This window comes from Dermochelys coriacea, chromosome 2, assembly GCF_009764565.3.
Source record: "Dermochelys coriacea isolate rDerCor1 chromosome 2, rDerCor1.pri.v4, whole genome shotgun sequence".
NCBI classification, from domain to species: domain Eukaryota; kingdom Metazoa; phylum Chordata; order Testudines; family Dermochelyidae; genus Dermochelys; species Dermochelys coriacea.
Window position 1 is genome coordinate 271276567 of NC_050069.1, and position 71196 is coordinate 271347762.

General features: G+C 50.0%; 2 protein-coding genes across 3 annotated transcripts in view; both read right to left on the bottom strand.

The window, feature by feature from the left end:
- Positions 1-2674: 2674 nt before the first annotated feature.
- LOC119851647 (stonustoxin subunit alpha-like) lies at positions 2675-39789 on the bottom strand. The gene is given in 5 exon segments (XM_038391821.2): positions 2675-3337; positions 17326-18098; positions 18100-19378; positions 36364-36495; positions 39564-39789. Coding segments are annotated over 4 exon segments (2679 nt in total). The 5' UTR covers positions 36461-36495; positions 39564-39789; the 3' UTR covers positions 2675-2807.
- Positions 39790-55774: 15985 nt separating this feature from the next.
- LOC119851649 (gastrula zinc finger protein XlCGF57.1-like) overlaps positions 55775-71196 on the bottom strand; it is a 19425-nt gene continuing 4003 nt past the window's right edge. Inside the window, exons 2-7 of one of the 2 annotated variants that reach the window (XM_038391832.2) lie at positions 69206-69318; positions 68724-68837; positions 67920-68033; positions 65831-65932; positions 65257-65364; positions 55775-58594 (exon numbers count right to left, since the gene is read on the bottom strand). In XM_038391832.2, coding sequence (XP_038247760.1) covers positions 57213-58594; positions 65257-65364; positions 65831-65932; positions 67920-68033; positions 68724-68837; positions 69206-69284 — 1899 coding nt within the window. In that variant the 5' untranslated portion in view covers positions 69285-69318 and the 3' untranslated portion in view covers positions 55775-57212. Of the gene's footprint in view, positions 58598-65256; positions 65365-65830; positions 65933-67919; positions 68034-68723; positions 68838-69205; positions 69319-71196 lie in introns of both variants that reach the window. The other variant, XM_038391830.2, reaches the window with a different exon arrangement.

Below are 71196 nucleotides of genomic sequence, written 5' to 3' on the forward strand. Positions count from 1 at the left end.
GCTTTGTTGCAAGGATAGGTTCCTGGGTTAGTGGTTCTGTTGTGTGGTGTGTGGTTGCTGGTGAGTATTTGCTTCAGATTGGGGGGCTGTCTGTAAGCAAGGACTGGTCTGTCTCCCAAGATCTGTGAGAGTGATGGCTCGTCCTTCAGGATAGGTTGTAGATCCTGGATGATGCGTTGGAGAGGTTTTAGTTGGGGGCTGAAGGTGATGGCTAGTGGCGTTCTGTTGTTTTCTTTGTTGGGCCTGTCCTGTAGTAGGTGACTTCTGGGTACTCTTCTGGCTCTGTCAATCTGTTTCTTCACTTCAGCAGGTGGGTATTGTAGTTGTAGGAATGCATGATAGAGATCTTGTAGGTGTTTGTCTCTGTCTGAGGGGTTGGAGCAAATGCGGTTATATCGTAGCGCTTGGCTGTAGACAATGGATCGAGTGGTATGATCTGGATGAAAGCTAGAGGCATGTAGGTAGGAATAGCGGTCAGTAGGTTTCCGATATAGGGTGGTGTTTATGTGACCATCGCTTATTAGCACCGTAGTGTCCAGGAAGTGGATCTCTTGTGTGGACTGGTCCAGGCTGAGGTTGATGGTGGGATGGAAATTGTTGAAATCATGGTGGAATTCCTCAAGAGCTTCTTTTCCATGGGTCCAGATGATGAAGATGTCATCAATGTAGCGCAAGTAGAGTAGGGGCATTAGGGGACGAGAGCTGAGGAAGCGTTGTTCTAAGTCAGCCATAAAAATGTTGGCATACTGTGGGGCCAGGTATCTCCTTACAGTGTGTATGGTAACACCCATTGTTTCATGTTCTCTGTGTATATAAATCTCCCCACTGTATTTCCCACTGCATGCATCCAATGAAGTGAGCTGTAGCTCACGAAAGCTTATGCTCAAATAAATTTGTTAGTCTCTAAGTGCCACAAGTCCTCCTTTTATTTTTGCGGATACAGACTAACACGGCTGCTACTCTGAAACCTTTCTAGCTATGCGTCACACCAAGCATATATAAATCCTATGAATGCTCAAGCCCAAGTTATAAATATAATCATACTCACATCCTTAAAGATATTCTTAGAGTCTGATGGATTCCTCACCAATTGAACATCAGTAGAGGGATGGCTCCTGCTGGGAATTTTCCCTTGACTACTCCCAATTTAACTCAGTTTGGGAACCCTCGTTTATATTGTAATATTGACTACATCTAACACACTTGCATATGGACGAAGGTGTCAACCCTCCTTTTTCCTTATCTGTATTTCCACACCCCATAAATATTGGGGGTGCCCTATTTTTCACAGGTTGTCTGTAGTTGCGCTTATTTTCATTAGCATCTATACACAACATGTACCCTGCAGTCAGGACATGTGTTGTAAATGATGTTACAGTACCGTATCTTGTGATCTTGAACCGTACATTGTAGTTGATTTTCCGCAACATCACCTGTTGGCACATCTTTCCAGTAGTCTTGTGATCTTACTGGCATAGGGTCAATCTTTGGTCACTTACTCATGTCAAGCATTCTTAAACCTTTGGCTGAGTATGGCTAAGCTGAAATCTGACAGGCCTCAGCTTGCAGGCTTTGCGTTTCAGCCATGCTGCACTTATATACCTAATGCTACTTATCACTCTTATACTTCTATAATCCTACAATTTAAATCTAGTTAGCATACCTTAATTAGAAGTAACTTAGTATCTGAATTAATCATTACGTCACAACCATAAATGGATAATAAAATGATCTAATTGACTAACTTGACCCCTCAGACTGTGCAAAGGGCCCATGCTGCAAGTGGAGCAATTGTATGTGAATCAGCTAGAAACCCCCTCATGAGGACGTGGAGACAGTGCAGTGAGCTGCCAGCTTTGTGCCCTGTACAGGAAGAAGGGGTGGAGATGCAGGGCGAGAGCTCTGGTTTTACTTCGCCCCTTCAGACAGTGAGCACCACGGGGGATTCTGGCCAGGACCTGCACAGTGCTCAAAGGGTGGAGCTCCTGGTGCCCATTCTGCAGCTGAGCTTCCAGTCGCAGTGGTTCTAGGACGGCATGGGGATTGCACTGCCAATGGCATTCTGGCACTGCCTGCAGATCCCTCAGCTTTCCACCATCCGCGCCCGAGCGAGCTCCAGCCAGAACCATCCCACAGACTCATTCTAAGGGATCCATTTCTGTCACATGTACTGGTGCATTGAGCGGGCTCCGGACAAGGATCCTGCCCTGGGACAGAGAATCTCAGGCCAGGTGGGCACTACAAACTCATGTCGGTATAACTACATTGCTCAGGGGTGTGAACCCCCCAAGCGACGCAGTTACACAGACCTAACCCCTGTGTAGACGGGAGAGCATCTCCTGCCGATGTAGCTACCACCTCTCGGGGCATGGAGTCACCACACTGACGGGAGAAGCTCTCCTATAGTAATGTCTTCACTAAAGCAGTACAGCTTTTGAAGTGTAGACAAACCCCCACTGACTCCACAAGGAGAAGTACTAAACCCTCACCGCTGCAAACTCATCTCAAGGTCTGTGTACTTTGCAAGGTAGCTGACTCTCCTGCGTCTAGCTGTTCACATTGTTATCCATCCTCCATCCCTCCCCCCCAGTTCCCCTCTCCCATTCCCTCCTTCCCACTCCCCGGAAGTACTTTTTCTTTCCTCTCCCCCACCCCCACCCCCCACTTTTCTCTGACCCTGTTCACTGATATAATCCTACAGAACCATACAGCATGAGAACAAGCAGACTGGGCAGTCACTGCAGGACCGTGAGATGGGTCTAGCCTGCTCTGTATGGTACTGACAGGGCCCCGGGCTACCCTGAGTCTCAGGGATGGAGGCTCAGCTGGAATCCTCTACCCCAGACCCAGAAGAAAGGGAAGATTTTCTCCCCATTGAAAGAGGCCCGTGGGAAAGTGAAGATTGGGGCCAGATTATCCGCATAATTAAATGCCACCAACCCCCCTTCATAGTCCAGAGAGACCTGGATCCTGCTGGGTTCTCTACTCAAGGACAGGCGGGTGACAGGGTAGGTGTGAGCCCGATAGTCTCTGGCATTGCCCCATTTCTGCACCACCCAGACCCCATTCTCGGGGGTAAAACCAACCTCTCCCTTCCTCAGCACAGACTGCCTAGCTATCCCCACAGCCCAGTCTCCGGCTGCCTCTCCCTCCACCTTCACCTGCCAGGAATGTTTCCCCGAGGTGAAGCCCTCAGAGCCCAACACACTCAGCAAATAATCAAATCTCTCCGGTTTGTAAGGCAACATCTGGATCTCGTGGCCCCGGCTAATGGTTCTTCGATCATCAGACAAGACGAGTTCAGGATGTGCCGTGTCTGGATCCAGAGTCACATTTGCTGGGAGAGACAGAATCAGAGTGTTATTGGCACACAAGGGTCAATAACAGAGCGAAAGGATCGGCTGGGCCAGACCTTAGACGCAGAATCTCCCCCCCCCTGCACTCACCTACTTAGGAACAATATTATGTAACATATACGTATGCCAGTCGGTGCTGCTCTTTATATAGATAACTATCTACTCAGAGAGAGAGAGATTACACGGCAAAAATACTTCACTAACCCAGCGTTAAAATGTCTGGTGATACCTTGCACCCTTCAAGAAAGTCAGTTCAGCGAAACTGAATCTTGTGAATGCTGGGAGATGGCAATTCAGGTAAACGCCCTTGCAACCTTAACTCTGTCCTCTGGAGCTGGCAACGGCCTCTGGGAATTATCTGCATGCATTGCAGCTGTAATCCCTGTGGTAGGTGTGGCTGTACTGAAGGGTGGAGGAATACGTTGGACCTGCTTGGAAGATCTGTGATTGTGATAGGAGGTGATCTGTCGGGCTGTTCCCCTCTGCAGGGTGTGTGTGTGTGTATGTGTGTGTGTCTCCCTGGCCCCTGTGTGGCTGATCAAAGGAAAGAGGTGCCTGTGTACCTTGGGAGAGCCAGTATGCCTCGTTTCAGTGCTGCGCTGGGCAGGCTGGTGTCACTAGTGAGGCACAGGGCTCCTCTTGCCATGGGGGGGCTGGGAGATGAGTGTGGAAGGTGAGTTTAATGCAGGGTCAGACAGCTGCAGCGGCACAGGAGCTAGCAAACAGAGCTCTAAACAGGGGAGTTTGAGTGGGAGTTCTGTTGGAGGAGAAGATAGTTGTACTTGGTTGCACACAATTTAACATCCCTGTGGCAGGCATAATACCACAGCGGCCCAACACTGTAGCATTTAATTTCAGAAAGGGGAACTACACAAAAATGAGGAGGTTAGTTAAACAGAAATCAAAGGGTACAGCGCCAAAAGTGAAATCTCTGCAAGCTGCGTGGAAACTTTTTAAAGACACCATAATAGAGGCTCAACTTAAATGTATACCCCAAATTAAAAATCATAGTAAGAGAACCAAAGAAGAGCCACTGTGGCTAAACAACAAAGTAAAAGAAGCAGTGAGAGGCAAAAAGGCATCCTTTAAAAAGTGGAAGTTAAATCCAAGTGAGGAAAATAGGAGCATAAACACTGGCAGACGAAATGTAAAAATACAATTAGTCAGGCCAAAAAAGAATTTGAGGAACAGTTAGCCAAAGACTCAAAGTAATAGCAATTTTTTTAAGTACATCAGAAGCAGGAAGACTGCTAAACAATCAGTGGGGCCACTGGACAATCGAAGTGCTAAAAGTGACAGAGCTGAGGAACTGTCCCAAACTGAGGTATCATTAGAGGAGGTTTTGGAATAAATTGATAAATTAAACAGCAATAAGTCATCAGGACCAGATGGTATTCACCCAACAGTTTTGAAGGAACTCAAATGTGAAATTGCAGAATCATTAACTGTCATCTGTAACCTCTCATTTAAATCTGCTTCTGTACCAGATGACTGGAGGATAGCTAATGCGATGCCAATTTTTAAAAAGGGCGACAGAGTTGATCCCAGCAATTACAGGTCTGACTTCAGTACTGAGCAAACTGGTTGAAACTATAATAAAGAACAATATTGTCAGACACATAGATGAACATAATTTGTTGAGGAAGAGCCAATATGGTTTTTGTAAAGGAAAATCATGCTTCACCAATCTACTCGTATTCTTTGAGGGGGTCAACAAGCATGTGGACCAAGGGGATCCAGTGGATATAGTATACTTAGCTTTTCAGAAAGCCTTTGACAAGGTCCCTCACCAAAGGCTCTTGCGCAAAGTAAGCTGCCATGGCATAAGAGGGAAGGTGCTCTCATGGATTGGTAACTGGTTAAAAGATAGGAAACAAAGGGTAGGTATAAATGGTCAGTTTCCAGAATGGAGAGAGGTAAATAGTGGTGTTCCCCAGTGGTCGGTTCTGGGAGCAGTCAGTTCTGGGAGCAGTGCTGTTCAAAATATTCATAAATGATCTGGGAAAAGGGGTAAACAGTGAGGTGGCAAAATTTTGCTGATGATACAAAATTACTAAAGGCAGTTAAAACCCAGGCAGACTGTGAAGAGCTACAGAAGGATCTCTCAAAACTGGGTGACGGGGCAATAAAATGGCAGATGAAATTTAATGTTGATAAATGCAAAATGATACACATTGGAAAACATAATCCCAACTCTACATATAAAATGATGGGGTCTAAATTAGCTGTTACCACTCAAGAAAGAGATCTTGGAGTCATTGTGGAGAGTTCTCTGAAAACATCCACTCAACTTGGCTTAATGGTGAAATCCTAGCGGATCTTAAACATAAAAAAGAAGCTTACAAGAAGTGGAAGGTTGGACATATGACCAGGGAAGAGTATAAAAATATTGCTCGGGTATGTAGGAAAGATATCAGGAGGGCCAAATCGCACCTGGAGCTGCAGCTAGCAAGAGATGTCAAGAGTAACAAGAAGGGTTTCTTCAGGTATGTTGGCAACAAGAAGAAAGCCAAGGAAAGTGTGGGCCCCTTACTGAATGAGGGAGGCAAGCTAGTGACAGAGGATGTGGAAAAAGCTAATGTACTCAATGCTTTTTTTGCTTCTGTTTTCACTAACAAGGTCAGCTCCCAGACTGCTGTGCTGGGCAACACAAAATGGGGAAGAGATGGCCAGCCCTCTGTAGAGATAGAGGTGGTTAGGGACTATTTAGAAAAGCTGGACGTGCACAAGTCCATGGGGCCGGACGAATTGCATCCGAGAGTGCTGAAGGAATTGGCGGCTGTGATTGCAGAGCCCTTGGCCATTATCTTTGAAAACTCGTGGCGAACGGGGGAAGTCCCGGATGACTGGAAAAAGGCTAATGTAGTGCCCATCTTTAAAAAAGGGAAGAAGGAGGATCCTGGGAACTACAGGCCGGTCAGCCTCACCTCAGTCCCTGGAAAAATCATGGAGCAGGTCCTCAAAGAATCAATCCTGAAGCACTTAGAGGAGAGGAAAGTGATCAGGAACAGTCAGCATGGATTCACCAAGGGAAGGTCATGCCTGACTAATCTAATCGCCTTTTATGATGAGATTACTGGTTCTGTGGATGAAGGGAAAGCAGTGGATGTATTGTTTCTTGACTTTAGCAAAGCTTTTGACACGGTCTCCCACAGCATTCTTGTCAGCAAGTTAAGGAAGTATGGGCTGGATGAATGCACTATAAGGTGGGTAGAAAGCTGGCTAGATTGTCGGGCTCAACGGGTAGTGATCAATGGCTCCATGTCTAGTTGGCAGCCGGTGTCAAGTGGAGTGCCCCAGGGGTCGGTCCTGGGGCCCGTTTTGTTCAATATCTTCATAAATGATCTGGAGGATGGTGTGGATTGCACTCTCAGCAAATTTGCGGATGATACTAAACTGGGAGGAGTGGTAGATACGCTGGAGGGGAGGGATAGGATACAGAAGGACCTAGACAAATTGGAGGATTGGGCCAAAAGAAATCTAATGAGGTTCAATAAGGATAAGTGCAGGGTCCTGCACTTAGGATGGAAGAATCCAATGCACCGCTACAGACTAGGGACCGAATGGCTCGGCAGCAGTTCTGCGGAAAAGGACCTAGGGGTGACAGTGGACGAGAAGCTGGATATGAGTCAGCAGTGTGCCCTTGTTGCCAAGAAGGCCAATGGCATTTTGGGATGTATAAGTAGGGGCATAGCGAGCAGATCGAGGGACGTGATCGTTCCCCTCTATTCGACACTGGTGAGGCCTCATCTGGAGTACTGTGTCCAGTTTTGGGCCCCACACTACAGGAAGGATGTGGATAAATTGGAAAGAGTACAACGAAGGGCAACGAAAATGATTAGGGGTCTAGAGCACATGACTTATGAGGAGAGGCTGAGGGAGCTGGGATTGTTTAGTCTGCAGAAGAGAAGAATGAGGGGGAATTTGATAGCTGCTTTCAACTACCTGAAAGGGGGTTTCAAAGAGGATGGCTCTAGACTGTTCTCAATGGTAGCAGATGACAGAACGAGGAGTAATGGTTTCAAGTTGCAATGGGGGAGGTTTAGATTGGATATTAGGAAAAACTTTTTCACTAAGAGGGTGGTGAAACACTGGAATGCGTTACCTAGGGAGGTGGTAGAATCTCCTTCCTTAGAGGTTTTTAAGGTCAGGCTTGACAAAGCCCTGGCTGGGATGATTTAACTGGGACTTGGTCCTGCTTTGAGCAGGGGGTTGGACTAGATGACCTTCTGGGGTCCCTTCCAACCCTGATATTCTATGATTCTATGATTCTATGAATGTGCAGCGGCAGTCAAAAAAGTGAACAATGTTGGGAATCATTAAGAAAGGGATAGATAAGAAAGAAAATATCATATTGCCTCTCTATAAATCCATGGTATGGCCACATCTTGAATACTGTGTGCAGATGTGGTCACCCCATCTCAAAAAAGATGTATTGGATTGGAAAAGGTTCAGAAAAGGGCAACAAAAATGATGAGGGGTATGGAACAGCTGCCGTATGAGAAGGGATGAATAAGACTGGGACTTTTCAGCTTGGAAAAGAGACGACTAAGGAGGGATATGATAGAGGTCTATAAAATCATGACTTGTGTAGAGAAAGTAAATAAGGAAGTGTTATTTACTTCTCATAACACAAGAACTAGGGGTCACCAAATGAAATTAATAGGCAGCAGGTTTAAAACAAATAAAAGGAAGTATTTCTTCATACAGCACACAGTCAACCTGTGGAACTCCTTGCTGGAGGATGTTGTGAAGGCAAAGACCATAACAGGGTTCAAAAAAGAACTAGATAAGTTCATGGAGGATGGGCCCATCAATGTTTAGTAGCCAGGATGGGCAGGGATGGTGTCCCTAGCCTCTGTTTGCCAGAAGCTGGGAATGAGTGACGGGGATGGATCATTTGATGATTCCCTGTTCTGTTCATTCCCTCTGGGGCACCTAGCATTGGCCACTGTCAGAAGACAGGATACTGGGCTAGATGGACCTTTGGTCTGACCCAGTAGGACCATTCTTATGAAAACATGACAAGCTCAAGGGGATAAGCAGCAAGCCTTTGATCCTGAGCCCACCTGTTAGAAGAAGAACAGGCTGACTCGGAGTGGATTGAGTAGATGGACTTCTTTATTGCAGTACTTGTTCCCCTCGATCCAATTGTCTAGTAAGCCGTGGATTAGTTAAAGCACACTCCTTCTATCTAAGTTAGTATGTAAATACCTACATTTACTACAACACCCCCAAAACCCTTATTGAGTAATATGAACAGCCATACCATGAATATAATTATTCCCACCCCTATTTACTGTTTATAACAAGAAGAAGGGAAAGGAAAGGAGTAGCACTTTATATATCAAGCAAAGAGACAGTGCCTGCCAGTGCCTTCCTCCCTAATACCATGGTAGCAGTTACCCAGGTCTTTGCTTAACCCTTATATACCCCAACACCACCCAGCCAGTGTCAAACCCATCTAGGGCAGGAATCTGGAAAAGGCTCAAAGGCATGTTGCTAAATATGCCCATTGGTTGTGTTTCTAAAATTATTTATTAATTATTATGATTATTTATTTTGGGGATTGTGTGATGCTTCCCGGAGGTCCCCAGGGTTGTGAGGCAACTCGCTGCCACCCACCCTTAGTGTGGGGTCGTCTTGTCTGTGCCTGCCATGGGTCAGCTCCCTGAGACCACCAGCTGCAGGCAACACAAGCACTCCTCTCTCAGCCTGTGCGGGCTCCGCTGTCCCTCACACGGGTTAGCGATAGCCACACTCCAACCCCCGAGGCCTCCAAGCGTCCCCCTGCGATGTCCAGCCCCTCAGGACACTCACAGAATTACCAGACCCACTGTTCCCAAAGGACCAGAACACACCAGCCTATTAGTTAGACCTTAGAACACAGTTCCACTTAACACACGGCGCTTAGATTTGTTTATAAGGAAATCATGTATACGTGTATTTAACATGGAGCACAGACTGAAATGAAGCCAGCAGAAATACCGGAGACTAAGGGTTACATAGCAACTAAAATCTTCACACGCATCCTAGAGCCTCAACTTAGCTAACAAGATGCCTCTTGTCTAATAAGGTCCTGCTCATCCAAAGACCTTCTCACGGCGCGTTTCAATCCTGAAGGTCGAGACCTTCCTTTCCTGAGGCCCAGACCTTTGTCAGCTTGTCTCCCCAGGTGAAGGATGCCTGGCCATCTGGCTGTATCCACAGATATATTAGACCAGTCCTTTGTTCTTCACCTGTAAACAGGGTTCCAGCCCCTGCTCCCACCCCAGCTGTTCACCTCTTCCTGTTAATGTCTTCTCCTGAAGCCCCCACAATCTCTTCATCAGCATTTGACTCCGTATGGAAATACACTGTCATTGTGAGACACAGTTCACCATAGTCAGCCAGGGTGACACGTGTCTCCTGCCTCCCGTCTGGTGGAACCTGCCTTCAGGCATCCACCTCTGGGTGACCTGCCTTTAACTTCCAGGACACGATTGCCAACATACACATCCCTCTCCTTACACATTATCCGCACACACATCCCGCAATGATTACAATGACCAGCATGACACAGGCTTGCAGTAGAGACCTTATGTGACACTCTTTGGTGAACTAGAATGTAAATACCCGACCCAGGGGATCCCTGTAAACTTCATGTATCCCTGGGCCCTCTGCCAGGTGGCACCAAGAGTTCCCTGGGTCACAGAATATCCTCAAAGTATTTTGGGGGAAAAAATCGGACACATAAATGTTTGCTTGGAGGGGCAGGATTGGTGCAGGGGATGGGGGAGAGCATTTGGGGTTCAGCAAGGGTAGAGGATGTTATGGGGAGGTGGATAAATGGGGTAGGGGGGAGGGCATGCACATGATCATTACAAGGCCAGAATGGCTGCTCTCTCCTACCAGCAACATTTCTCCTTCTGTTAAAAAAACTTAGAAATTAAATGTCAGAAAGTCATTAGCCCAGAGCTGAGGCTGCCTGGTAATAACTCGCGCCTTCCAGAATGTCAACTGCAGCAAAACTCAAACTTGTGAAAACCAGGAAATACAGAGCTAAGGGACATGTCCACACAACCTTAACTCTGCCCATTTTGAGCCATGCCCCAGTACACCCATGACATACTCAGGCTCTGCCTTTGCGCTGTACTGAGCAGGAGCTCCCTACGCCTGCCCTACACTCGATCTCAGCCCACGCCACAGAAAGAACACCATAGCTGCTAAATCTTACAACTCCTTTTACAGTCAGCTCACCCTAATGCACATGATGCCAACTGACAGCCTGCTTTATTCATAGATACTAAGGTCAGAAGGGACCATTCTGATCATCTAGTCCGACGTCCTGCACAGCGCAGGCCACAGAATCTCACCCACCCACTCCTATGAAAAACCTCACCCATGTCTGAGCTATTGAAGTCCTTAAATCATGGTTTAAAGACTTCAAGGAGCAGAGAAGCCTCCCTCAAGTCAACCATGCCCCATGCTACAGAGGAAGGCGAAAAACCTCCAGGGCCTCTCCAATCTGCCCTGGAGGAGAATTCCTTCCCGACCCCAAATATGGCAATCAGCTAAACCCTGAGCATATGGGCAAGATTCACCAGCCAGATACCCAGGAAAGAATTTTCTATAGTAACTCAGATCCCATCCATCTAATATCCCATCTCAGGGGATTTGGCCTATTTACCCTGAATATTTAAAGATCAATTACTTACCAAAATCCCATTATCCCATCATACCATCTCCTCCATAAACTTATCGAGTAGAATCTTAAAGCCAGATAGATCTTTTGCCCCCACTGCTTCCCTTGGAAGGCTATTCCAAAACTTCACTCCTCTGATGGTTAGAAACCTTCGTCTGATTTCAAGTCTAAACTTCCTGGTGGCCAGTTTATACCCATTTGTTCTTGTGTCCACATTGGTGCTGAGCTGAAATAATTCCTCTCCCTCTCCTGTATTTATCCCTCTGATATATTTATAGAGAGCAATCATATCTCCCCTCAACCTTCTTTTAGTTAGGCTAAACAAGCCAAGCTCCTTAAATCTCCTTTCATAAGACAAGTTTTCCATTCCTCGGATCATCCTAGTAGCCCTTCTCTTTACCTGCTCCAGTTTGAATTCATCCTTTTTAAACATGGGAGACCAGAACTGCACACAGTATTCTGGGTGAGGTCTCACCAGTGCCTTGTATAAGGGTACTAAAACCTCCTTATCACTACTGGAAATGCCTCTCCTGATGCATCCCAAAACCGCATTAGCTTTTTTCACAGCCATATCACATTGGCAACTCATAGTCATCCTATGGTCAACCAATACTCCAAGGTCCTTCTCCTCTTCCGTTACTTCTAATTGATGCGTCCCCAGCTTATAACTAAAATTCTTGTTATTAATCCCTAAATGCATAACCTTACACTTCTCACTATTCAATTTCATCCTATTACTATTACTCCAGTTTACAAGGACATCCAGATCCTCCTGTATAATATCCCGATCCTTCTCCGAATTGGCAATACCTCCCAGCTTTGTATCATCTGCAAACTTTATTAGCACACTCCCACTTTTTGTGCCAAGGTCAGTAATAAAAAGATTAAATAAGATTGGTCCCAAAACCGATCCCTGAGGAACTCCACTGGTAACCTCCCTCCAATCTGACAGTTCGCTTTTCAGTAGGACCCGTTGCAGTCTCTCCTTTAACCAATTCCTTATCCACCTTTTGATGTTCATATTGATCCCCATCTTTTCCAATTTAACTAATAATTCCCCATGTGGCACGGTATCAAACGCCTTACTGAAATCTAGGTAAATTAGATCCACTGTGTTTCCTTTATCTAAAAAATCTGTTACTTTCTCAAAGAAGGAGATCAGGTTTGTTTGGCACGATCTACCTTTTATAAAACCATGTTGTATTTTGTCCCATTTACCATTGACTTCAATGTCCTTAATTAATTTCTCCTTCAAAATTTTTTCCAGGACCTTGCATACTACACATGTCAAACTAACTGGCCTGTAGTTACCCGGATCACTTTTTTTTCCTTTCTTAAAAATAGGAACTATATTAGCAATTCTCCAATCATTCGGTACTACTCCTGAGTTTACAGATTCATTAAAAATTCTTGCTAATGGGCTTGCAATTTCAGGTGCCAATTCTTTTAATATTCTTGGATGAAGATTATCTGGGCCCCCCGATTTAGTCCCATTAAGCTGTTTCAGTTTTGCTTCTACCTCTGATATGGTAATATCTACCTCCATATCCTCATTCCCATTTGTCATGCTACCATTATCCCTAAGATCCTCTTTAGCCTTATTAAAGACTGAGGCAAGGTATTTGTTTAGATATTGGGCCATGCCTAGATTATCTTTAACCTCCACTCCATCCTCAGTGTTTAGCGACCCCACTTCTTCTTTCTTAGTTTTCTTCTTATTTATATGTCTATAGAACCTTTTACTATTGGTTTTAATTCCCTTTGCAAGGTCCAACTCTACTCGACTTTTAGCCTGTCTCACTTTATCCCTACATGTTCTGACCTCAATTAGGTAGCTTTCCTTGCTGATCCCTCCCATCTTCCACTCCCTGTATGCTTTCTGCTTCTTCTTAATCACCTCTCTAAGATGCTTGCTCATCCAGCTTGGTCTACAACTCCTGCCTATGAATTTTTTTCCCCTTTCTTAGGATACAGGCTTCCGATAGCATCTGCAGCTTTGATTTAAAGTAATCCCAGGCCTCCTCTACCTTTAGATCCATAAATTCTTCAGTCCAATCCACTTCCCTAACTAATTTCCTTAATTTTTGAAAGTCAGCCCTTTTGAAATCAAAAACCCTAGTTGCAGATTTATTTTTGTTAATCCTTCCATTTAGTTTGAACTGAATTAGCTCATGATCACTTGAGCCAAGATTGTCCCCTACAACCATTTCTTCTATGAGGTCCTCGCTACTCACCAAAATTAAATCTAAAATGGCATCCACTCTAGTCGGTTCAGCAACTACTTGATGAAGGAATCCATCAGCTATCGCATCTAGGAAAATCTGAGCCCTATTATTATTACTAGCACTGGTCCTCCAGTCTATATCTGGGAAGTTAAAGTCTCCCATGATCACGCAGTTTCCATTAGTATTTACTTGATTAAAAAACATTAAAAAGGGCTCTATCCATATCCAAATTAGATCCCGGAGGTCTATAGCACACCCCAAGCACTATCGTAGGAGAGGCTTTACTAGTTTTCTTCCCCAATGTAATTTTTGCCCAGACGGACTCTGTCTTATCCATTGTATCGCTTCTTATTTCTTTACATTCTACCTCATCATTGATGTACAATGCTACTCCACCACCTTTACCTTTGTTTCTGTCTTTCCTAAAGAGCACATACCCTTCAATACCTGTAGTCCAGTCATGACTACTATTCCACCATGTTTCTGTTATCCCTATAATATCTGGTTTCACTTCCTGCACCAGTAGCTCTAGTTCCTCCATTTTGTTACCTACGCTCCTTGCATTGGTGTACAAACATCTTAATTTTTGCTGTTTGGCCTCGCTCACATTTTGTACCCTATTATGCACAGTCATTCTACAGCCAGTATAACCTATTAGACTGGTATCCACACTGCCCTCGCTCCTTATATACATTCTCCTACCCACGGCTGTATCCTTTCTTACTTCGTCTTCTTCCCTCTCAATGCTAAAATCTGGCGTGGAGATTACCTGGACATCTCCCAACCATCTCCTCCTAATTCCTAGTTTAAAGCTCTCTTGATCAGTTGTGCCAGCCTCCATCCTAGAAGTCTATTTCCTTCCCTACTCAGATGAAGTCCATCCCGAGAGAACTGTCCTCTGTCTGTGAATGCCTCCCAGTGGCCATACATCCCAAAGCCCTCCTTATAGCACCACTGCCTAAGCCATCTGTTGATAGTCATAATCTTGTCACACCTTTGTTGCCCTTCTCTAGGAACAGGCAGGATCCCACTAAAGATCACCTGAGCCTCGATTTCCTTAAGCGTCTTCCCCAGCCTAGCATAGTCTCCCTTAATACTTTCCAGCGAGAGTTTAGCCGTATCATTTGTTCCCACATGAAGGATAATTAGGGGATTCTTTCCCGCTCCCTTTAGGATCCTTTTCAACCTCAGGTCTACATCCCGTATCTTAGCACCCGGAAGACAGCACACCCTTCTATTCTCTGGATCAGCTCTAGTTACAGGCCTGTCTATTCTTCTCAATAAAGAGTCCCCGATCACATAGACCTGCCTTTTCCTGATGACAGTGTATTCTCCAGTCTCTCCCCTATTCCCTCTGGCTGCAAGTTCTTTCCATTCCTGTTTTCCCTTATAATCCTCTTCAACCAATCCTGTATCCTCCTGGGGCTCATATTTGGTATAGTCTCCCTTGACTCTTCCCCTTTTCCTATAGGACTAGCCTCTCTTCTCTTCTTCCTTGCCCTTCCACCTTCAGTGACTACCTGCTGAGCCCCTTCTTCATTTTCCAACTCTGCAAACATGTTCCTCAGCTCTCTTTCTCCTTCACTAGCCCGTCTTTTCTTCTGTCTGGTTCTGTTAGTCACATGCTTCCACTGACCACTTTCCTCACCCAGTTTCCCCTCAAAATTCCCCAGCCCTGCTTCCATCTGTAAGTCTGAGCTTTTCCCTTCAGATACCTCATGTCTTTGCTCCATCATCTGCTCAAACCCCTTCCTAAACTCAACTAATTGAATGGGACTCTTTTTTATTTGATTGTTTCTGATCAGACCCTGTCTGTATTTTATCATTTTCCATCCTCTCATCCTCACTAGGACATAGAGATTCTCTATTAAGGGATGTCTCTGTCCAAACCACGTGCTCCTCCACACCTGTTGGCTTTCCCCCAGCCCTTAGTTTAAAAACTGTTCAATGACCTTTTTAATGTTAAGTGTCAGCAATCTGGTTCCATTTTGGTTTAGGTGGAGCCCATCCTTCCTGTATAGGCTCCCCCTTTCCCAAAAGTTTCCCCAGTTCCTAATAAATCTAAACCCGTCCTCCCTACACCATCATCTCATCTATGCATTGAGACCCTGCAACTCTGCCTATCTAACTGGCCCTGCGCATGGAACTGGGAGCATCTCAGAGAATGCTACCCATGGAGGTCCTGGACTTCAATCTCTTACCTAGCACCCTAAATTTGGCCTCCAGGAACTCTCTCCTATCCTTCCTTATGTCATTGGTACCTACATGTACCATGACCACCAGCTCCTCCCCAGCATGACACATAAGTCTATCTAAATGTCTTGAGAGATCTGCAACCTTCGCACCAGGAAGGCAAGTCACCATGCGGTTCTCCCAGTCATTGCCCAGCTAGCTATGTTTCTAATGATCGAATCGCCCATTACTAATACCTGTCTCTTTCTAATAGCTGGAGTTCCCTCCCCCGGAGAGGTATCCTCAGTGCGAAAGGACCACAACATCATCTGGAAGAAGGGTCCCAGCTATGAGATTGTTTCCCTCTGCTCCACTTAGATACTCTCCTTCCTTGGGACTTTCATCCTCCTCAATAGCACAGTTTTTAGGGTAACAGCTCCTGTATTACCCCTGCATGGTCTGTCAGGGGTACCCATTTAAAGGTTTCCAGATCCCAGCTGTCACCTCTCATAGGCAGAGACCCACATCTCACTCCCTCCTGACTGGGGTTAGGGCTGCACAGCTCCTGCCTCACACTGTGATGTCCCCAGCAAGCCAGACTGCCTAAACAGGCCAGGGCCTGCGCTTTGCTTTCTCTCTGAAGACAACAAGCAGTGTATATGTTTCCACACAGCTCCTTCTAAGCAAGCACGTTTCTTCTTAAGGTAAAAGCATTACAGAGAAAATTTATTAAAACAATAAAAGAACCTTCACATGTGCTCGAACGCTTATCAGAGATCTCCCCAATGCCAACCTAGGGCTCTAGATCAGCCATTTCTTTATCCAGCTTGGGCCTTTGATCTTGGCCTTCTGCAACAGGTAATCAACAGAAAAAAACCCTCTCCTCAGGGCATAGCTTCAAAAGGCTGGGTTTTTGCATTGACCAGAGATGGGAAATTTGCATTAATCTTACCCTAGGGACTCCCCAGGAAATCAACTTAATATTTATTGTCCCAAAAGTTCATACTTGTCTGGCACATTTTCAATACAGCCTTTTGAACTGCCACGTCTTACATCCATCACATCTCCTCACTAGAGAGGTTACATACAATTCTGGCCCACAGCAATACATACAGTTAATACAATAAGATCTTTCAGTGATGTTGCAGGAAATTGCAGTATCTGCAGAGACCTATCCAGCTACAGTGGAAGCTCTCCACCTACAGATTCTCTGGCTCCTCTGTCCACACATACTTAGTATGATCCACTTAGTTCATGAGCAATACTATCTGTCTAATAATGTTCTGAATGTTGCTTCCCCCAAAGGCCTAGTGGGTGCCGTTCATTCTCTGAGTGTTATCCTCAAGTGAGTGAGACCCTTGTGCCAGGATCAGAGTCATGGCTTGATGTTCAGGTCTGGGCAAAACCACGGCAGTAGAATATGTCAACCTTTAGAAAATATGAGCTTTTTGGAAAAGAGGGGGAGATTGTATCCCAGGAACTCTTTAGTCAAATGACCCCAAATTTGGATTACTAACCCTAGCCAGTGCCCCCTGAGGCACACCAAATTTCAGGCAATCCATGTAACCAGGACAATTTTAGAGCACTTAGAAGAGTGAAGTTTTTCACAGGAAGCTGGTTGGTACCTTAACTTGACCAGACCTGGCAGTCCAGTATAATTTGTACAGTCCCCAACAGATCCCTGTGGTTGGGTTGGGCCCTGTATGCATTACTACAGTTCAGATATTAAATTGCAATAAATAGTTTGATTCTGAAGTCACTCCTACATTATACACTTGGGACATCTCAGTTTTCTTCCAATGATAAATATAGTTTTACCTGAATGAACTACTCCAGAGTCCTGTGTTGGGGGAGGGAGGAGGAATGTGCAAATATATTTAAATGTTACCTTTCTTTAGGGTTGAAATCGAAGTCTCCTCGCTTGGGTCACTCACAGCCCCATCCGCACACACAGCTGACACTCGGAATCTGTAGGGCGTCTCAGGACACAGTCCATCAACGATACAGAACTCGGTTCTCTTTTCTGTCCTTCGTTCCAGCCATTTGTCTTTCTCCTCCTGACTCATATCTCCTGCCTCCTCTTTATATTCCACCTTATACTCCCTTATTCTAACTCCATCTCCAGTGACACGTGGACCCTCCCAGGTGATGGCAATGGCAGATGAATCTACAATAACTGTTACGGGCTTCCCAGGTAGGCTGGTAGGAGGGAGAGTCTTCACAGGATCACTCACATCGCTGCTCTCGCTGAGCCCTGGTTTGCTCACTACGGCATATCGGAACTGGTACTCGGTGTTTGCACATAGCCCTGTTACTGTGAATGTCACTTGTGTATTATTTATATTCACAGCCATCCAGTTCTCCTGCCCTACAATTCTGTACACTGCCCTGTAGCCGGATATCACAGCCCTTCCATAGGCTGCTGGGTTAAACGTGAGCTGCACACGATCATGTCTGATTCCATCAATCAGGGGAGGAAGAGGCTTTGATGGAGGCTCAAAGTTGGTGCTGATCAGCTCTCCATCTCCATACAGGTAAATGGAAGTGCCTGGATTGTCCTTGTCTGGAACAGAGGCCACAATGAACCGAGTCTTCCCATTAGATTTGTTGACACTGACAAAACTTGAAAGAGACTTTGCAGATTTTCGAGCTTTTTTATATTTCTTTTTCCTCAAACCACACTTTGGATTTTGGTTTCTCGGCGACAGAACTGGCTGATGCAGGATCATGAGTTTCCTCTATATACTGGGTCTGAAGCCATTGTTTTAAATCTGATAAATATGGCTCCTCTTCATGCAGTGAGGTGAATGTAAAGGAGACGATGAAGTCAAGCTCAGGGTTGAGAACTATTTCATCTAGTTCACTCTGAGAGGATACCACTTTTACATTGCTTAGGATCCTAAGGTAGGAATTCATATAATTCATCTCTTTCTCCTTTGTATCCAGAAATTCATTGAGGCTCTGCGTATTGAATGGTGACAGGTTTTGACATGATAAAATATCCACCAGGCCCCCTTCCTCTTTTCCACCTCCACGGATTAATGGTAAGAGTCCTGCTAGCTGTTTCTGGAAAGTCTGTCTGTGCTGCTTACACAGATTTTTGAATTGCTGGATTTTCAGTTTGATTTCGGGAAAGCTTGTGGCGATCAGACTCTTCACCATGTCATTGCATCGCATGTTTACTTCTGCCAGTTCCTCCATAGCAGTCTGAGCATCAGAAATCAATGTTAAGCTGATCTCACGCACCAGCTGAGCAGCTCTGGAATCCAGCTTGGTCAGCGGGTACAGCCAGACTTTCACTGGTACAGCCTTCTCCCCGTTGTCACCCAGAAGCTTGGGGAGGGTGGAATAAATTTTCATGGCTTCTTGGAAATTAGTTGGATTTTTCTCAAGAGCAAAATCACCATGGAACTTGCAGTTAAATTTTTCAGCATTTAATTTTTTCTTGTCATCCATTTTGATAGCTCCTTCCCCTTCTATGGAAACCAGGGGTAACTTTTTCATCGCAATCTGGAGCTTTCCCTCTATCTCACGTACATTCTCAGAAGAAGAAACTTCTCGATCAAACACGAAGAAAGCCTGAGCACCGTACAGCACAGCCGTGACCACATGGGTGGCCGTGCCTTGATCAAATACAGCACGATAAGAGACATTCTCTGGTCCTAAATGCTCCATAGTTAGTTGCTCAAACTTTGTTGTGGCAGAGTACTGGAGAGTAACTCTAGCCTGTTGTTTGGATTTTTTGGTGTCATTTAAGTATTTGGCAGATCTACTTACTTCAATCAACCCCCCAAGGAAACTAGCCTTCAGCGAGGCTGTGACATTTAGGGCATTGGCCTTCTCTTCAATGGTATCAGATGCAATGATCTCACAGTTAGTCCAGGGTTGTGGTTTTGTGTTCACATCCTTGAGAAGCTGTTCCAGGCGCCACAGCGTGATCCCTGGAATATTAGAGACAAACACATGGTAATGTAACTGATAGATGCACAGGACACAGAGTCTATCCATGGTTTAATTGTGTCTCATTTCTGAGATTGAAAAATAACAAGTGAAGGACATCAAGTAAACTGCCCTGGTAACAAACAAACGTGCCAAGTCAAGGCTGAACTACACCCCTAACAACCTTCCCTTGCCCCTGGCTTCTTACACGACTTTGGAAGATGTGATCTTTTCTGTTTTTGTTTTTTTTAATAAATCCCTCTCCAGAATGACTGAGTTCACTCCCCCTTCAGGAGTACACTGTTCCAGGTGGCAAGTGCTATAATTATGATTGAAATGTCACTTCCATTAGAAACATCTGGTTTCTTCGATTTAAGAAGCTAGGAATTGCCACGCTTGACCTGATCCATGATCCATCTAGCCCTGTATTCTGTCTCAGAGAGTAGACAGCACCAGATCCTTCACAGGAAGGCACAAGAAGCCCTACTATATTGTTGGAAAATCTGCCCTCATAAGGGTCTCATTGATCTCTAATAGTTGGACATTGGCTTAAATCTTAAGCATGAGGTTTTATATCCCTTCCTAAAATTTCTTTTCATTGTAATAATCCCCGTATTCTTGTTAGCCATATAAACTTCCAGTCCCTCTAAATGTCTAATCCTGGCCTCAGGACACATGACTGGTGAGACGAAGGCAGCTGGGAGACTAAGGGAGTTAGCTGGCTGAGCTTGCCAGTGAAGGAAGGCAGGGAGGTAGGGTTTTTCTTTAACTTGAAGGCACTGCACATGGAAGAACCTGCAATGGTGCATTGCCAACACCACTGCTAGCTCTTAATCTGCCTGCACCTGTGGGGGCCCTAGCCAGACAGCCATCCTCACTGGAGGCTTCTACCCAGATCCTCATCTTCACTTGCGGGGAATGCAGCCTGCATATCCCTGCTGAAAACAGGCAGGCAGGGGGAACCAGCTGGTGTGAAAAGTGTCTGTACTGGCCACAGGAGGAGAGGAGCAGACCTCAATGGCTGAGGAGGAGAAACCACCTGCTCCCAAGGCTGGGAGGCTCACGGCCACCACACCCACCAGGAGGGGATGTAGGGTGTTTAGTGGTCTGGGCTCCCTGCTGAGAGGGATGGAAGCCTCCATCTGCTGACCTGACCTGTCGTCCCAGGAGATGTGCTGCCTGCCTGAAGCCCACATCCCAGGTGTTATGGAAAGGTTGCCAAGGCTTGTCCATCCATCTGGCCACTACCACACACTGCGCATCTACGTGGGCACTAACGATACTGCCAGTCTGACTCTGTGCAGTGACACCTGGGCTCTGGGAGTGAGGGTGAAGGAGTCACAGTTGCATGTTGTGTTCTTGTCCATCCTCCTGGTTGAGGTTAAGGGCCCAGGCAGGGACGCGTGCATCCTGGAGATGATGCACGGCCGTGCGGGTGGTGTCAAATGGTGGACTTTGGCTTCCTAAGTCATGGGAGGCTGTTTCAGGAAGGAAATGTGCTGGGAACAGATGGGGTACACCTGACCAAGAAGGGGGGGAGCATCTTCAAGCACTGACTTGCCAAGCTAGTGAGGAGGGCTTTAAATTAGAATCAAAGGGGCAGGTGACAAAAGATGACAGGTAAGTATCAAAAAAAGTGACCTTCACAGAGGGCTAGAGGTGAGTGGGAGGTGGAATGGAAAATGTACAGTTGGGTCATAGGAGCAACAAACGGGATAATAGAGGGGGAATCTGCTAAATATCTTGTCTATACAAAAATGCAAGGTGTATGGGGAATAGACAGGAAGAACTGGAAATCTTAGTACATAAACTAATTTAGCGTTCAATTGGCATCACTGAGATTTGGTTGGATAAATCTCATGACTAGAATATTGGTGCATAGTGTGTTCAGAATGGAAAAGCAGCAAAAAAGGGAAGCGGGGTTGTACTATACATCAAGAGTATAGACACATATGCTGTGGTCCAGGAGGTGAGAGGCCGACCCAGTTGAAATTCTATGGGTAAAGATAAAAGTGGGCAGGGGAAAACAGGGGTGATGTTATGGTAGGGGTCTTCTACAGATCATCAAATCCGGAGGAAGAGATGCATGAGGCATTTCTAGAGCAAATAACAGAAATATCCATACCACAAGACCTGGTAGTAATAGGGGACTTCAATTACCCAGATATCTGTTGTAAAAGTAATACCACAAAACACAAAGTGTCCAGTAAGTTCTTGGAATGTGTTAGGGACAACTTCTTGTTTTAGAAGATGGAGGAAGTAACAAGGGGGCAGCCATTTTAGACTAGATTCTGACTAAAAGGGAGGAATTGGTTGCAAATCTGAAGGTAAAAGGCAATTAGGGTGAAAGTGTTCATAAAATGATAGATTTTATTATTTTAAGGAAAGGAAAGAGTGAAAAGAGAGAATAAGACAGTGCAGTGACACCTGGGCTCTGGGAGTGAGAGTGAAGGAGTCACAGTTGCATGTTGTGTTCTTATCCATCCTCCTGGTTGAGGTTAAGGGCCCAGGCAGGGATGCGTGCAAAGGAATAAACAGACTTCATCAGACTCAGAGAACTCTTACGTAACGTTCTCTGGGAAGAAAATCTAAGGAAAAAGAGTTCAGGAGAGCTGACAGTTCGTAAAAGAGACAGTATTAAAGACACAACTGCAAACTATCCTGATTTGAAGGTAAGATAAGAAAAATAGCAAGAAGACAATATGGCTTCATCAGGAGCTCTTCAGTAACCTGAAAATCAAAAAGAAACCCTACAAAAAGTGGGAACATGGATGAATTGCTAAGGAGGAGTACAAAAGAATAGTATAAGCAGACAGGGACTAAATCAGAAAGGCTAAGGGACAAAATGAGTTACACCTAGCAAGGAACATAAAAGGCTGTAAGAGGGTTTTTAAAAATATATTAGGAGCAAGAGAAAGACGATGAAGAGTGTAGGTCCACTATTTAGTGGGGAAGGAGAGCTAATGACATCAAGAACACAGAGGTGTTTAATGCCTATTTTGCTTCAATCTTCTCTAAAAAGGTAAATTGTGACTAGTTGCTTAACACAAATAGAATTAATAATAAGGGAGAAGGCACACAAGACAGAATAGCAAATGAACATCTTAAAGAATATTTAGATAATTAGATGTATTCAAGTCAGCAGGGCTTGACTAAATTCTCCTTAAGGAACTAGCTGAAGCAGATCTTGGATCTGTTAGTGATTATCTTTGAGAACTCACGGAGGATGGGTGCGGTCCCAGAGGACAGGCGAAGAGCAAATATGGTACCTATCTTTAAAAAGGGCAACAAAGAGGACCCGGGGAATTAAAGAACAGTCAGCCTACCTTCAACACCTGGAAAGATACTGGAACAAGCTATTAAACAATCAGTTTGTAAGCACGTAGAAGATAACAGGTTAATAAGTTTCGGAGTAGCAGCTGTGTTAGTTTGTATTCGCAAAAAGAACAGGAGTACTTGTGGCACCTTAGAGACTAACAAATTTATTAGAGCATAAGCTTTCGTGGGCTACACCCCACTTTATTGGATGCATAGAATGATTTAAGTTAAATAATAGGAAAACTTTCTAACTATGGGAGTAGTTAAGCTCTGGGACAGGCTTCCAAGGGAGGTTGTGGAATCCCCATCACTGGAGGTTTTGAAGAACAAGTTAGACAAACACCTGTCCAAGATGGTCAAGGTGCACTTATTCCTGCCTCAGCCCAGGTAGCTGGACTAGATGACCTCTCAAAGCCCCGTCCAGCCCTACATGTCTGTGATTCAGTGATATCTAGGGGCAGAGAGTTCATCATGCTAATCGCATTGCTTTAAAATGTATGTCCTTTTGTTGTTTAAATTAGATATATTTTAATTTCATAGTGTCCCCTTGTTCTTGTACTATGAAAGAGTAAATAGGTCCTGTGTATTTATCTTCTCTAACCCATTCATTCTTCTGTATCCCTGTAGCAATTTCCCCTTATTCTTCTCTCCATATGAAATATTTTGTTTTGTCAATCCTGTGAAATTCTCCCCAGGCCTCTAATTATTCTCATCGTCGCTGTCCAAACCCCCTCCGTTTCTGTTATATCCTCTTTGTGATGGGATGGCCAGCACTGAATACATATTCCAGGGGACGGTGGTCCATTGATTTATAGGTAAACAGGGATTGAATGAGCTCTCCCCTGCCGGCTAGCTGGGGAGGGGAAAAGGCTTCAGAACAAGACTGTATTTACATGAACACACCCACTCTGCCTAGGTATCAGCAGACAGAGCTGTGTTGCCAAAGTGATCAGCTCTGGCTGGTGTTGGGTTAGAAATCACTTTGTATTGAATGCAGGATGTGACAAAGCTCTGTCCTTGCCGCCGTAGGTCCCGCGTTTCCTGGTGGATTTCGATAGCCTCAGAGGCTCACTGTGACCCTGACAGTAACCCTTCTCTATCTAGAGACAAGGGTCACAGTCTACTGAGCCATTTTCGTCATAAGCCAGCGAGGGAGGTGAGGAGAAGTTATCCTTCCTTGCACAGTCTCTGTTGTCTCCCAGTCTCAGTGATTAAACAGGGGGCAAAGGTGGGCAGGGGGAGCCCAGGCCCACCCTCTACTCCAGGATCCAGCCCAGGGACCCTAATAGTATCAGCTATGGTAGCTGACCTTTTAGAAACATGCCATGTACAATTCCCTGGGCTACTTCCCCCACAGCAGCCCTCACTTCCTCAAGCTCCACTTCACCCTTACCTCAGGGCCTCCTTCCTTGTGCCTGATATGGTGTGTACTACTCAGCCTCTCCAACCGCGCAACTTCCTGCCACAGCTCCTGACATGCACCCCCACCTGAGTGACTGGGAGGCTTTTAACTAGTTTCAGCCATCCCCTGATTGGCTTCAGGTGTCCCAATCAACCTAGCCTTCTCCCTGCCTTCTGGAAAGTTCTTAATTGGCCCCAGGTGTCTTAATTGAACTGGAGCAGCTTCCATTTCACTTAACCTGGTACCAGGGATTTGTTTAGCCTGGAGCGAATCTCTCTCTCTCTCTCTCCCATGACTCTTCCATAGCCTTCTAGCTTGGAGGGAGGTGGGAAGCTGCTACTCCTGCTGCTGGGCCCTAAGCTATCCCTGCTGCTCCAGCTGCTCCCCTGGCTGGGCCAGACACCCCCCATTCTCTGCTACTTGGCTGCTGGACCCCCCACTCTTGGGTGCTGCTACTGCTCCAACTGCAGCCCCGGGGGGGGGGGGGCTGCTAGCCCACTCCCCAGAGAGGAAAAGTGAGGGACCCCAGCCACTGCTGTTGTGGATACCACCACCACCACCACCACCTTAGAGGGGTCCTTTCTGCCTGCCTGGATCACCACCTGGAGTTCCTGGAGCTGCTGCTGCTGTGGAGTCTGCTGGCTGGAGCTGCTGAAGCCTGAGGAGGAGAAGAAGACCATCTACCAGTGGGGCAGCACCTAGAGACTTTGCAGACCACTGTGGAGGGGGCCTAAGACTGAGTAATTTTCAAACTGTGCTCTTGTGGTGGGGGTCCTGACTGTGTTTGTAGGGACACAGGGGGTGTGGTGTGAAGCTGCCCCCCAATCCATCTGTGTGTCCCCCCAACCCCCACCACTACTACCACCACCGCTGCCCCCTCCACCACCCCCACTGGCTGTATACCATCTGCCTCAGCCCCTGCCTCTGGACTCAGCTGCTTGCTTGGCTTGCCACGCCCTATTTCCACCCTTTGGGCCAGAAGCAGCAGCCAGCCTAAACAGACTTTGTGCAAGTGCACGTGGGTGCATGTGACCCCCCCCCGGACTGCCCACCCCACAGCTTTGCCCTTTGCTATCTGCCCCATTTGCCACTTGCAGCTTTTGCCTCCTCTTTTGCTCCAGCCCCCCTTACTAGCTTCAGTTTGTTTGCCTGCCCCACCCATTTCCTTCTGCAGCCTTCGTTTGTTTGCCATGCCCCCGCCTCTGAAGCTAGCCCCTTGGTTTCCCTGTTCTACCCCCAGACCGCTTAGCCCCTCGCTCCGTGTGCCCATGCCCCCTCCCATGTGCTTGTGCAACTCCCCATTTTAGTTTCAACCCCTTTCACTGTACCCCAAATGTTGTTGTATCCCCCCCTCCCCTAGTGCACCAAGAGGAGCTGGAATTCCACCTTGTGTCGGTGACTGCCCCCAACCCATGATTGCCCCCCGTCCAGCCCACCCCTTTTGGCGCCCTCCTCCCCTGCCTGCAGCCTAGCGGGGAGGAGTGGTCGACCTGTTTCCCCTCTCCCCTCTTCCTTTTGGTGTCCCCCCTTTCCTCCTTGCTCATGATGGCGGGGGATGAGACGGGGGAGACCCCTCCAGCAGCCCGAGCTGCTCCTCCCCTGCCTGCCCCTCCGTCACCCCCCCAAGCTTCTACCTCCGCTGCCGAACCATCTGCCATCGCCCCCGCTGGGGCACCAGCAGCGACAGGCACCGGGGTGACCTCCACTGCTGCCACGTCTATCACCCCCTCAGATTTGGGGGGAGCCCCCCCAGCCGGCGGGAAGGGCCAGGGGAAGAAGAAGGGGAAGGGCCCCACTAAAAAGACCAGGCCCTCCATGGCAGGGGCTGCCCCCGATGCCCCGGCCCCATCTCCAGCTGGGGCGCCCCTCCCCGCTGTTCCCTCCACCAGCTCTGCAGGTGTCCCTCCCCCGGCCCCCAGAGCATACGCCCAGGTGGCGGCAGCCCCCCCGCCTGCCGCTACATCATTTCTCCAGCCCACCGCCTCCGCTCTCATCTATAGCGGCCGGGGCCCCTTTCCCACCATGACCAGGAAGCACGGCGTCCGTTGCCTCCTGGTGCCCGCCTCACCCCACGTGGAGACCTATGTGCGGGCATTGGCGAGGGTGGTGGGGCCCACGGCCATTGTGGCGGCCTCCAAAATGTGTGGCAAGGTCGTCTTCTTCCTAGCATCGGAGGCCGGCGCCCAGGAGGCGGTGGAGAAGGGCCTGGCGGTGGGGGGCGCGTTCGTCCCCTTAGAGCCGCTAGAGGACCTGGGCGTCCGCCTGGTCCTGACCTCCGTCCCTCCCTTTCTCCCCAATGCCGCCCTGTTACCCGCCCTTTCTACCTTGGGGAAACCCATCTCTGTCATCAGCCCTCTCCCGTTGGGCTGCAAAGACCCCGCCCTCCGTCACGTCCTCTCCTTCCACCGGCAAGTGCAGCTTCAACTGCTGCCGGTGGCGCGTGACGGAGAGGCGCTGGAGGGGTCCTTCCTAGTCCCCTACCAGGGGGCCCGTTACCGGGTGCATTATTCCACGGGGGAGGCCTGGTGCTACCTCTGCCGGGCGATGGGGCATGTCGGGAGGGACTGCACCTTGGCCCGGCAAGGAGGGGCATCCGGGACCCCCGAGCCCCGGCAGGGCACCAGCCCTGTCATCACCGGCGCCCCTGGCTGCCTGGCACCCGAAACCACCTCTCCTCCTTCCCAGTCCACCATTGCTCCCGCTCGGGCCCAAAGGGCACCTCCCCAACTATGCCCAGACGAGCGGGAGAACCCTGCCCCCGCTGCTTGCAATCTGGCGGGGCCTGTGGAGGAGGGTGCGGCAGGGACACCGCCGGGCATGGGAGAGGGCCCACCCCAAGGGGAATCTTCCCTCCCTTGTGCTGCCCCACCATTACCCCCTCGCGTCCCTGAGCCATTGCCTCTGCCCCCTGACACAACCCCTGCTAGCCAGCCCCCGGATGATGCCATGGAGGGCTGGGCCCTAGTCCAGGGGAAGCGGGGCAAGCGGAAGGCTCGAGCTCCGCTCCTCCCATCTGACGCGGAGGCCCCCCAGAAGACCAGGAAGGGGGGCACCGATACCGAGCCTTCCGCTCTACCCACGGGTGTGCTCCATCCACCGGTGCCGGCTGGGGAAGACGTGGCAGCATTGGAAGGCAGCATCTCCCCTCCACGGGAGTCCCTCCCCTCCAAGACCCCCGAGGCACCATCTGAAACCCCAGTGTGCCCCGAAGCAACCGTCGCGTCAGGTGCCGGCGGGGAGAATCCCGGGGTAGCAGAAAACAATTTCCCGTCTATATATGAAGAGATCGAGTCCCTGGGTCTGACCCCGGTCACACAGGGGGAGGACGATCCTATGTCAGCGGGCCTCGATCTGGGCGACTTCACTCCAGCCCTCCTTTCCCCATGTTCCCTCCTGCTAACCATTGCTTCTGCTCCCACCTCCGAGGAGCCCCTGGACTCCTCCATCAACCCGGCTGCAGAGGGCACCCCGCTGAGAGCCGCCGAGCCAGTTGAGGCGACGGCCAGTGCCACACGGCTGGAACCTGAGCCACCAGGGGCACCCCTCGCTGGTGAGGAGCATTCGACCTCCTTGCCGGGAGAGGACCCTACAGAAGAAAGTCCACCTCCTGATGCCGTGGCTGCCAAATCCACCAGAGAGCTTGCGCCCAGCATCAGTGAGAGCCCTCTCCCCGCCCAGACTCTCACTTCTACCCCTGCCCCTGCCCTTATCCCGTCCACCTCCCAAGATGTTATTGCCACCCCTGGGGCTGTCTCCTTCCCCTTTCCAACAGATGACTCCCAGGGAGCGGCCTTTGTGTTTGCCCGTCCCGACCCACCAGGGGCTGCTATCCTCCCTCAGCCGCCCCCTATCGCCCCAGCATTCAGGTCAACCCATCAGGAGCCCCGTCTGGGGTCTGCACCCTGTCTGCCCGTCTCGGTGGGCCATGGGGCTGTACCAAGGGCCCCATCGGGGAGTAACCAGACCATAACCCCAGCCCCCCATGCGCTGCGAGAGGAGTTGCGGGAGTTCCTAGAAGACGTCCGTGGCTCCCGCAACAAAGTCCAGCTTGCCCTCCAGCGATAGGGGGACTTTAATCAAATCCTCCGGGCCGCAAGGGCCCTCATGGGGGAGGGTAAAAGGACTGGGAGGCAGGGCGCCGCGGCCTACCAGCGGGTCCGCCTCTTCCGTGACTCCTTACTCACCTACGGGGTGGGTCATGGACTGCTGCACGGCCCGTTGGGAGCCGCGAGCGTCCCTGCCGGCGAGGATCCCCCCCAGCCCTCCTCATGGCACCTCTTACCATCGCAACATTGAACACCTGTGGCTGTAGGATGGGTCTCCGCAGGTCCCAGGTGCTCTCCTTCCTTCGGGAAGGGAGGTACTCTGTGGTTTTCCTGCAGGAGACCCATACGGATCCGACCGCCGAAGACAGCTGGCGGCTGGATTGGGGGGACAGGGTCTACTTTAGCCACCTCACAGTTCGTACGGCTGGAGTGGTGACCCTGTTCTCCCCCGACCTACGGCCCAAGTTGCTGGGGGTCGCCGGGGCTGTGCTAGGCCGCCTGCTGCACCTCCGGGTCTGCATGGAGGGGCTCGTAGTCAACCTCGTCAACATCTATGCCCCAGCAGCGAGCCCGGAGCGGCTACAACTCTATCAGCAGGTGTCCGCCTTCCTCGGCACCTTGAATCCTCAGGAGTGCCTGGTCCTGGGAGGGGACTTTAACATCACCCTCGAGGAGCGGGACCGCTCGGGGACCGAGCAGAGCCCGGCTGCCACAGACGTCCTCCAGGAGATAGTCGAACACCACTCCCTGGTGGACGTCTGGCGCGACCACCACGCAGATGACACTTCCCCGTTCACCTTTGTCTGGGTGGAAGCCCATCGGTCGCGCCACTCCCGGTTGGACCGCATTTATTTATTACGCTTTCATCTTTCACGAGCCCACTCCTCCAGCATCCAGCCGGCCCCATTTTCTGACCATCATATAGCCATTGTGACAGCCTCCCTCTGCGCGGAGAGGCCGGGGCCGGCCTATTGGCATTTTAACAACAGCTTGCTGGAGGATGCGGGCTTCGTGGCGTCCTTCCGGGAGTTCTGGCTGGCCTGGCAAGGGCAGCGGTGTGTCTTTCCCTCAGCGCGGCGGTGGTGGGACTTAGGGAAGGTGCGTGCCCGGCTCTTCTGCCGTGACTACACTCGGGGAGCCAGCCGACGGAGGGATGCGGCGATAGAGCAGTTGGAACGGGAGGTCTTAGAGCTGGAGAGGCGTCTGGCCGCCAGCCCTGAGGATCCACCCCTCTGCGGAGCGTGCCGGGAGAAGCGGGAGGAGCTCCGGACCCTCGAGGACCATCGGGCCCGGGGTGCCTTTGTTCGATCCCGCATCCGTCTCCTTTGGGAGATGGATCGCGGCTCCCGCTTCTTCTACGCCCTGGAGAAAAAGAGGGGGGCTAAGAAACATATCATCTGCCTACTGGCAGAAGATGGCACCCCCTCACAGATCCGGTGGAGATGTGCGGGAGGGCGAGAGCCTTCTACGCAAGCCTTTTCTCCCCGGATCCGACCGATCCTAGCACTTGCAGAGTGCTTTGGGAGGAGCTCCCGACGGTCAGCGTGGGCGACCGAGACCGGCTAGAGCTGCCTCTCACTCTGGCCGAGTTCTCGGAAGCCCTCCGTCGCATGCCCACCAATAAATCTCCGGGCATGGACGGGCTGACCGTGGAGTTCTACCGCGTGTTCTGGGACGTCCTCGGCCCAGACCTACTCACCGTCTGGGCCGAGTCTTTGCAGAGCGGGGTCCTCCCTTTTTCGTGCAGGCGAGCCGTGCTGGCCTTATTGCCGAAGAAGGGGGACCTCCGCGATTTACGAAATTGGTGTCCCGTCTCGCTCCTCAGCACGGACTACAAAGTCATGGCAAAAGCCATCTCCCTGCGGCTAGGGTCCATGCTGGCGGACGTGGTCCACCCAGACCAGACCTACACCGTCCCGGGCCACAGCATCTTCGACAACCTATATCTGGTCCAGGACCTATTGGAACTTGGGTGTAGGGATGGTCTGTCGTTCGCCCTCCTGTCCTTAGATCAGGAGAAGGCGTTCGACAGGGTGGATCACGGGTATCTCCTGAGCACTCTGCAGGCGTTTGGATTCGGACCCAGGTTTGTGAATTTTCTCCGGGTGCTGTACGCTTCCGCAGAGTGTCTGGTAAGGCTCAACTGGACCCTGACCAAACCGGTCAGCTTTGGGCGAGGAGTACGGCAGGGGTGCCCCCTCTCAGGCCAGCTGTACGCTCTGGCGATCAAGCCCTTCCTCTGTCTCCTCCGAAGGAGGTTGACAGGGTTGGTGCTGCGGGAGCCGGAGCTGCGGCTGGTCCTGTCGGCGTACGCTGATGACGTGCTCCTCGTGGTCCAGGACCCGGGCGACTTGGTGCGGGTGGAGGCTTGCCAGGCCATCTATTCAGCAGCCTCCTCCGCACGGGTCAACTGGGTCAAGAGTTCTGGCTTGGTGGTAGGGGACTGGCGGCAGGCGAGCTCCCTCCCACCCGCGCTTCAGGCCATCCGGTGGAGCACGGGTCCGCTGCTCTATCTGGGCGTTTACCTTTCTGCCACGCATCCCTTCGAGGGAGCGCGCTGGTGCTTCATCAACTAGTCCTGTCCATGCTCTGGTACCGGCTCAACACCCTGGTCCCGGCCCCGGCTTTCCTGACCAACCTCCGGACATCGATTCTGGAGTTCTTTTGGTCAGGACTGCACTGGGTCCCTGCAGGGGTTCTCCATCTACCTCTGGAGGAGGGAGGGCAGGGCCTAAAATGTCTGCTTACTCAGGTCCATGTCTTCCGCCTCCAGACCCTGCAGAGGCTCCTTTATGGTGCAGGTAGTCCGGCGTGGAGCATACTGGCGCACGCCTTCCTGCGCCGCTTCCGAGGGCTCCGATACGACTGGCAGCTCCTTTATCTCCATCCGAGAGGTCTTCCGCGAGACCTCTCCGGGCTGCCGGTCTTCTACCAGGACCTCCTCCAGACCTGGAAACTCTTTACAACGACCAGGTCCGTGGCGGCCCCCGAGGGGGCAGATCTCCTCGTGGAGCCCCTGCTACACAACCCCCAGCTCCGTTTGCAGGTGGCGGAGTCCCGCTCGGTGCGCCAGAGGTTGATCCTGGCAGAGGTCACAAGAGTCGGAGACCTCCTGGACTATGACCGGGGAGACTGGCTGGATCCCCTGACGCTCGCTCAGCGCATGGGGCTTTCCAGACCTTGTACTCCCCGGCGCATACTTCAGGAGGTGAAGGGCGCTTTGCCACCCGCTGCTCGGGTTTATCTCGACCGGGTCCTGCACGAGGGCACACCCCGCCCACCCACTACCCCAGGCCCGCCGGACCTTTTAATTGAACCCCTGCCCCATGGACCCAACCAACCCCTTCACTAGAAGCCGGCTGCACGAGATGCAGCCGGTCTGCTTCCAAACCGCGCCAAGAAAACATCTCTACATGCTCATGCTCCACACCCTTCATGCCCGCACCCTCGTGTCCCGCCCCGATACAAAATGGCGGGATCTCCTGCCACCTTTGGAGGGTGAGGAGTCCCGGTGGGCCAGCCTATATTCCACCTTAGTCCCAAGGCCCGCCGGGGATGTCAGTTGACGGCTCCTTCACAGAGCCGTGAGCACGGGCGTGTACTTGGCGCGGTTCACTTCAATCCCAGACACCTGCCCCTTTTGCGGTGTGAGGGATACCCTGGCACATGTATACCTGGAGTGTGCCAGGCTGCAGCCCCTATTCCGGCTCCTCACCAATATTTTATTACGTTTTTGGTTGCACTTCTCCCCTCATCTTCTCATTTATGCACTCCCTATCCGTGGCCCCACAAAGTCACAGGATCTCCTGGTCAACCTCCTCCTGGCCCTAGCTAAAATGGCCATCTACAAAACCAGAGTGAGGAGGTTGGCCGATGGAGTCTCCTGTGACTGTGGGGCCTATTTCCGATCCTCGGTCCGTTCACGTATCCGGGCAGAGTTCCTCTGGGCGGCGTCCTCTGACTCCCTTGATGCCTTTGAGGAGCAGTGGGCGCTGTCCGGGGTTCTCTGCTCAGTGTCCCCGTCCGGTTCCCTTCGTTTGACCCTTTGACCGCACTCCTGTCCCTGTTATTTTATTAGTTGTCCCCCGGAATTTTTTGGGGATCTAGGTCCTGTGGATCCCCCTTTTAGGCTGGGGGGGATCCTATAGCGGTGGACGGGCTTCGCCTGCTCACTTCCCGGATCCTAATAAGACTACTCTTCCATAGCCATCTGGCCTTGCCCCGTCACAAGGGGTAATGAAATGTTGTTATCCTTATTGTAAGAGTAAAGGGCAGCAGATCTGTGTTTAGCCTGTCCTGTTTGAGGGGGTCACCCTCAACTCAACTGAACTTGCTAAGCAGGGGTTTCGGATGCCAGACCCCTGTGAAAGTAAGAGTAAGAAGGAGTGGGGACAGCTATCCCTGCTGGGAGGTTTGGGTTCTGCCTAAGAATCATAGGCATGGTTTAAACAGCCCCTTGCCACTGTTTAAAGATAGAGCTAATTAGCACTCTGTTAGGAGTCTTTTGTTTTGTTAACAGGTTTCAGAGTAGCAGCCGTGTTAGTCTGTATTTGCAAAAAGAAAAGGAGTACTTGTGGCACCTTAGAGACTAACAAATTTATTAGAGCATAAGCTTTCGTGAGCTACAGCTCACTTCATCGGATGCATCTGGTGGAAAAAACAGAGGAGAGATTTATATACACACACACAGAGAACATGAAACAATGGGTTTATCATACACACTGTAAGGAGAGTGATCACTTAAGATAAGCCATCACCCACAGCAGGGGGGGGAAAGGAGGAAAACCTTCCATGGTGACAAGCAAGGTAGGCTATTTCCAGCAGTTAACAAGAATATCAGAGGAACAGTGGGGGGTGGCGTGGGGGGGGAGAAATACCATGGGGAAATAGTTTTACTTTGTGTAATGACTCATCCATTCCCAGTCTCTATTCAAGCCTAAGTTAATTGTATCCAGTTTGCAAATTAATTCCAATTCAGCAGTCTCTCGTTGGAGTCTGTTTTTGAAGCTTTTTTGTTGAAGTATAGCCACTCTTAGGTCTGTGATCGAGTGACCAGAGAGATTGAAGTGTTCTCCAACTGGTTTTTGAATGTTATAATTCTTGACGTCTGATTTGTGTCCATTCATTCTTTTACGTAGAGACTGTCCAGTTTGGCCAATGTACATGGCAGAGGGGCATTGCTGGCACATGATGGCATATATCACATTGGTAGATGCGCAGGTGAACGAGCCTCTGATAGTGTGGCTGATGTGATTAGGCCCTATGATGGTGTCCCCTGAATAGATATGTGGACAGAGTTGGCAACGGGCTTTGTTGCAAGGATAGGTTCCTGGGTTAGTGGTTCTGTTGTGTGGTGTGTGGTTGCTGGTGAGTATTTGCTTCAGATTGGGGGGCTGTCTGTAAGCAAGGACTGGTCTGTCTCCCAAGATCTGTGAGAGTGATGGGTCGTCCTTCAGGATAGGTTGTAGATCCTTGATGATGCGTTGGAGAGGTTTTAGTTGGGGGCTGAAGGTGATGGCTAGTGGCGTTCTGTTGTTTTCTTTGTTGGGCCTGTCCTGTAGTAGGTGACTTCTGGGTACTCTTCTGGCTCTGTCAATCTGTTTCTTCACTTCAGCAGGTGGGTATTGTAGTTGTAGGAATGCATGATAGAGATCTTGTAGGTGTTTGTCTCTGTCTGAGGGGTTGGAGCAAATGCGGTTATATCGTAGCGCGGTGCTAATAAGCGATGGTCACATAAACACCACCCTATATCGGAAACCTACTGACCGCTATTCCTACCTACATGCCTCTAGCTTTCATCCAGATCATACCACTCGATCCATTGTCTACAGCCAAGCGCCATCACCTTCAGCCAACCAACTAAAACCTCTCCAACGCATCATCAAGGATCTACAACCTATCCTGAAGGACGACCCATCACTCTCACAGATCTTGGGAGACAGACCAGTCCTTGCTTACAGACAGCCCCCCAATCTGAAGCAAATACTCACCAGCAACCACACACCACACAACAGAACCACTAACCCAGGAACCTATCCTTGCAACAAAGCCCGTTGCCAACTCTGTCCACATATCTATTCAGGGGATACCATCATAGGGCCTAATCACATCAGCCACACTATCAGAGGCTCGTTCACCTGCGCATCTACCACTGTGATATATGCCATCATGTGCCAGCAATGCCCCTCTGCCATGTACATTGGCCAAACTGGACAGTCTCTACGTAAAAGAATGAATGGACACAAATCAGACGTCAAGAATTATAACATTCAAAAACCAGTTGGAGAACACTTCAATCTCTCTGGTCACTCGATCACAGACCTAAGAGTGGCTATCCTTCAACAAAAAAGCTTCAGAAACAGACTCCAACGAGAGACTGCTGAATTGGAATTAATTTGCAAACTGGATACAATTAATTTAGGCTTGAATAGAGACTGGGAATGGATGAGTCATTACACAAAGTAAAACTATTTCCCCATGGTATTTCTCCCGCCCACCCCACCCCCCACTGTTCCTCTGATATTCTTGTTAACTGCTGGAATTAGCCTACCTGCTTGTCACCATGAAAGGTTTTCCTCCTTTCCCCCCCCTGCTGCTGGTGATGGCTTATCTTAAGTGATCACTCTCCTTACAGTGTGTATGATAAACCCATTGTTTCATGTTCTCTGTGTGTGTGTATATAAATCTCTCCTCTGTTTTTTCAACCAAATGCATCCGATGAAGTGAGCTGTAGCTCACGAAAGCTTATGCTCTAATAAATTTGTTAGTCTCTAAGGTGCCACAAGTACTCCTTTTCTTTTTGTTTTGTTAAGTGATCAGTAGCTCTGAAATCATCTGTTGTGGGACAGCATTTCTGCCCAGCCTGCTTCAGCAATGCAGCTTCCCCCATTAATTGCTGAAAGTCACTGGGTGGAACCTGAAGAGACTGACCTAAAGAGTCACAGGAGAGGAGCAGGTATAAGTAGAAGGGGGTAGTGGGCATCCATGGCAGTTGGCAAGGCGGTTGATGGAGCAGAGCATGGAGCGGCTGGCAGGGCGGCAAGTGGGCGGCCGGCAGGGCAGCGAGGCTGGGGAGCAGCAACTGGAGCAGCTGGCAGAGCAGCAACTCCAGACCAAGCGCTTGGCTGGCAAAGCGAGCAAGGTGCCTTTTCTTCCCCTCAATCCCAGGGCAGGAGGTGAACTCACACAGATGCACCTCTGAAGTCTGGCTCTTCACTGACCAAGGACAACCACTGTGAGTGGGGTGGGGTGGGGTGGGGTGGGGGGAGAAGCGACAGACACGTTAAAGGAACTTTTGGTTGTAGAACTCAAGAACCTGAGGCAAAAGACCCTGCCCAGTGCACTCTGGGGTGGGGATTTGCTCATAGTTTTAGGTTTATGAATCCTGCATGCAGCGTTTTCCCAAGTTAATGTCTGGTGACTTCCCTCCTTTCATTCAAAGTTTCTTTTCTGCACTCAGACTCTGTGCATGGGAGGGGGGAAGGACAGCCTCTTCGAGGTGCCCAGGGGTGTGTGTAATTGTCCCTGGTTATTGGGTGGGAGCTTGAGCCGGTTCTGTGTTGTACTGTTAAAAAGGAACCTCTGGATATTGAATCCGGCCCTGGTTGCTGTCGACTTCCCCAGGCAGAAGGTTTACCTATATAATGCCATTGAAATAGCTTTGGTGGCATTTTCCATCCCATTCCTCGTGCACCCTAGCACCTTGTTTACTGCTTGGCCTGCCACTGGACAAAGGGTGGGTGTTTTCACTGAGCTGTCCACAGCGATGCCAGGCCTTTTCCGGGGTGGGGACAGTTAATATAGGACACAGTGATGCATGTGAATAGCTGAAGTTTTCCCTTCTGATGGGTCCCCTCATGCCCCGAAGATCTGTGTGTAGAGAGGTACCTTCTCACTGGGACCTCACCCCTCCCATGTGGAAATGGGGGGATGAGCCAGCTTGGGGGCATTGTCCCCCTTTCCTAGGCCAACTGCCGTGCGGGTGGGGCTGCAGAGATATCGCAGTGGCAGGGGAGCGGATGGGAAGTTTCTCATTTCTCGTAGTGCAGCCAGTGCTGTAAGGAGGGTCAGCAGGACAGTACCTGGGCAGGTTTGGATGCCCTTTGTTTTTTCCCCAACTCAAATCCCAAACCCAAATGTTCCTAAAATAAACAGGTGCCAAATGCTTCTTTTTTCTGAAACACTAAGTTGGGCCCCGGGCTCCCCCCTGGGTGACAGGTACCTGGGATGAGGGAGTCATTGCGGCAGTCATACAGCATCCCCAGCTGGAAAGGGCGGCCCAGAGCCGGCATCGCAACTGTATCATCTGATTTGGCCATTGTTCCACACCCAGACGCTCTCTCCTCTGTCTGACCTGCATGAAAGAACTGGGGTTACATTTATGTTTCTGGGGAGCTGATTTAGAATTGAGTCACTGGCTTCAGTCTTCAAAGCTTTTTCTGAACATTGGCTTGGTTATAAAAGAAAGACGGATCTTCTATCTCCACAGGGGCAGGAGAGGAAGAAAGTCACTCACAGATTTACCTTTCCCTTTTCTTTTCTCAGATTATGAATTCTAAATGTTATGTTTTAAAGGAATTGTTCCTTTTAGCAAGAATGGGAAATAGTTATAATTTGTTGCAACTTAGAGAGATGTAAGCCACAAAGCAAAACACCTGTTGCAATCTGCAGCTCTCATGTGAGATCCCAGACGTGTGGAAAGAATGCTGTGACATGCCAGCGAGCTGGATGTCCTGATAGGGGGCTAAGTTGCAACCCAGGAAGCCATAAATACCTGCTGCCCAATGGTTAAGAAGAGAGGTGTCATAAATATACAGGGAAGGGTAACCACCTTTCTGTATACAGCGCTATAAAATCTCTCCTGACCATAGGCAACATCCTGTTACCTGTAAAGGGTTAAGAAGCTCAGCTAACCTGGTTGGCACCTGACCCAAAGGACCAAGAAGGAGACAAGATACTTTCAAATCTTGGTGGAGGGGGAAGGGTTTTGTTTTGTGCTCTTTGTTTTTGTTCTCTCTTGGGACTGAGAGACCAGACAGAAATCCATCTTCTCCAACCCATGCTAATCCAAGTCTCCAATATTGCAACCAGTATACGTAAGCCAGGCAAGGCGGATTAGTTTATCTTTTGTTTTATGTGAATTTTCCGTGTGTTAAGAGGGAGGTTTATTCCTATTTTCTGTAACTTTAAGGTTTTGCCCAGAGGGGGATCCTCTGTGTTTTGAATCTGAATACCTGTAAGTATTTTCCATCCTTATTTTACAGAGATAATTTTTACCTTTCTTTTTTTAATAAAACCCTTCTTTTAAGAACCTGACTGATTTTTCCATTGTTCCAAGATCCAGGGGTTTGGGTCTTCGATGATTTTGTAACCAATTGGTTAGGATATTATTCTCAAGCCTCCCCAGGAAAGGGGGTGTGTAGGGCTTGAGGGGATATTTGGGGGGGAAGACGTCTCCAAGTGGTCTCTTTCCCCGTTCTTTGTTAAAAACGCTTGGTGGTGGTAGCATACTGTTCAAGGACAAGGCAAAGTTTGTACCTTGGGGAAATTTTTAACCTAAGCTGGTAAGAATAAGCTTAGGGGGTCTTTCATACGGGTCCTCACATCTATACCCTAGAGTTCAGAGTGGGGAAGGAACCTTGACAAGAGGCAACAGCTCTTACTTAACACAAGCCAGAGCGTGCCTCTGAAGTCTAAATAAAACCATACACCTTGCAGGCAGGTCTTGCAACTTGGAAAAGAGCAGGAAGATCTGCCAATAGATGTAGCATAAGGAAATCTCCCTATCAGAGACCATTCCCAGAAGAGAGTTAAAGGGAACACCTCCATTTCATGTCTCTTACCTATACTTATAGAACCACAAGCCACGCACCGTCTTCCTGTAACATGTTTACCTCAGAATCCATCATAGCAGCCTCCTCTTGATATGTGCACTACAGAAGGTTGATTTAAAGTTTAAACTCAGTCAATGTATGAAACTCAGGCCTTGTCCACATGAGGGGTATGTTGGCACTGAGTTGATGCACACTAGTAGCTGCGCACTACGTAAGCCATACTCCTAGCATGTGCATGGGACAGCTGTGCCCTCTTTCCAAAATGCCGTACCACACAATTGTAGCTGAGAGATTTCAAATGATTTAGGAAATAATTTGTCTAGTATTAGGAATTGTCACTGATTTTTATTTAGCAGGATGAAAATGTGATTGTTAGCTTATACATGAGTAAGTCTCAGGTTTCAGAGTAGCAGCCATGTAGTCAGTATCCGCAAAAAGAAAAGGAGTACTTGTGGCACCTCAGCGACTAACAAATTTATTTGAGCATAAGCTTTCATGAGCTACAGCTCACTTCATCGGATGCATGCATGAGTAAATCTGCGAGTCTTTCATGGAGGTCATGGAAGTCATGGATTCCATGACTTTCCAGGACCTATGGAACTTCTGCAGCTGCAGCGGCTGGTGCAGCTGCCCCCAGGGCTGCCCCAGCACCTGGATAGCCCCAGGGCCAGCCACACCGGCCACTGCTCCGGCGGCCCCAGACAACTGATCCCTGGCGCTGCCACGGAGCAGTGGTCCGGGAGCACCAGTGGCAGGGCCCCGGGCCGTCCCCCACCCAGAGCAGCCGCAGCAGCGGGGCCCCAGGCCACGTCCCCCCCAGGAGCAGCAGTGACTGCCAGAGCGCACCCCCATCCCCAGCAGCCGCCTCCACTGGAGCACCCCTCCTTCCCCAGCACCTAAGGTTTAGTTTGGGGTATATTTAGTAAAAGTCATGGACAGGTCACTGGCCAATAAGTTTTTTTATTCCACCAAATGCATTCGATGAAGTGAGCTGTAGCTCACGAAAGCTTATGCTCTAATAAATTTGTTAGTCTCTAAGGTGCCACAAGTACTGCTTTTCTTTTTGCGAAAAAGTTCAAAGTAAGTCCACAGGATGTGCAGGTGTCTGTATGGCTGTAACCTTCCCCCTCCCTCCCTACGGGTTGGGTACCCGTATTTGTCACATCATTCTCAACTCAGACTGGATCTGTCTGAGGCGGGACCATGTTGTTCTATTTCTAGCCCAAGATTTCCAGAAAGGATCCAGAAAGGCTGCTACTCTGAAACCTGTCAGAAAGGATCAGTTACTGTGCGTGCCTCAGTTTTCAGGTACGCAACTGGAGACACTTCGAGGGGCCTGATTTCCAGGGATGGGTGCTTAGCACATTCTGAGAGTCAAGCTCCTTTGAGGTGTGTCAAGCTGGGACCCCAACCCCACGAGTCACTTTTGACAATCTTGGCCTTAGTGTGAAATGCCCAGAACTTTGGGGCTGTAAAAATACCAATTGCTGTTAACAAACCAATGAGGAGAATTTTCAATGCATTCACAACAGTTACAAGCTCCTCTTTCAAATAGAGCCAAGTTTCAAACTCACACAAAACACTGTATCTTAGTGCTGTTAATTCAGCTCGGAGACCCAACATGTATTCTTTCTTCACGGGCTGCTGGTCCCTGCAGCCTGTATGCTGTCCACCGGAGCTGTGGGGCTTTCACAGAAAAGTGGAACTTTTACATGGTTTCCTCTATTTATAATCCAGTTTTGGATTCTATCTTACACAATTAAACTGTTTTCCATTTCACTTTCTACATGGGGTCAAGCCTAGGGCCTTTAAGAATTGCTTGGTCAGTGAACTCCATTTACAGGAAAACAGCTTGGAGCTTTGCATGGTGACAGGTTTCAGAGAGCATCCGATGAAGTGAGCTGTAGCTCACGAAAGCTTATGCTCTAATAAATTTGTTAGTCTCGAAGGTGCCACAAGTCCTCCTTTTCTTTTTGCAAATACAGACTAACACGGCTGCTACCCTGAAAGGTTTCAGAGTGGTAGCTGTGTTAGTCTCTATCAGCAAAAACAACAAGGAGTCCTTGTGGCACCTTCAAGACTAACAAATTTATTTGGGCATAAGCTTTTTAGCTCACGAAAGCTTATGCCCAAATAAATTTGTTAGTCTCTAAGGTGCCACAAGGACTCCTCATTGTTTTAGCTTGGAGCTGATTTACCAGAGCTGTTTTCTCAGATCAGTTCTCAGAAAATGAGAACCCAGGAGACAATCTGGCAAGCGCAGCTCTGTTCATGGTTACTCAGGGTGGCGAGTTCTATGGGCCCGTGGTGCCCTGGCTCCAGCAAATTCAGGGCCCAGGGGTCCGGCTCCACCAATGTTCAGGACCAGGCCTCTTCCCTGGCTCGGCCTGCAGCCCCTGCACTCCCTCCCCAGAGCATCCCCTGGCCCTGTCTACTGCCCCTGCACCTCCCCCGCCCCCACCTGCTGTCCCCACGCACCCCTTGCCTACCGTCCCTGTGCGCCCCTGTGCCCCACCTGCACCCCAACCCCCTGTCCCAGCCCAGAGCTCGGACCCAGCACCCAAACTCCCTCCCAGATCCTGCACCCCAAACCCCCTCCTGTACCCAAACTCCCTCCCGTCCCCAAACTCCCTCCCAGAGCCTGCACCCCACACCTGCTCCTGCACCCCAACCCCCTGCCCCAGCCCAAAGCCTGCACCCACCCAAACTCCCTCCCAGAGCTTTAAGCTGGTTTGGGGGGCAGGACTTGGACCCATTCTGGGCACCACCAAAAATTATACAAACCTGCCACTCCTATGGGCCCTCTGAGTACCCAGCTTCACCTGTCCCTCAAGGTGACCCTCTGGGAGGAATGTTGAGCTCAGGGCATTGCCTTGTCATAGCCTGACTTTTACATCTGCTGTACACGGTGGAGAGGTGTGCTCGATACACAGTGACGTGAGAATATCTGAGGCTATAGAGACCCACAGCGATGTTGCATTTGAAGCTTATTCTCTTCTTCATGGGCCACATTCTCTCCTTGGTTCTCTTTTCTTGTGTATGAGACAAGTACAGTGGCTGGGCCTGTTGAATGGACACCCATCTGTCAGCTTCTCGCAGTCACCTCCAAGTCAGCTACCGAATGCATGATACAACCTCCCTGAGCTCATCTGCAAAGCCCTGAGCTTGTCAACATTTAAGTACTTTTAAAAACCCCATTCTTGCTGTGCTACTTACAGGGAATTGAGGTGATTGTATGTAAGTTGCCTACTGCTGCTCCCCTTCTCCTAGCCTCTCTCCACTTGTCTGCCCTTAGACTGGGAGCACCTTGGAACAAGGACCATCCGTGTCACAGCGCATCCTAGCTCTGATCTAGTGCTTCTATCAGGAGATCTCAAAGCACCTTACCAAGGAGAGGAGTATCCCTGAGGCCTGGAGGGGTGACGTGGCTTGCCCAGGGTCATTCACCAGCAAACCGGGGAACAGAATCCAGGCCTCCTGAGTCCCAGTCTAGTGCTTTATCCACTAGGCCATGTTGCCTCCCACTAATTCTTGAGTGACTGGAGGCACCTAGCCCACAATGGGTGCCACTGTAAATGAGTTGTAACAAAGTGTATCCATATATAATTAACTTCAACCTCCTCACTGAAAGAATCCTACCAAACCCTGTAACTAAACTTTAGAAAGGGGAATTGGGGATGGGGGGGTGAGGAAAAATGAGGAAGTTGGTTAAAAAAGCTTCATTGCTTAATAAACAGCCTTTATGCTGAGCCTGAGGATTTTAATGTCCATATCAAACAGCAAGGAAATGAAAACCCCCAGACTGCCCACAGAGGCGCTGTGTGACACCTCAGTACTTCAGGCCTCTCCAGGAGCCTCCAACCCCAAGGGTGTGAAGCCGGCTTGTTCCCCCTGCCTGAGTGACTCTGGGACCCACCTTAGGTACCTGGATCCTTCCTGCCCCTTGGACGGATGGTAAATCTCTGGCCTTAGCGAGTGGGTCTCCTGGGACTATTCCCCGCACATTCCAGGCACCCGCCTTTCCCCTTCCCTGGCCTCCGGGCCTCACTCGCTTCACTTAACTCCCCATCCTGACCCGATTGCTCGGGCTCGGGGCCAAAGGGACCTGCCCTCACCCAGCTCCTCGGGCTGAGGCAGGGTCGGCCCTAGGGGTAGGCGGGCTAGGCGACCACCCGGGGCGCACCTTGCTGGGGGGGGGCTTCCGGACCAGGGGTGTCCTGTCCCTCCCCCCCACTGCTCAGCAGCCGTCTGCAACTGCCCCTGCCCCTCTCCCTTCTCCCCCCCGAAGTCTCCCCGGCCAAGCTGCTCCCAGGAGCCTCCTGATGTCAGGGTGCCCCATCCCCCTGCCCGGGTTCCCTGCCTCTGCTGAGCTGGGGGCAGGGGGACAAGGGTTTGTGCGGCTGCCGCTGGGGCAGGAGTGGGATGGATCCCTGCGTGATTCCCTGTTCTGTTCACTCCCTCTGGGTCACCTGGCACTGGCCACTGTCAGCAGACAGGAGACTGGGCTGGATGGACCTTGGGTCTGACCCAGCAGGGCCGTTCTTATGAATAACATTTCAGTTGTTGTCCTTCTCCTGGACTTCAGGAAAGCAGACTTTGACTCCCTCAGGGAACAGATGGCCAGGATCCCCTGGGGGACTAACATGAAAGGGAAGGGAGTCCAGGAGAGCTGGCTGTATTTCAAGGAATCCCTGTTGAGGTTACAGGGACAAACCATCCCGATGAGTCGAAAGAATAGTAAATATGGCAGGCGACCAGCTTGGCTTAATGGTGAAATCCTAGCGGATCTTAAACATAAAAAAGAAGCTTACAAGAAGTGGAAGGTTGGACATATGACCAGGGAAGAGTATAAAAATATTGCTCGGGCATGTAGGAAAGATATCAGGAGGGCCAAATCGCACCTGGAGCTGCAGCTAGCAAGAGATGTCAAGAGTAACAAGAAGGGTTTCTTCAGGTATGTTGGCAACAAGAAGAAAGCCAAGGAAAGTGTGGGCCCCTTACTGAATGAGGGAGGCAAGCTAGTGACAGAGGATGTGGAAAAAGCTAATGTACTCAATGCTTTTTTTGCCTCTGTTTTCACTAACAAGGTCAGCTCCCAGACAGCTGTGCTGGGCAACACAAAATGGGGAAGAGATGGCCAGCCCTCTGTAGAGATAGAGGTGGTTAGGGACTATTTAGAAAAGCTGGACGTGCACAAGTCCATGGGGCCGGACGAATTGCATCCGAGAGTGCTGAAGGAATTGGCGGCTGTGATTGCAGAGCCCTTGGACATTATCTTTGAAAACTCGTGGCGAACGGGGGAAGTCCCGGATGACTGGAAAAAGGCTAATGTAGTGCCCATCTTTAAAAAAGGGAAGAAGGAGGATCCTGGGAACTACAGGCCAGTCAGCCTCACCTCAGTCCCTGGAAAAATCATGGAGCAGGTCCTCAAAGAATCAATCCTGAAGCACTTAGAGGAGAGGAAAGTGATCAGGAACAGTCAGCATGGATTCACCAAGGGAAGGTCATGCCTGACTAATCTAATCGCCTTTTATGATGAGATTACTGGTTCTGTGGATGAAGGGAAAGCAGTGGATGTATTGTTTCTTGACTTTAGCAAAGCTTTTGACACGGTCTCCCACAGCATTCTTGTCAGCAAGTTAAGGAAGTATGGGCTGGATGAATGCACTATAAGGTGGGTAGAAAGCTGGCTAGATTGTCGGGCTCAACGGGTAGTGATCAATGGCTCCATGTCTAGTTGGCAGCCGGTGTCAAGTGGAGTGCCCCAGGGGTCGGTCCTGGGGCCCGTTTTGTTCAATATCTTCATAAATGATCTGGAGGATGGTGTGGATTGCACTCTCAGCAAATTTGCGGATGATACTAAACTGGGAGGAGTGGTAGATACGCTGGAGGGGAGGGATAGGATACAGAAGGACCTAGACAAATTGGAGGATTGGGCCAAAAGAAATCTAATGAGGTTCAATAAGGATAAGTGCAGGGTCCTGCACTTAGGATGGAAGAATCCAATGCACCGCTACAGACTAGGGACCGAATGGCTCGGCAGCAGTTCTGCGGAAAAGGACCTAGGGGTGACAGTGGACGAGAAGCTGGATATGAGTCAGCAGTGTGCCCTTGTTGCCAAGAAGGCCAATGGCATTTTGGGATGTATAAGTAGGGGCATAGCGAGCAGATCGAGGGACGTGATCGTTCCCCTCTATTCGACACTGGTGAGGCCTCATCTGGAGTACTGTGTCCAGTTTTGGGCCCCACACTACAGGAAGGATGTGGATAAATTGGAAAGAGTACAACGAAGGGCAACGAAAATGATTAGGGGTCTAGAGCACATGACTTATGAGGAGAGGCTGAGGGAGCTGGGATTGTTTAGTCTGCAGAAGAGAAGAATGAGGGGGGATTTGATAGCTGCTTTCAACTACCTGAAAGGGGGTTTCAAAGAGGATGGCTCTAGACTGTTCTCAATGGTAGCAGATGACAGAACGAGGAGTAATGGTCTCAAGTTGCAATGGGGGAGGTTTAGATTGGATATTAGGAAAAACTTTTTCACTAAGAGGGTGGTGAAACACTGGAATGCGTTACCTAGGGAGGTGGTAGAATCTCCTTCCTTAGAGGTTTTTAAGGTCAGGCTTGACAAAGCCCTGGCTGGGATGATTTAACTGGGACTTGGTCCTGCTTTGAGCAGGGGGTTGGACTAGATGACCTTCTGGGGTCCCTTCCAACCCTGATATTCTATGATTCTATGATTTTTCTTTCTCTTCCACTATGAGCTTATATTAGTTTAGTTAATGTCCATATATTGAACAAACAATTGCAGTGAATTCGGACATTGAAAGTAATTGCATTGCACTTGTACTTTTACTTATAAATACACAAGTACTATTTCCACAGTGCACTTGTTTTTATAAGGGCACCTGGCACTTATACCTCAGTCCGGAGGACAAAGCAAAGAATACAACGGACTCAGTTAAAGATCATTTCAACTGGAATGGAGCAGGGATGAGGCTGCATTTTGAGCCAAGGAAGTGATTTGTAGGCTTATAGTGGGTTCTTTATTCAAGTTACTGTAATTCACACAAGAAACAGCCCTTCACGGTTTGGTGTTTCTCCCCTCGAGCTCCCATTTCATCTCTAGCATGCGTAATCCTTGCTCACTTGGGGGAAATCATCACTGTGACCCAGACTAGGTCAATGTATCATTGAAGCAGGTGCTACTTAAAGAGCACATAAGCCTTGTATGAGTCCTTTGTGAAGGTGGGAATTTTACCCTGTGTTGAATTAGATACAACTTATCTTCATTTAAGAGAAAAAATATTCAGCATGAAATCTAAAGTGTCTATTAAGTCTGAGACTTGAACATAGCTGATCTGCAAGCAGAACCTTTCCTGGGTGCTTCTGGCACATACAGAACGTAACCATTCGTCCAATAAATACATTAGCATACAGGCCCAAAGGATGCAACGGGATATAGATAATACAGTGCCCCGGGTGCTGATTACAGACATTAGAATAGACCATAGCTGTAAAAGTAATGTACAGAGTACCAGAAAAACCTGCCCACACAATCTGGCTGGGTGTAGCCATCCCCAAACATATGGGCATAGCTTTTCCAGAACGTAGACAATGGCGTAACATTCCTTTTCACTAATTGACCAGTGGCTTCCCCTCTCAGATAGCTTCTTACTGAGAAACACGACAGGATAGAACTTTTGATTTGTTTTTTTCTGCATTAAGACTGCTCCCACACCACGCTCGGACACATCTGTGGTTACTAGGAACGGTTTGTCAAACTCTGGGGCCCTTAGCACAGGGTCAGACATGAGTGTCGCTTTAAGCTGGTTAAATGCCTTCTGACACTCTTCGATCCACTGAACGGCATTTGGCTGTTTCTTTTTGGTTAGATCTGTCAGTGGGGCAGTGATTTGGATGTATTGCAGTACAAATCGCCTGTAATAACTGGCCAAGCCTAAGAAGGACTGGACCTGTTTTTTTTTACTTTGGGACAGGCCACTTTTGGATAGCATCCACTTTGGCCTGTAGGGGGTTGATAGTTCCTTGACCCACCTGGCGTCCAAGGTAAGTCACTCTGTTTAGGCCTATTTGACACTTTTTAGCCTTAACAGTTAGTTCTACCTCCCTTATGCGCTTGAAGACTTTTTGTAGATGTTTTAGTTGTTCTGCCCAGAAATCCGAAAATATGGCCACATCGTCAAGATAGGCGACGGCATATTCTCCTAATCCAGCTAGGAGACCATCTACAACTCTTTGAAAGGTGGCAGGTACATTCTGCAGCCCGAAAGGGAGCACATTAAATTTATACAGCCTGACGTGGGTGGAGAAGGCTGACCTTTCCTTGGCGGATTCATCTAGTGGTACCTGCCAGTACCCCTTGGTTAAGTCCAAGGTAGAGATGAACTGGGCCCGTCCCAGTTTGTCTAATAGTTAATCTGTGCGTGGCATTGGATAGTTGTCTGGGCGAGTTACAGCATTTAGCTTACAGTAGTCCACACAAAAACGTATCTCCCCATCTGGTTTGGGAACTAGAACCACTAGAGATGCCCATGCACTGCCAGAGGGGTGGATTACACCCATCTGTAGCATATCCTGGATCTCCCGTTCTATAGCAGTTTTAGCTTGAGGAGACACTCAGTAAGGTTGGACTTTAATTGGGTGAGCATTACCTGTGTCAATGGAGTGGTATGCCCGTTCAGTCAGCCCTGGGGTGGCTGAGAACGTCGGCGCGTAGCTAGTGCACAGCTCCTGGATCTGCTGTCACTGCATACGCCCAAGGATCATGGAGAGGTTCACCTCTTCCACACCACCAGCACTTTTCCCTTCGTAGTAGACACCTTCAGGCCACTCTGTCATCTCCTCCCTGGGCTGTAAACTGACAAACCTTTAATTCTCTGGAATAAAAGGGCTTTAGAGAATTAATATGGTACATCTTAGGCTTTCAGTTGGAGGTGGGGAAGGCTATGAGATAATTAATAGCTCCCAGGCGCTCTTGGACCGTGAATGGCCCTTCCCACGACGCTTCCATTTTATGGGCCTGGAGCGCCTTTAAGACCATGACCTGGTCCCCTATATTGAAGGAACGCTCTGTGGCATGTTTATCATACCAGGCTTTTTGCTCTTTTTGAGCATCTTTTAGGGTTTTTTAACAAGGGCTAGAGAGGTTTGGAGAGTGGTTTGCAGGTTGGTTACAAAGTCCAGAATGTTAGTTCCTGGAGAAGGTGTAAACCCCTCCCATTGCTGCTTCACCAACTGTAATGGCCCCTTAACCTTGTGGCCATATACAAGTTCAAATGATGAAAACCCTAAACTGGGATGTGGTACAGCTCTATAGGCAAAGAGCAACTGCTGCAACACTAGGTCCCAATCATTGGAGTGCTCATTTACGAATTTATGTATCATGGCTCCCAAAGTTTTATTAAACTTCTTCACCAGGCCATTTGTTTAATGGTGGTAAGGAGTGGCAACCAAGTGATTTACCCCATGAGCTTTCCAAAGGTTTTTCATAGTTCCTAACAGGAAACTAGTTCCTGCATCTGTAAGGATGTCGGAGGGCCAACCTATCCTGGCAAAAACGTCTGTTAGTGCCTGGCACACACCCTTAGCCCTGGTGTTGCTTAGAGCTACTGCTTCTTGGCATCGGGTGGCAAAATCCATGAAAGTCAGTATGTACTGCTTTCCTCTGGGTGTCTTTTTCGGAAAAGGACCCTGAATATGCACAGCTACTCGCTGAAATGGAACCTCAATGATGGGGGGTGGCTGGAGAGGGACTTTGACCTGACCCAAACCCTTGGATCTTAAGAACAATAAAAAATTAATTAGGTTCTTAAAAAAAATTAATTATAAAAAAGGTAAAAGAATTACCTCTGTAAAATCAGGATGGTAAATACTTTACAGGGTAATCAGATTTAAAACATAAAAAATCCCTCTAGGCAAAACCTTAAGTTGGCCAGTGCAGTGTTTAGAGAATCCACTCCGTGGCTACTCTTTTGAGTATGGCGTATCGCAGCCAGGCCACGCTATCATTCGCAGGCCTGGTTTTGACTAGCGAGGGCAGGTAGCTACAAAGGGCGAAGCTGCAGGCTGGGTTTGGTGAGTGCAGGGTTACATCAGTGGCCTGTGGAAATGTGTTTTAAGACTATCTACGGCATCTGTGTGATTCAGTCTAGAAGCTCCCAATCTGTTAGCATACAAGAGCCACCCAGCCCCAGTTCAGGGCCTGGCCGTCCCAGCAGTCAGCTGACAGGTTGGCCCAGGGCCAGGGGTTTCGATGTTGAAATGCGCTCAGAGCAATCCTGATTTCCTTGATCTGGTCCTGCGCTGATAAATGACTTACTGTGTCAGCCGCTGCGATTAACAAAACCCCTTTACAAACCCCAGCTAATACCAGTCGCAGCAATCGGCACGTCAGCTCCAGCATCCTCCCATTCTACACAAGCCACTTCCTGCCCCTATCGAATTTGACGGCCCAGAATCAGGCTGGCCCAGCAGGAAGTCCCACTTCATCTGCACCGTCGCTGGTGCGGCTCCGTTTCTGGTTGCCTGTGACCGTCTAGCCAAACTCCAGGGGCTGCTCCCTTCTCTGCGTGTTGTGATTTCTCTCTATAAGCCCTTCTGGGCACAGACCAAGCCTTGCCCTGCCCAGTGCTGGGTCCGCTTATAGCACTGTGGAAATCACAGGGGAGAGTATATTCTGTGTGCAGGGCTGGCGGATTTTTCCTAGGAGATGCTCCCTGGAGTCCCAGGCAGCCAGAGCAGGGAGTTCGACTGGTAGGTGGAAGACAGACCCTGTTAGCGTTTGTGGCTGGGGTAACGTCTCTCCTATGGCTTCCAACTCACAGGAACTAGTCAGCCAGGTAAAGATGGCAGGGGCCTTGGCCTTGCATTGCACTCTGGGGGCTGGAGGCCTGAAGTGCTGCAGCTGCATTTGGGGTGTCCCTTGAAATGAAATGCTCCACGAAGGCACCCTGGTGACACTTTGAGGAAGCTCTCGCCAGCTCTCTCCCCCAGCACATTGCAGCAGGAATCAAAGTGGTTTGCAGAGTGGAAGGGCTGGAGAGCTGCTGAATCCCACCGCAACCGGCCAGTGTCGGGGGGCTGCAATGGGGCACAGCAGTGTGGTAACATCGGCCACCTCGATTTTCCAGCCCTGCCACAAAGACAGTCACGCCCAGCAGCAGTGCCACGATCCTGCCATCCCTGCACACTGGGGAACCCTGGGCCTGCCCCCACAAGCGCGGCGGGGTAGGGAGGTGCTGGCAGTGAATTGCAGCCGCCTGGTGGAGGATGCTGGGCCTGGACAGATGCTGGAACCGTTGCACCTGAAGAAGACTGGGCGGCTCAAAAGCTGGTCTCTCGCCAATAAAAGCTGTTACCTCCCCACCTCCGCCTCTCTGATGCTCTGAGACCAGCACTGCACTCACCTGAGTACAACAGCCCAGGGCTGCGCTGCCTGGCGGGAGGGCCTCTGAGAGGAACTTGCCAAACTTCAGGAATTTGGGGGGTGGTTTTTTTATTTGTATTATGGTAGCAGGTACAGACCCCAGCTGAAGTCAGGGCCCCCTGGGGCTAGGGGCTGCATAACTACACAGTCAGTGACAGCCCCTGCTCCAAAGCGCTTAGGGTCTAAATAGACAAAGGATGGAGGGGAAACTGAGGCACAGAGTGGGGGTTTTTTTAATTGAAGAATTGCCACTGTTAGGTCTGTAATCGAGTGACCAGAGAGATCTAAAAGTGACAATTCTTCAACAAAAAAATTTCAGAAACAGACTCCAAGGAGAGACTGCTGAATTGGAACTAATTTGAAAATTGGACACCATTAACTTAGGCTTGAATAAAGACTGGGAGTGGATGGGTCATTACACAAAGTAAAACTATTTCCCCATGTTTATTCCCCCCTCCCCCCCGTTCCTCACACGTTCTTGTCAACTGCTGGAAATGGTCCACCTTGATTATCACTACAAAAGGGGCTTTTTTCTCTCCTGCTCGTAATAGCTCGCCTTACCTGATCACTCTCATTATAGGGTGTATGGTAACACCCATTGTTTCATGTTCTCTGTGTATATAAAATCTCCCCACTGTATTTTCCACTGAATGCATCTGATGAAGTGAGCTGGAGCTCACAAAAGCTTATGCTCAAATAAATTTGTTAGTCTCTAAGGTGCCACAAGTCCTCCTTTTCTTTAGACAGGACTGAAATACCCTCAGGGCCTTACCTCCCACAGGTGTGCCTGGGTCCCAGGCCTACCCACCCGCACACTGAATAGCACCTTACGCTTCAAGTGACCCACTGGGACTGACCGAGGAATAAGGTCCTACACACAGTGACCAAGGGCTCCGGCTGCCCCACTGAGTGGCGCTAGATCAGTACCTAGGTTGAAATTAATGATGACTACTTCCTGAGACACTGCCTTCACTTCTTCCCTTTTGTGCTGCTTTGAAAAGACAAGATATGCAAAACTTTTGGGCAGGGAGGACAATCTTGTAAAAACAGCTGATATGGGATCACTAATATAAGTACAATATTCATATTACAGTTGATTTATTTTATAATTATATGGTAAAAATGAGAAAGTCAGCAATATTTCAGTAACAGTGTGGCTGTGACGCTTGTATTTTTATATCTGATTTTGTAAGCAAGTAGTTTTTAAGTGAGGTGAAACTTGGGGGTGCACAAGACAAATCAGACTCCTGAAAGGGGTGCAGTAGTCTGGAACGGTTGGGAGCCACTGGTCTAAATCAATGGTTCTCAACCTATTTACCACTGTGGGCCACACATGCAGCTCTCTTTGTGTTATGTGGGCCACATCCACATAATATATGTACGACCTGTATGGCCCTGAGGATGTCACATGGGCAGCAGCTGTGTGCTGACTGGGCCACAAGCGGCCCGCGGGTGGAGAACCACTGGTCTAAAGCAGGCCTAAGTAATATACAACCTAGCACCACAGCAAACGAATCATGGCAGCAGAGACAATCCTGTGTTTTTGAAAAATCATGAACAGGAGAGATCTTAAGACTGGATGTGAGAATGAGCCATCCCAGAGCAGGGAGATCGGGATTTTCAGAACAGCTCAGAAACGGGGCACTTTGGAAAAATTGTCCCCTTGACTGGGTTCTGAGTACTTTTGGAAATCTGACCCCAGCGACGGGTGGGGAGCATGTGAAAAATCCAGCCCTAAGGAAGGGCAAACACAACAGGTACTTCCTTCCCAGCCGGGAGCGAGAAAGACGGAGCCAATGGCTACTAGCTGGAAAAAGGGCATTTATGGCTCAGGTGAGTTTGAACTGCCAGCTCCAGAAAGGCATGCTGGGAACAAAGCTTCTATAAAAGGGCTGCCGGGTGCTAGGGGAAGTTAACAGGAGCCGAGGCAGGGGACAGGAGACTTAGAATCATAGAATCATAGAATATCAGGGTTGGAAGGGACCCAGAAGGTCATCTAGTCCAACCCCCTGCTCAAAGCAGGACCAAGTCCCAGTTAAATCATCCTAGCCAGGGCTTTGTCAAGCCTGACTTGCTTTGGTGGTGAAAGAATGTAAATGAAGCACTAATTGCCCAAAGAGGAAAGAGTGAGCCCACAATTCCTGCCTTGCCAGTGTTGCCTCTGTACCTAGTAACACAACAGAATGAGCTCGGGGGGGGGCAAGGGGGGGATTCCACTCCAGCAATGGAAACACGAGCAACGAGCAGCACTGTGGTCCCAGGACAAAAGGGGCCAAACCAGAGAGGTGGCTTGTTTCATTTCTAACCTTTTATTAGTTTCTAGATTAGGAAAAAGAATGAAAATATAAATACACATGGACCTTGCTCTACGGCAATCTAAGGGCATTTCTGGAGAAATTCTTACACATCCAGTCCCAATGAAGAGCAGGCCCTAGGCCACAGTAATAATAATACTTAGTCTTCCAGCCACGTGCTCTACAGCCTCTTCCAAGCACTGTTCAAACAGTCGGTGATTAGCTACCCTCACAACACCCCTGTGAGGTAGGTGCGGTAAGTATTATTATCCCCATTTTACAGATGGAGGAACTGAGACCGAGAGCTTAAGTCCAGAGCCAGGATTAGACCTCAGGAGCCATGGATTCCAGGAGTTCCCAATGGCTAGGCCAGCAGTTCTCAAACTATGGGGTGGGCCGCCCAAGGGAGGCACAAGCTGTGAGCTTTTTTTAAAATTTTTTAAATAAGAGCTGGGGCTGACAGCCCCAGGTGGCTGGGGCTTGTGCAGAAGGGCCGTGCACACCCGGGAGATGGGGAGCCACCCAGGCTCGGGCTTTCCCCAATCCCTCCCCAGGAAGCAGCCTGGACTTGGGCTCTCCTTGTCCCCCACCCCATCCCTCACCTGGAGGTGGCGGGGCACCGTCTGTCAGCCCCGGGGGGGGGGGCAGCAGCACAGAAGCAAGGGTGGCGCTGGGACACTAAGTCTGCTGTGAAAAGTCACTTTCCACATTGCCACCCTTACTTCTGTGCTTCAGAGCTGGGTAGCGATATATGTACTTGGGGGGGCAGTGGGCTTGGGGGAGGCACAAACAACCACAGACACAAAGAAGGGGGGCCCAATCAAATAAGTTTGAGAACCACTGCTCTAGGCTACACAACCTCTCAGCACAATGACCCTATTGTCACAATAAGAATAGTCAGAGGGGAAGATTTTTGCATAAGAATTATAAGTACCATCAGTGGGCCCTGTCCTGACCCTCGCTGGAGCCAAGGGGAATTTTCCCATTTGACACCAGAAAGCCCAGGATTGGAGCCCAATAACCAATGGCATAAGAGTAATTTTACATACAAATACATTTGCAGAATATACACCACACACACCGATTAATTTGCTATCTATCGCTAGCAAGGTCATGCAGAAGAGGTCAGTGAAGAATTCTGTCCAAACAGCCCAAAAGGAAGTTACAAATAAATGAGTCAATAGGTAACAAAATAACAATATTAGTAAAGAACTAGCCACTCCCTTTATAAATCTGGCAGGTCCAGACCAACAGCTCCTACCTGGTTTATCATCATCCCACCTCTCTTCAAACCCCGAGTCACAGATGAGATTCTAGCAGCCAAAACTCCTTTAGCGGTGGCAGCATCTGCAAAGAGGAGTTTCACCCCTTCCTAACTCGTCTTCAGTTTAGCTGGGTGAATAACTTTGAAGGCATTTGTGGGGTACTCTGAGCTGGGACCAGAGGAAATTCCTTTCACAAGGGAGATGGGAACAAGCTGCTTCCTAGTAAATTATCTCAGAGACTTTAACTATTGGACCCTGGCTCTCAGCACCCACTAGAAAAGAAGGGTCCTGAAAATATGATTTAGTGAGGAGTGAAATTCACCCTGTGCAAAGGAGCCTGTGACGGGGCAGTGGCCCCTCACTGGCTGGCAAAGGGTTAATAGCAGCCCTTGGAGTGGCTGTGCAGAACCCGGCCAACCAGAGGAAGGCTTTGAAGCAGCCAATCAGGGCCAGGCTGGGTCCTATAAGAAGGGCTGCAGGGCAGCAAGGAGCCTGGCTGCCCGTAGAGAGAAGTGCCTGGGACACAGTGGGCCAGGGCCAGGGCCAGGGCCAGGGCCAGGGGAGCAAGTGGAGCTCCAGCCTGGCTGGCTCCCAGACTGCGGCCTTGACAGAGGGGCCGAGTAGGTGCTGGGGCTATGGGGAAGTGGCCCAGGGAAAGCAGGTAGCAGCAGAGGGGAAGGAGAGGCCGTGAGCGGCTGCCAGCTAGAGGGTCCCTAGGTTGGGGCCCAGAGTAGTGGGTGGGCCTGGGCCCCCGCCTTTTGCCCCACTGGCCACTGAGGGAAGTAGCCAGCCAAAGGACTGCAGTTTGCCCCTGAGCAAGGGGCTGGACTAGGAGCTCTACTCCATTGCGGTGAGAAGCTGGGCGAAGGACTGCGGGTTCCCTGGAAGGGGGGAGACAACGGAGTTGCGGCACAGCTGGAGGGCCGTGCCCTGAAGAGGACGCCGCAGTCCAGGAGTCCCAGACAGCGGAGACGGTGGAGAAGCAGTGACAGAGAGCGAGACACTACAAGAGGAGGGTGCCCTGCTCGACAGAGCGAATTCCCAGAGCAACCAGTAGGAGGCACCGTGGGTGGTGAGCACAACCCGATACAGAGCCAGACCAGGCCTAGACACCACGTAAGCCCTATAGAAATCCCCCTTGTTCTCCTTTCCCCCAGGTGGGATTTTGGTCTCCTGGACCAATGCACCAATCATTCCACCCTGACTCCAGCCAGTCCCTTTGGCTGCCATTTTCCCCCAGTCACTCACTTGGCCCAAACCAATGCCCTTCACGCGGTGTCTGTAAATCAAAAGTTGGCGTGAAATGGCTGGATTGTGAAATGTTCGCGTAGCGCCTGCCCCCCAGGCTCCTTTAACAACAGAGGGATTTGGGTTTGGGGGTGGGGGAAAAGTAGAACCAACATGGGACTCTGTCTCCACATCCCATCCCCTCCTACTTGTTGTGGTTCTCGGTCAGTTATTCATCCGGAACTTGGCAGACCAACCCTATGGACAGTCCGTTTTCTCAAGCACTCCAGCCCAGACCACGTCTCGGCCACGGTGGGAAAAGAGCAGTACAGGCTGGAGCAGGGAGAGCCAGGGTGTCTTCGTTCCCACGCCCAGAAGGCGTCTGGGGCAGGGAGCAGCAGAAGGCAGTGCCCGGATTGCTTTTTCTGACAAAGTTAGCAGGTGGAGGAAAAGCGCTAGATAAGACACACTCTTTACCCAGTGTGTAAAGAGTAAAGCACTTGACAGAGCATCTCATCAAAACTTATTGTCCCGGCTGACCCAGCGTCAGCAGAGACCATCCCACGGACTGAACGCTGGCTGAAGATGTGTTAGCCAAGAGTTATAACAGGCCACAGTACGGAGCTGGGAGCAGGTGCTCAGCGGGTGCCATGGCTGTGTTACTGGGAGCTCCTGATTTATGCCATTTCTTCACGAATCACCTAGCAGAGGCAGTAAGAGCATGTTATTAGGGAAGCAGCATCTGCCCTGCAGAGAGTCAGTGGGAAGGAAAGGTTTCAGAGTAGCAGCTGTGTTAATCTGTATTCGCAAAAAGAAAAGGAGTACTTGTGGCACCTTAGAGACTAACAAATTTATTTGAGCATAAGCTTTTGTGAGCTACAGCTCACTTCATGCATCCGATGAAGTGAGCTGTAGCTCACGAAAGCTTATGCTCAAATAAATTTGTTAGTCTCTAAGGTGCCACAAGTACTCCTTTTCTTTTAGTGGGAAGGAAAGAATCCAGGAAGCAGGAAACACTGATAGGGACCTGGGGGAAGACAGTGGACAGCAGCAGATTAGATAGGAGCTTCCAGTCCAACAGGGCAGCTGAAAAGGCCAATACACAGAGGCTTTGTGTAACGGAGCAAAGGGGTGACAGCCCCCATCTCTCTGTCTTGGGATAACCCCCCCGGAGATATTATGCTGTTCAGGGCTCCTCAGGAGAGCTGGAAAAATACCGATGGCCCATTCAGAGAAGAGCCACAATGTGATCTGGGGGCACAAGGGACTGATTGGTGAGGAATGAGCAAAAGAGACAAGTAAGTCCAGCTTCGCTGAGCAGTGACCTGCTGGGACCCGATAACAATCCTGGGGAAACATGGGGGGGGCGGGCACGGGAGAGAGAATTTTACAGTAGTTCAAGGTTGGGATCACTGGATGAAATCAAGGATTAAAGCTGAATGTCATAAAAGATTTCCTAACGGAGAGATGTTTCAGGCTGTGGAACCACCTCCCCAGAGCGGTGACACCCCAGAGTTTGGGACACGTACAGTTAGATGGACCAAGCACTGGAGGAACAGGCGTGCAGTGCCAGGGAGAAGTACTAGATTTTATTATAAGACTTATTAGTTCTTTTCCAAATCTAACAACTATGATTCTAGGCTATCCACACGGAGAACGACAAATTTTAACTTTAAAATGACCCTTTTCCTAACTACAAACTAGCAACTAAACCCAAGTCCCTTTTATACAAGATGAGAAGTAGTTAGTGTTTATTAGACTGTGCACAGACCTCACAAGGGAGCAAGGGAAGACCCATCGCTGGAGAGGTTTAACAGTAGGCTGGACATATTCCTAGAAAATATAAAGACCGACCCTGCATTGGCTAGGAATGGGCAAAATGACCAATAGGTCTTTTCCAGCTCTAACTATTCTCTGTCACTGGAGGGTTTTAAGAGCAGGTTGGACAAACACCTGTCAGGGATGGTCTAGATAATACTTAGCCCTGCCGTGAGTGCAGGGGACTGGACTAGATGACCTCCCGAGGTCCCTCCCAGCCCTACGACTCTGTGATTCTCTGTAAGATCTCTAGGTGGTCTCAGTGAGATGGTCACCTCTCAGGTCAGGGATCAGGCTGTACGCAGTTGCAAAGCCCGGCGCACACTCCTGGTGGGTAAATAGTCAGTAAGAGAACAGAGAGGAAATAGCACTACAGTAATTATTGCTCCAGGGCATTGCACCTGGAGTCCTCAAGTCCACACTCGAATGAGATTTTCTTTCATTTCCCAGACTGTCACCGGCCCGGCTGGAACAGGTGCCGTCCGTCAGGTCTGTCCAGTAGCTCCATTGAGGAGCTGCTGGCATAAGCCATAACTACAGCGCAGTAGCAAAGTCTCACCCACCCCCCCCAGTACCCTCTAGGCCTGACCTAACAATAACACACAGCACAGAACCCCCCACCCTGAGAAACCACTGGTCTTTGCCAGAACTATCCCAATGAGCACGACGCTCCCGCGTTTGCTCCACACAGGAATGGGCAGGAAAGTTCTACTAGCACCCACCGCTCCTTTCAGTAGTAAGATGAAGACCCCACATCAGTTAACCCGGGTCATGTCATTTTCAACACCCTCCAAGCGCTGCTCCATAAACCGGATCCCTTCCCAGAAATCTCCCATCCCTTGTGCCAGACATTCTCTAGCACCTCTGGGGGTTATGGCCAACCCGGCAAATGGCATTAGTACTACAGCTTTGGCATCCTTCAGGGCAAGACTTGAGCCTTTGTTTGCATTTGAATTCGAGCTGCGTTGTGTAGGGAATGTGCAGTTGTGTTTTCCTTAGGGATGCACGGTTGGTTCGTCAGCGCAGGCCTTCAGGCTGGGAGCTCTTTGTGCCAGTGAGCCTGTTATTTCATCAGCACACTGTACAGCACCACGGCATGTCCAAATCCTAAATTACAGCATTGCTCCTCCTCTGCTCCTGCTCAGGGGACGTAGCATTTCTGTAACTCCCTCCTTACGTACATTGCGTTAAGGCTTCCAGAGGCATTTGGCTTGGGGCACAGACAGTAGAAGCGGATGCATCTGGAGGAAGGGGTTGAACGACTCCCCATCTCCGTAGCAGGACAAGAGTCTCTCCTCTGTGTGGACGGCCTGGTGCACCGTCAGCTCCTTCTTGTGGCTGAAGATCTTCCCGCACTCGGTGCAGGGGTAGACCCGCTCCACTGTGTGGGTGAGGTGGTGCGTCCGCAGGTTGCCTTTGTACTTGAAGCTCTTGCCACACTCCATGCAGGTGAAGGGCCGCTCCCCCGTGTGGATCCGCTTGTGCTTCATCAGCGTGGTCTTCAGGTTGAAGGTCTTGCCGCACTCAGCACACACGAAGGGGCGCTCCCCGGTGTGGATGCGCTGGTGGGTGATAAGGGTGCCCTTGCGGTTGAAACTCTTGCCGCATTCGGTGCAGGTGAAGGGCTTCTCCCCAGTGTGGATGCGCTGGTGCTTGATCAGCTCCCCGTTGTGGCTAAAGCACTTGCCGCAGTCGGCGCAGGCGAAGGGCCGCTCCCCAGTGTGGATGCGCTGGTGCCGGGTCAGATCCCCGTTGCGGCTGAAGCTCTTGCCACACTCGGAGCAGCCAAAGGGCCGGTCCCCGATGTGGATCTTCTGGTGCAGGATGAAGGTCTTCTTGGCGCAGAAGCCCTTGCCGCACTCGGCACAGACGAAGGGGCGCTCCCCGCGGTGGATCTTCTGGTGGGTGATGAAGTTGGCCTTGCGGTTGAAGCACTTGCCGCACTCAGTGCAAGAGAAGGGCTTCTCCCCAGTGTGGATGCGCTGGTGCAGGATGAAGGTCTGCTTGGAGCAGAAGCTCTTCCCACACACATTGCATTCGAAGGGCTTCTCACCCGTGTGGATGCGCTGGTGCCGCATCAAGTCGCCCTTCTGGCTGAAGCTCTTGCCACACTCGGTGCAGGTGAAAGGCTTCTCGCCCGTGTGCACCCGCAAGTGAGTGATGAGGTTTCCCCGGTGCTGGAAGCTCTTCCCGCACTCGGTGCACGTGAATGGTCGCTCGGCAGCGTGGGCTCGTGGGCGTTTCACTGGCTCGGTGCTGGCAGCCACAGCCCCCCTGCGGTCAGAGGCCGAAAGGGATTTCTGGCTGGAGTTGTTTGTCGGGGCCGTTGGCACCTTTCCCTTGGGCTCAGGGGTTGTCTGCAGCCCCTCCAGAGTCACTGTGCATCTCTGGAGCGCCGTGATGTTTCCCTGGGCGTGTTGCACTTTCCAGTGATTAATGCTGGGTTCTGTCCTGAGCAAGCCTGGGGAAGCAGCCTCTAAGCCTCTCATCAGCAGAGCCCTGTTTGGTTTCACATCCTCTGGCTCTTCCCCAGGGTGCTTCTGCTCGCTGGCACCCCTGCTCCCATCACCTGCTGGGGAAAAGAGAGAGGCCAGATGTTATTCCATGTGCTGGGGACAGGGGGAATTCCCAGCGTTCAACGCAGACTACAGTTAAGTGCCAGGGCCGAGACGCTCGTGGCACACCCGTTTGTACAGAGATGCAGGCTCTAATGCCTTGCACCCTCTGAGCTCACTGACCGAGAAAGCAGCTGCTCCCAGGCACTGCTCACCGACGGAAGATTCCATTGGTACTGGGCAGCGTTCCCACCAGCTGTAACTTCCAGAGACATAAATGGAAGCGAGCGGCACTGACTGTCAGTAGCAGGTTGTTCACCTCGCTCCCATTTGTACCTTGGAAAATCAACCTTTCTGAGATGTGCTGGGTTGGGTCACAGCCACATGGCATCACTTCCCACAGCCATGAGAACATCACCATGGTACAGAGGCAGCGACGGGCAATTTTCTTATTAGTCTTAGGCCATGTCTGCACTTACACGCTTATAGCGACACAGCAGCACCGATACAACTGTGAGCGCACTCGCGGGGCCGCGTGACGCCCACGGGTGGGGGGGGCGGAGAGCTCGCGGGGCCGCGTGACACCCACGGGAGGGGGGGGGCGGAGAGCTTGTCTGTCGACGTAATAAAACCAGCTCAATGAAGGGCAGTAGCAGGAGAACTTCTCCCACCACCATAGCACTATGCAAACTAGCATTTATGCCAGCGAGACGTATGTCGCTCAGGGGGGTATTTTTTCCATACTCCTGAGCGAGAAACGTTTTACTGATGTAAGTGCCAGTGCAGACGTGGCCTCACTTCAGTCCCTGTTCCCTGCTGCACAATCCAACACCTCACTGAAGCCAGAGGCAGCTAGAAAGACTTAAGGCATCAATAAGACAAAAGAGAAATATCAGAGATCCAGTTGTTGCTATTTTTAATATTTTCAGGCTCCTTACTAGGCCGAAGATGCCTGGGCAAGGTCAGAGCAGGCTTGGACCTTTGCTGGCTTCTGTGACACTGATTCTCTCGATCCCTTGAGGCTGCCTGTCAGGAAGGGTTGTACTGGCTCATGCTGTGAGGAACTGGTGAAGCAACAGAATAATTTGTGCTCCACCGCTATCAACAAAACGGCACCTAGGTCTCCCCTGGCTTTACGTCCTGCTTGCAGGACTCGTGCTTTAGATGCTTGGGAAGGAGGCCAGGGAGCCGGTGGAGGGCAGCCCTGTCACCATCTGACCCGGGAACTCCGCTGGAGGCCAGGCCATTGCACTCGCACGAGGCAGTGGAGGCTGGAGGAATTTCTCTTGGTTTCTCATGGGGTCACAGCCAAAGCAGGCTCCCCCCACCCCGCTGGGTCAGCGGGGCAGCCAGAAGAGGTGCACATAGCCAGAGGCCCTCAGGTAATGTTCACAAGGTCTCTCTTGTCACGAGTCAGAGAGCACTCAGCAGGCACAGACCAGTCCCAGGGCCCGGTACCATCCCTCCCAGCTCCAGGAGGCCAGTGGGGAGACCTGCCTCCTGCCTTGACAGGGCAGTTCAGGCCTCCTGACAGCACTGCAGCGAACAGAATGTTGGCTGATGCTTAAAAAGCACTCTTAACGCTAGCGTCCCCAGCTAACCGGGGCGTAGCCTCCGGCCCCCTTGCAGTGGGACGGTCTCTCGCTCACAAGGGCAGAGGGATTTGCAGTTCTGGGCTCCACTGCACCCAGTGGCTATGCAGGGTCCATGTGCTAGGAACTCAGGGATTTGGAGCAATCAAATTTTTGAATTGCTCTGCTCGAGCTCCGCTCCGGCACCAACAGTGACTGCTCCAACTCCACTCCGACTCTGCTCCACGCTCCGACTCAAATTAATTTTTAACTAAATAAAAAAAATGCATACTGTCATTTTGAAAAAAACATTTTTATTCAGACTTTTAAAACAATTTAAATATCAACAATGATACAAACTAGATTCATAATTCATTCTGTAAAAAATTATTGCAGCAATCAAGTAGTCTTTCAGAGCCTGCCACAAATCATTTAAAATTAACTTTAAAGCCGAAAACAGTCGCTCTACACTAGCTTGAGTTGTTGGCATGCTCGAAGCAATTCTATAGGCAGCCTGAATGCGGTGTGGGTAGCTGTGAATGGCCTCAAAACAGACTTAACTTTCAGCCTACCAATAGACTCCATTGCCTCACAATCTTCCCGAAAGCTTCTCTCAAATAATGCTTCATTACAATTATGAATCGCAGAAACTCGCCGGCGACTTTCTTGTTCATCCAATTCCTTTTTGAAGGCGTCCTCTTCTGAGGAATTGGTGCTTGAATTATCTCCACTTCCCTGTGATGGTTGAAGATGTCTCAGGGATGGATGCTCGAACAAGTTCAGAGTGAAGACGGAAGTTTGAAAACAGCCTGCTATTTCTGAAGGATGTGAACTTTCCAAAACCGCAAATTCGATTGGTGATTCCTTTTGTTGTTTCATTTTCTTCAACCTCTTTCGCCGAGTTCAAATGTAGCAATAGATTTTGTTTTTCAAGTTGTCGAGCAATATCAAGGAGCCCTTCCTTTGCCTTTGGTATTTCCCTTGAGGTAAGAAGAATCCAATACCGTGTGTCAACATAAACTCCAGCAAGGAAATGAATATTGTCAAAAAGCTTCTCTTCACATTTCTGCATGGAGGAAAGAATTCCTTCTGCTATTTGTCCACAATTTTCTTCCAAGAATTTTGACAGTTTTTGCCATTCCTTCATTAAAACTCCCGGGGTTACATCGACGGCTTGAAGATTCACATTTGTTTGGTTTGGCTTTGCCAAGAGGTCTCGCAGGTTCTTCACTTCATCCCATTCAGCTTTTGTTAACTTGAGTTCTCTTGTTCCAGCAGCTGCCACTTGTTCACAGTAAGACTGAAAAACGAGAAGCTGATCAATCATCGCAAATGTTGAACCCCAACAAGTCACAGTATCCAATGAGTGAGTTACCCCATGTAGATCAAGCAGAACACTTTGAATACTTGGGGTTCGTAGTTTGACAACAACTTGTCAAACTTTTGCCTGAAATTTCTTCACATGTTCTTTGTTCAGTCCATCCCAGATTGCCAACTGAAGAGTGTAAATGCCACACCTCATCAGTTGGACTTTTGAGTCGGTCCTCATGAAGCCATATTGGAAGTATGAGGCTAGGGTCATTAACCCATTGCGCAGCAGCATCCATGTTGAGTTTGATTTCATCCATTCCTTTAGTGCCTTCATCAGGCAAAATAGCTTCAGTTCTGTCCCCATCCCTGTTCTCAGAGGTAGAAATGGTTTCATTGTCCTCGCTGAAATTTTTGACAGCACACGTCATGTTTGCTGCATTGTCAACGCAGATGCTCAGCACTTGCATTTCACTGATCCCAAATTTTTCTAAAATAGCTTTTACTTGACTTTTCACGTACGAAGAATTGTGACGCCCTTCAGTGTTGATTATGTCCAGCGTTTTTACCACAGCTTTATCTTTTCCTTCTTCGTAGTACTGAGCACTGATAGCAAGGAAATGTCTGTTTCCACAGGTTGCTGCATCCATTTTCAGGTAGCACAATTTTTGCTCCAAAGCTTTCTTGAGCTCTTGGTGACTCAGCTGTGCTGACAATTAAATGATGAACTGCATCATGCCCCATCGAAACGCCAAGCTGCTGACCCATTTCACCTGCAATTTTTTGGAATCCTTTGTTCTTTAGCCTGAAGGTAGTGAGCGGTGTTGAACTCAAGCAAACCATTTCCATCAGCCCTTCATGGAAAGTATTGGCATCCATGGTGACTGTAACCTTTGAGGACTTCAAATATGAGTCACGTTTTGTTTGCTCAATTTTGGGTTTCTTTTCAGATGAAGCTCCGCAAAAAATCTTTTCTCCAGGAGTTTTCAAAGAGACAGATGAACGTTATTTAGCCGCGTCAGCTTTCTGTTTTGCCTCATCTTCCTGGTCCTTTTTTGTAACCAGAGCCGTATAGTTTTCAGGATGGTTACGTTTTACATGCCACCAAAAGTTTAAACTTTTCACGGCACTTGCTTCACTTGTCTTGAAGCTACATGATTTGAGCTCACCATTCACTTCCTTTTCCACCTTGCACTTTGCCAATTTCTTCTTTGCTTTTTGCAAAAGCCCAAATTTGGGCTTTTCAAATTCGAAAGTAAAGATGTCGTTGAGATCCTTTTCCGTAAATCGGCTATCAATTATGGGGGGGCAGATTTGATTTTTTTTTGTTGAAGCCATGGCCAAATCTTCTTGTGCTGCTACCGCATCCAAAGGTTTCTTGTTATGATCTTCGAAAAGCAATGAACAAAAGCATGACATTTTTTTATAATGTACCTGCTTGTGATATCTTAACCACTTAAGGCACTTTGAATTTATTTTGGATTTTCTGGACAAAAATGATTAATAATAATTTTGTGTAAAAAGAAAATGTAAAGTATATTTTAATATTTTAACATGTTTCTTGCAATTTTAATGAAGTAAGTATTTTTAATATACATAATTAATATAATTTTTATTTATAAATTGCAAGTTTCTTATGAAATTTGCAGTAAAAATATTTGAAATATTTTCCAAGTTTTTAATTAATATCAAAAACGCTTTAATATAGATATAGCAATGAAATGTGGTATGTGCCGTAGCGTTGGTACGTGCTATCACTGTTCTACAACATTAATTGTTGGGAAGTAATGAGGTTACAGGTTACAAGGCTGAAAATAAACTTTAATGGGAAACAGATTTCAGAGTAGCAGCCGTGTTAGTCTGTATTTGCAAAAAGAAAAGGATGCATTCAGATGAAGTGAGCTGTAGCTCACAAAAGCTTATGCTCAAATACATTTGTTAAGTCTCTAAGGTGCCACAAGTCCTCCTTTCCTTTTAATGGGAAAGCGGATTCAAACTGCAAGCACAGTCCTTTTCGTAAAGAGAGAAAATTTTCGGCAATATGTTTTTCCTTCATCAGCCTGAATAGATTATACAATATAGAACTTCTTATTTGCTCTATCTTGTATAATGTTTCCAGCCTGATGAAGGAAAAACATATTTCCGAAAATTTCCTCTCTTTACTAAAAGGACGGTGCTTGCAGTTTGTATCCGCTTTCCCGTGAAAGTGGATTTCCAGTGTTCTATCATACAACAGCATTCAAATAACATTATTTAAACTACAGGCGTCGTGAACTGGGGGGGCTGGGCCAATTTTATTTAATATTTTTTAAATTTTTGACTATTTAACAGATACAACCCTGGACTATGATTTAATGTTAAAACATGCATTAAAACGGTACTCTTAATTTATTTTGTATAATTAACCGTTTCCGAGAAAACTGTTTAAAAATTTTAATCTGCTTAGATGCTTAGAATGATACAAACAATTTTACTTATCATTTATTTTTCAACTTCGGAAACATACATTTTAAAAGTAATAATAAATAATAATCAAAAATTATTAACTTATTATGGAACATAATATTACCGCTCGTAGCCAGGGGCATTGGACGACAAGCCTTTCTTGAAATATGAAATAAAAATGACCAACCGCCAGTTCGGGACACCTATGGTTTAAATAATTTTGGATAATGTAATATGGTAGCACATCCTAACGCTAAGACACAGATGTAATTTCATTACTTTATATTAAAGCGTTTTTGAGATATTAATCAGAAATTAACTTTTCATCACCTCCTTCAAGGGACTATAGCTCCCTTAGGAAGAATTTTAGGGCACGTGTTCACAGAAATGTTTTTTCTTAAAATAACCTAAGGATTCACCCCCAAAGTTGTGTTGGACATTTTCCAGTCACTCTGGATATATCACAAAAATCACTCCTAATTTATGCAAAAATGTTTATTGTATATTTATATGCCTGCTGCACGTGACTTTTTCAGTAAATTTAAAATTAAAAACAATGCTACCAAAAGACCGTTGAACAGATGACATATAAAATAAGTCTGCCAGAGTGATACGGTAGCACGTACAAATGTACTGGTAATGGGAACCCATGTAAGAAATGAGTTTAAGTGGTTAATATCTCTTGCGATATCTAAATATATCAATAAACAAAAACATTTTTTTTGCAATATACCTGTTTGCGATATCTTAAATGTTGCGTCTTGCGTCACACTTTTCCGTAATCGCAGCACTCAGCGCGTCTCGTTGATCAACCCTTACAAAAGAAGTATCAACACATACTAATCTACGCGAGTACATACTCGCCTAACCTTGGCACAAGGGTGGGAGCCGTCTGCAGCATTGCCGGATGTCTGATAATTATCTGATTCTTTAATAAAACATATCTCCAAAAAACTTGGTAATTTTGTATCCGTACATTAAATCTTGATTTCGGCCCATGTGAGAAGAACTGTGACATATTACGTAAAGTGGTAAAGTAGATGTTAATATCAGTTGTTATACAATCTGAAACTTTTTGGCACCTTCAGGACTTTCTTGCTAAATATCATTCGTTGTGGAGTGAAAATGAAAACAACACACTGGAGCAGTCAAGATTTTCTGTGCTCCAGCTCTGCTCCCGCTCCAGGCAAAAACCTGCAGCTCCACTGCTCCAGGCTCGGCCCCAAAGCCCCATAGGAGCCAGCACAATACAGCAAGCCTGCCTCACCAATTTCATACAGGTCCTCAGAGTTTCCAGCTCTCCCTGTCCCTCTCGTCCCCAGAGCTGCTCCGGGGGGCTCAGCATGGCTCACCTGGGCTGGGGTAGCCGGGAATTCCGCTTTCACTCAGGCCCTGGGGATACCCAATGGCTGACTCATCATCTGGCTCCACTTTCACAATAATCTCCGGATTTGCGTCACCTGTTCACAGGAAAGAAAAAACCTCACCCAGTGTTTCCTGTGGTCACTCAGGGCTGGGAAGGGAGACCTTGCGAAGTAGCTTTAAATTGGCTTTTAATTGCCCCTGGGAACACTGGCTGGGGTGCGTCTGTCTGTGTGTCATTCTGCAGTCTGTGGCAGACACAGCAAGAGCCCTCAGATCTCCTGTCCCTGCCTGTGAATATATCCACAGGGCGCCCTGTCCTGTCCTCCTCCTACTTTCTACAGTCTGTCCCCAATCCCTCACACACACCCCTGGCAGTAGGGTGCCCCAGCTTCTGGCGACTCCTGTAAGTGAACCAGGAAGCCAGACATGAGCTGTGTGTGCCAGGAGCCGACACAGCAAGGGGCCCACCTTGAGGAATCTACATACGGGTCCCTGAGTTTCCAGCTCTTCCCCTCACACCTGCCCCCAGAGACTGTCCTGGTGGATCCCAGCACCACTCACAGAAGGGGTCGTCGGGACCGTCTCCTTCACAGTAATGCTGGGCACACTCGCTGTATGTGTCGTCCTCAGGCTCCGTTTTGACAACGATCTCTGCTTTGATACCTGCAAAAAGCAAAGCACATTGCACGTTCCCTGCGCCCATGGCATGGCTGCGAGGGAGAGACTAGCTCCAGGGCAGCATTCAACTCCCGCTGAGCTGCTCTCCCGCGGTCAACAGCGTTCATTTCTAGGGAGTTCTTCCCTGCAGTGCGTTCATCCCTCAGGCATGCCCGGGAGGTCTTATCCCCGGTTAGCCGGCAGGGAGCTGAAGGACCAAGGGACCTGTCACCAGACAGAACCCAGATCCCCTAAGCCCCAGCTACCCTGCCTGTGCCAGTTACACTCGGGGTCGTGCAGGGCAGTGGGGGAAACGCAGCCACCTGTTCATCGTGTCACTTCCTGGCAGGGATTCAGCCTGTGCCCACGGTGCCGAGGGACCTGCTGCCCCCCAACGTCCCCCTCCTCGGTTTGCTGCTGCGCTGGGGGAGCCAGCCCCAGTCCCAACGCCCGGCCAATGCACTCGCGCCGTGGGGACACAAGAAGACTCCTTGGCATCCTCCCAGCACAAGGGCAGCGACCCCCAGCAGCACCGATTCGGGCAGCCGCAGGCTACAGTCCACCTTGCCCCCTGCCCCAGGCAGAGTCACTCAGCTGGCCCATTGCTGCCATGCAGGGAGCCAGACCGGCTCCAGCTAGAGCCGCCCCCAGCACCGGGGCAGGCCGACCCCATTGCCCATCCAGCTCAGTGGGGGCCGCCCTGCACGGCCGGGGGGGGGGGGTAGGGCCAGTGGGACGGGGCTAACTGTGCTCCCGGGCAGAGCTGGCTCACCCACACCGCGAGAGGAGGACGTGCCTGTAGTTCTAAGCCTTCTCTGAAGACATTGCCCAACTCCTAACCGCCTGCTCCCTTCCCTGCAGCCCTTCCCCGTGCTGGCCTCCTCGGCTCTTCCCTGGATCTAGACTGTGAGCGCTGGAGGGCAGGGCCTGGCCTGGCCTTGCCTGGCTGGGAGGTGCCTGCGCCTCCTTTTCTAGGGCAGGTGTAGGGGGGCCGGGCGCAGCCAGCCCTGATCAGCATTTAGCCGGGCTGGGGCCTGGCGCAGAGACAGCCCTGGAGGATGGAGCAGACAATCTCCAGCGTAAGGACAATAAAAGACTGCTCTTGGTAGTCGTCTTCATTGGCTTCTGGCCACACTGGCCACTGGGGCCACGACCATCCCCTGTGGGGGGGCTGCCCTCCAGGGGCTGGCTCGTTCCCCGGAGCATGGGGCAGGACCAGCGAGTGGTTAAGGCCCTGCTCTGGGTCCCACAGAGGTCTCTCATACAGGGCTCCAGGGGTCCCCTTGCCTCTCCCAGCTATTTGACGTGTATGGCGGCTGGGGGGGGGGGCAGATGATACAGAGCCCTGGGCTGTGGGGCAGCAGAACGCTGAGCGGGGCTGGCCACACATTCTGCAGGGCCCTGGGCACAGACACTCGCTGGGTCCAATCACGCTGCCCCCCATGGCCAGTCCCCCCCAGCTCCGTGCACCCATTGCTCCCCACGCGTGGGGCCCCTCGGCTGTGGAGTGCACCCAGCCCTGCACGCTCCTATGTGTGAGGCTCTGGGGACACCTGCGCCAGGAGCTGGGAAGCCAGAAGGAGACACCCACGCACAGCGATCCCTGTGGCCGCCCATCTCCACAGGAACAGGAGGGGAGCTCGGGGGGGTATGTCCCCTGTGCATGCCCCCACCCAGCTGACACCGTCGGGGGAGCAGGAGGAGCTAGCTGGGACACTGAAGGGGCGCCCGTGTCACCGTCTGCCTGGGGAAAGCCCCACACATAGCCGGACCCAGCTAATCAGCGGTGGGGTCTGTCCCTCCCCCACTGCAGGGGAAGCCACGCTCACAAGGCCGGGGGACTCACACGGCTTCTGGATCCACTGTGCCCAGGGCCAGCAAAGGCTCCTGCCCCAGGAGCCCGACTCCAGGGGTTCACACAGGTCCCCCCTGAGTTTCCGGCTCACCCCAGCCCCCTTCCCCGAACTGGCCTGGGGTGGTTAGCATCACTCACCAGTGCTGGGGTAGCCAGGGAGTTCTCGATCCCCCAGGCCCTGGGGATACCCCACATATGACTCGTCGTCTGGCTCCACTTTCACCACAATCTCCCGCTTCACGTCAGGCCAGCCTGTGCCCGGGAGGGGAACAGAGAGAGAAGGGAAGAAGGAATAACGTCCCGGGTCCCCTCGGGTCCATGGGACAAGTGCCACTAATGCTGGGACAGTCCTGGGCTGGGCTAACTCTTGGAGACTCTGAGCTGAACAGGCCCCGGCTGGGGAACCTGGACTGGGACTTTGGGGTTCTTGTGTGTGAAATATTTTGTGCCCATCCTTTCCGGGCCCAGGGCAGACAAATAACGCTTATTTCACCAGAGAAGGTGCCAGACCCGCCGCTGGAGATGTCCCTGTGCTGGGGGCTCAGACCCACTCCCTGGGGATGGTCCCACGGCCGCGCTCCTCAAGGAGGGCTCATGCCTTGCTCTGGGAAGAAGGGTCCTGGCTGCACATGAGCGCAGGGACTATGCTGCTGCTTGATGAGCCCCTAGGTCTGGTCAACACATCTAGCTCCCAGTCAGGCCCAGCTTCCCTTCTGTGGCAAAGGCTACAGTGCTGGAAGCGACCCTGCAGCTCCAAGCACACCCGGCTTTGATCAACTTTTGGTACAGCTCAGTCGGTCTTGGGCCATTCCATGGTCAGAAACAGCTGGCAGGACACAGGCAGCCCGACTGTAGGAGTTTGTAAGGGTTCCCCCTTAGGTCCTAGCTCTTCCTGGCCTCCCTTTGCCTGATCCACTCCAGGCGGAATTTAGCAACACTCACCTGTGCTGGGGGCATGGAGAATTCCTCTCTCTCTCTGCTCTGGGGGCGCCCCCATGCATGGCTCCTCTTCCTGCTCCGTTTTAATAAACACCTTGGGGCTGATGTCGGCAGAACCTGCAAGGACCGAGAGTCACAGTCTGGTTCCTGGGGCACCGACAGGCTGGCAGATACTTTTCAACCTATTTAGCTCATCCAAGAGCAGGTTCAGAGGTGACTCCACCGTGCTCTCGAAGTACCTGCATGGGCAGAGGACCTCTGTCCTGAAGGAGCCGGCAGAACAACACACGGGGGCTGGAAACTGAAGTTAGAAACATTCCAGCTGGAAAGAAGACGCAACGTGTGAGCGCTGCGGGGCGGGGGATGGACCGTTTGTTGGCACAGCCTCCCCGGGGGCAGGTGGACTCTCCATGGCATGGAGTCGGTAAAGCAAGACCGGCCGGTTTCCTGCTGAGCAGTCCTAGGGGGCTCAAAGCACCACTCACCTGTGCCACAGGTGTCCGGCATTCCCCTCTCTCTCATCTCCCGGCGATCGCCCACATGCAGCTTGTCCCCTCGCTCCATCTGAGACGGGCTTTCCGCGTCAATGCCTCGGAGCCTGCCCAAGGGAAAGACGAGTCATGCTCTGGGCCTCCCTGGGTCACCCAGGGCATGATCCATAACCCAGTTCCCAGGCAGCATCTGCCTTTAACCAGAGACACGATTCCTCCACGGGCCACAGGCTCAGGCCAGGCAGTGAGGACAAGGGGCATGTTTGCAGTGTGAGGATTCGAACTCCCCACCCATTGGGGTCCAAGTAACCCAGGGCCGTGTGCTTTCCAGTCTCTCCCCCGCCCACACCCACAACCTGTGCTGTGCTCAATCCTCTCTAGTCACTACCTTCCCACTCCCCGCTCTGTTCCTTCCCCTGCCCCCTCTTCCCCGGCACCACACGAGCTCCCTCTTCAAATCCCAGCACCCCCACTGGACTGGCCTCTTAGAGGGAGGTCAGGAAGAACCAGTTATAACAGCCAGGGTTGCAGACGTGGGCAGGGATTTGGAGAGGGCTGTAGACCTCCTCCTCTCCGTGGCAGGAGCCAGCCTCTAGCTAATGGGGGCAGAGGGAACTGCCCCAGGGCAGGTTATCCCATCGCTGCCCCCTGCAGAGTTCTTGCCCCTTCCTTTGAAACGATGGCCACAGTCAGAGCCAGCACTACAGGGCCAGCTGGCCTGACCCAGTGCGACAGTCCCCCCGAACGCACGGCACAGAGCCAGCAATTCCCACCGCCGAGCTCCCTGGGGCACCGGCCGTGCCACGCGTGAATTCAGAACGAGAGCAAGGAGACATAAACCAGAAACACCCGAGCTCTTTGTTAGTGATCAACTCCCTGGGGCATTTCCCCGCCTCCTACCACGCCCTTGTGAGCCACTCCTCACCGCGTCATCCCTCCAGAGGGGACTGGCTCCTCAGGGCACAGGATGCTGACTGTCCATCTGCCTGCAGAGACCTTGTCCCACGGGAACACTTGCACTCTGCTGGTCCCTTCCCACACTTGCATCTCAAAGGCCCCTTTGTGTTATTTCTCGCTTGTTTTCCAACCCCCCCCCCAGTTCAGCATCAGCGAAGGTAGCCCACACCGCGTTCACCCTCCCCCCACAGTCACTCACAAAGATGTTCAATAAATCCAGGTGCACCGTCAATCTCAGAGACACCCCCAGCAGAGCACTGCGGCAGGGCACGGTACTGCCTGTCCCTGTCCTTCACTTATGGTCCCGTCGCCAGTCTAAGCCAGAACTATTGCCAACCAATGGCTGCCACCCTGTGTACTCGCTCTGCTGAGGACACCGGACCAGAGTCACCGGTGAGCTCTGACTGCTTCGCGCCAGCCAGTGAGCAAAGCAGAAGGAACATGAGAAGAACATGGGTGTCAGCCAAAAGAACAGGGCCTAGAGCTCAGAGACCGATACACCCATCAGGCTGCACCGGGAGCTGTAGGATCCATGCGCCCCAATAACCATCCTTGCCAACTCGTGGCAATAACTCTTATTGGGAGAGGCCAGCAGGATGGGGTGGTGAGTAACAGGATGAAGCCGGATTTCTAGAGCTTCAATTCATGGCTAGCAATGGAGATGTCAGAAAGCCATCAGATATGACAGCACCTAGACAGACGGTCCCCAAAGCGGTGTGCTCTTCTCCTGTCTCCTCAGACGGCTGATCTCCCGAAAACAGCCTCAAGATTTTCAATATCACATATTTGAACCTGGGGAAGAAATGACGTGGGAAAAGGGTTTTAATTTTTATTTTCCTTGCACCATTTCTATTCCCAATAAAGTCTCTTCATGGGGTGTCCTCCTGGAATATCACCAGCCGCCTCTCAGGGGTGGGTCGAGGGGAGGCAGCTTTCTGCTTTTAACCTATCACCCCACATAAACAAGAGGCAGCCACTTCCCAGAGACGCAGAGCCAAGGGTGTGCACACGTCCCGTGCCGGCTTGGC